At 41.1% G+C, this 72,089-nt stretch overlaps 1 long non-coding RNA gene across 9 annotated transcripts; it reads left to right on the top strand.

Annotated features, from left to right (window-relative positions):
- Positions 1 to 30,796: 30,796 nt before the first annotated feature.
- Positions 30,797 to 56,921, top strand: LOC144364922 (uncharacterized). Of its 9 annotated transcripts, none has more exons than XR_013423070.1 (10): positions 41,825 to 42,643; positions 42,767 to 42,871; positions 43,641 to 48,246; positions 48,326 to 48,526; positions 49,253 to 50,697; positions 50,873 to 50,994; positions 52,366 to 52,524; positions 52,684 to 52,963; positions 53,505 to 53,641; positions 56,429 to 56,921. It is a non-coding gene; the product is annotated as an uncharacterized LOC144364922 (long non-coding RNA). The 9 variants fall into 9 exon arrangements; XR_013423071.1 differs by having other exon boundaries at positions 41,931 to 42,643; positions 43,641 to 48,526; positions 49,253 to 49,514; positions 50,538 to 50,697; XR_013423068.1 differs by lacking the exons at positions 41,825 to 42,643; positions 42,767 to 42,871 and adding exons at positions 30,797 to 30,950; positions 40,666 to 40,719 and having other exon boundaries at positions 43,641 to 48,526.
- The last annotated feature ends 15,168 nt before the right edge of the window (positions 56,922 to 72,089 follow it).

The following is a 72,089-nucleotide window of genomic DNA, read 5'->3' as shown; positions in this document are numbered from 1 at the left end:
AGTCCCAGTCTCAAGCAAGATTCCTGAGTCTGAGCTTCCTATGTAGCTTGGACTCCTGGTACACATCATGATGATAGTTGGCAAAAGCAACCTGAGCAAACTGACATTTGCCATGTGACCCCACTGTTGTGAAGGGCAAAAGGTGCAACTTATGCAGTCCTGGTGGAGAAACAAATAATGTCCATAAGCTTCTGCCATTTTCAATGCTCTGCTCACTCATATCACTCAGTATAATTTTACTCTATAGGTTCTTAATCAAGGAACTGACAATCCTTAATGTTAGGCACTGCAATAAACATAATCAATTCACAGTAAAAAATTCTAGATTAATTCTAAGCACTGAAAACACACTTAATCATGACAGGCTCATGAAAGACCACTCCCTCTGCATGCTAAGCTGAAGTGTCAAGTCAAACATCTCAAGCCTTAGGCTCTAAGTCCAACAGATGCACACTTACTCTGACTGTGGAGGTCAGATCAGGAACCAAGGCAGGCTTCTCCTAGGGTGGAGCTGATGTCTGGCTGAGGAGGCAGTCATAGAGAAAAGTTTTTCTCACTAGAGTTAAGAGGCTGCTGTAGAGTCAAGAGCTGTGAGAATAATGCTGTGAGGATCAGGCAGATGAGAAGAGTTGGGATGTCAGTCTAGGTCCTCATCAAGCTCTCAGGCTTGTGTGCATCAGTGTCAGCTGGCAGAATATCTGTTTATTTGAACCATCATTTATACTAAATTTTGGGGCTTCTTATCATCGTTTCAATTTCTATCAACTGCCACCAGGATTCTCAGTGACATCATTTGCTCTGGGGTTAAACATCTGGTCTGGTTATTGTCACCCTGATTTTCTTGCTTTTTGCTCTCATCAGGGTGAGGGCAACATGGAAGAGACTCGACTCTGAGCTTGTCAGAGTAGGGAGAAGTGACTATTTTGTTTTTGAGGGCCATACTAGAGGGCTCTGTAGGTAGGCATGCCTCGTGAGACTGCAGGTTTCAAATTGGAGGGTTAAAATGGAGTTGCTTAGGCTAAGGCCTAAGGCCATCCTTATACCCACCACTAGACAGAGACCACCAGGGCAGGAATCTGTAACTGTCTGGACATGTCTGACCTAGAGCTGATGTCTTGGATTTCTTGGTTGTCAATTCAGAAGGCCCAAAACTAGAGATTTCATTTGGTCTCCTTTCCTAGTTAATGTAATTGGAGACCTTTTAAAAGACACTTATTGATGCTGGTTCTCTCCAGAGCTCAAGAAGGTCACATTCAGTTATGAAGAAACACCAGCAATCATCCACACAACTACACATTCTGCTAGCACACTACCCTCATATCTCCAGAGATGCCCTTGGGTTTAGCCAATAGCTCTGAGCTGGGTAATTGTCTCCTTCTTGCCCCAGATCCACCTATACATCTTCTCACTCCGACTCACCCTCTTAAAATCAATAGACAAATAGTGAATAAAGGAATGGATTTAATCATCATAAAAATTCAATCAGATTAGAAACTATGAGAATTCTCAGTCCATCTAAAAGAAGAGTTTTTTATCAAATTAATTACACAAAGAAGGAAGATTTAAAGTTCAAGATCAGTCTCAGCAATTTAGAGACATCTTTCTTTTTTTGTTTGTTTGTTGTTTTGTTTTTCTTTTTTTGTGCATGTGTTTGTGTTCATGTGTGTGCATTTTCTTCTTCTGGTTTAGGAAAACAATTTTTTTTTCAGTAAGGATAATCTCAGTGGGATAGGGGGGTTCATGTACAGGTTAATCTGGCCATGAGCTCTGTAAGTGTGGCAGTATATCTTGGTTCTTTGCTCATTTGGATACATTAAATGACCAAAAAAACCTACATCTAAATCCTCAAGTTCAACATTACTCTCTCCATATTTAAGAATGTCTGTCAAAATTGAGCACTTTTATTTTTTAAAATTTATAGACCCTAATTCAGCCCCACTCTTTGGTCTAGACACTCCAATCAACTCTACCATTTTAACAGTGGAATTGCAAACATTTTTGTTTGTTTTTGTTTTTTTGGTTACTGATGACTGAACACAGGGGTATATAATACTGAGTTAATCCCCAGGTCATTTTAAATTTTCTATTATGAGACAAGGTCTCACTAAGTTGAATAAAGCCTCACAAAGTTGCTGAGGATGATCTTGAACTTGGGAATCTCCTGTCTCAGTCTCTAGAGCTGCTGGGATTACAGGCATAAACCACTATGCCAAACCACATTATTTCTTTACAGCGACATTTTTCAGACACTTGGTGGCCCTTTGGATATGCATACCCTTGATTGTTGGCAGTTTCTTTATGTTTTCAAAGTGAGCACAAAGATTTGAACCTCTTGACTTGTAAGATTTTGTAGGGTTATGTGCATCAAGACAATAGTGACCTTTTTCACAGATCACCTTGGACAAGTTATAGGAAGAGGAGTGATTCATTTTTCAGGTGACTATATTTTCACTTGATATAAAAAGCTTCAGGGGACATATCTAATTTTATTAAGAAGCAATTTCAACATTTTTAAAAATATATTTATCAATTTTTTTTTTTTTTTTTTTTTTGCGGTAGCATTGGGAAGTGAACCCAGGGCCTCATACAGGCAAGGCAAGAACTCTACTACTAATCTACAATCAAAGCTCTTCTTTGTGAGTTACTAAGATCTTTTTATGTACATTTCATCTACAGCTTTGAACTCTAACATAGTAGTCTCTGATGTGCCTCAGCACACCCTACTTTTTCATTCACCTGCAGTGGATATTCATATTGCTGCTATCCCCTGTCACCACACATAATTGTCCCTATGCACCTGTGGGAGAATTTATGTAGGGCAGGTGCCCATAAACATAACTGTTCCCTCAAAAGAATATTACTGGAATTTTGCTGAGCACTGCCAGATTGTTTTTTAGGGTGAACACTGCATTTACTTTCCAACAATAGTGTTGTGTATTTCTGCATGCACATATTCCCCACAAACACTTGGAGTGACCCAGTATTCTGACATTTGCTGGGGCTTTGGGATTGATGGCCTCCAGATCCCTTTTTTTCTAATTTCTTAAATTATCTCTTTATGAGTCTGTTGCTGTGTGTTTTTGAGAGATATTCTCTGATGTTCAGTCTTAAATATGTCTTTGCTTTTTGAACAGATTATGAGCTATCTTCATCACTCATGCTTAAACTGAGGGTGTTCAGTTTCTGTTCCTAAAGGCAAAAGGAACACAACTGTGCCTACCTTTCAGTCTGTTACAATTTATTTTTAACAACTGCAAAAGAATGGACTTAGGTTTCATTCATAAAATATACATTTTCTCCATAAAAAGTATTAAAATCTACCTGCTTTCAGGATGTTCTTATCAGGTTAGTTTTACATTTTGATTTGAGCAATAATATGAGTAAAGAAAATGCCTTTCAAATTTTTATTTTGATATTTTACATTTTTCCTTTCATATAAGCTTTTCAATCAAAAACTAAATTGTCTAAACAGACATTTTTACATTTTCTCTCTATATATTAATTACATTAATACAGGGATCCAGAAACCAGAGGCAGAAGTTCTGCCTTCTAAGACCTCCTCTTTCTGGTGGGTATTAAATCATATCTGAGTGACATTAGTCTGAAAGGAACCAGTTTCTGGGAGAGGCTGTGCTGGGCAGGGGTAGCTGTGAGAATGCATTAGAAACTGGACATTTCCAGGCCCTTCCTTAAGTAGGTGCAGAATAAAAATACTATTTAAGGAGACACACTTCCCAGCTAAGAAACTCCCACCACACATTCTTTTCTATACTTGGTTAGATTATTTTGAGGCCAACAGCTGGGGCTCCTTTGCATTGCTCCCCCTGGATACCTTCCATACCTTTGCCCACCGAAGCAAGAGGAGCCCTTCTCTAAGGCTCTGATATCAAGTTCACAGCACAGCTCAAAATCAGAGTTTTGTCCCCCACCCCTTGCAGCACCCCTCCATCCTCTCTCCTCTCTTCATTCTGCCTACGGTTGAGCAAGTGAACCAAATATTTAGGAGGACCTGTAAAAACATCAATTGCCTATTAGAAAGTAAAAAAAGAGATATGTGTAAGAGAGAAATCTTATATATGTCTGAGGAGAATAAATAGAATCTCTCAGATTGAACATTCAGTACTCCTAGGACTCAGTGGTCATGGGCCAGGGTTAAAGATCAGAATGTTTCTGGGCAGCCTGTCTCCAGGACTACATGAATGTGACCAAGAGAAGCTGCCAGCATAGGTGACTTCTTGTTGCTTTGCAGCATGGAACTCTCCTGAAGCTGAATTTGAGTTCTTGTGTGTCATGGGCATAGGGTTCCAGGGAGGCAGGTAGGAGGAACTAGGCATGTTTCTTAGTATCTGGGCTGCAGGCAACTGACTACATCAAGGGCAGGCCCAATGTAGTGGCCCCCATGGCCTAGATATCAGTTCCAAGTAGAAATGTAGGCTGTGCCACCAGAGTTCTTCCTAGCTTAGGATAGAAGGGGAGTAGCCATGGCCTAGAATCTTCTGAGCTCAGTGTCAAAAGCAACTAGGATCTCAGTGTCATCTCTGCAGTATCCACAGCCTGCTTCACACAGGAGTAAATGGTCCATGATGATTTTGGCCTCTAGATCAGGAGAAACAGTGTTAGGGCTGAGAGAAGTGGCAAAGGATTTGAGTGGCTGCTAAGCATTCAGATGCTTATATATGGCTCTCTTGCACAGTCTTAACGTAGAGTTCATTATGTTGGGTGATGATGGTACTCTTGGAGGCAAGTTGCTTCAGAAGGCTGGATCTGATAAACTTCAGTAGAAAAGCAATCATTTTCACTCGACTATCCTTTATATCTAAGAAGAACAAATCAAAAAAGTAAAACAAAAAAAAGAAAGCAATCATCTTGAATGCACTTATAATAAATCAAAATGGTAACAGTTATTAATTAGATTAAGGTTAAAATATTTTACAAAGGCTTACTTATTATGAAATGCCAGTCTCTCTGTTTCCTTTACATATGTGATATCCTATGTCACATAGCATTTCTTCAGGGCATGCACCTTCTTCTTCTACAAAGGCTTAATTCATTATTCCAAATCAAACCACAGGCTATGCTGTAGCTGAGAATGAAATTTTGGGCCTTTTGGGGAGGAATGTTTGAAAGAAGATGGAGAACAATTCTCCAGTCTTCACTAGAATTCTCAGCTGCCTGTTGTGTATCTGTACAGATGAATTTCTACATCAAAAGGACTAAGCAGAAGAGAGAGGTGGTGGGAGGGAAGGAAACAGAGGGAAGGAAAACTATAGCTTAAATATCAAATAACCAAATTCAGTTCAGATTTGAATTCTTGTCTCAACTTATAACAGATTTAAGTGTCATTTAAATTTTCCAAGCCACAGGTGGTGGTGATTGATTAAGCTCAGAGTAAGAACCAAATTGTTAATTTCAAAAAGCAGATTGTAGATATTAAGAAATCATAGAGGTCAGTCAGGCACAGTTGTCTCATACACCTGTAATCTTAGCTACTAGAGAAGCTAACATGGAAAGAGTGAAAGTTTGAGGCCTGGCTGAGTAACTGAAGGAGATCCTGTCTCAGAATGATAACAAAGGCTGGGGATGTATCTCTGTTCTAAAGTGATTCAGCTTCAATTCCCAGTACTGAAGAAGATAAATGAAAATGTAAACAAAGTGACAGTTCCTGAGACATAATACGACTAATAACTCTTTTAAAATTATATTTATTCTTACGTGATTGGTACTATTATGCTAAAAACATAACCCCAATGAAGGACAAATGCATGACTGTGGCCCTTTTAACATCTCCCTAATGTAAGAGGATTTTTCACATTCTTGTACCAGATCCACTTTATATTTATTTTCTTTTTGAGAAAGGGTCTTACTAAATTTCTCAGGTTGTCCTAGAACTTGAAATTATTCCATCTCAGTCTTCTGAGTGGATGGGATTACATGCATGGTGCACTGTTGCCTGGCTATGGGATTCACTTTAAAATTGTTAGAAGTACATATATTTACCATCTTAAAGGACTACAGTCTACGGTGATTAATTATCCTTTTACTTTCAATGTCATAAACTCTGCATTAGTATTAACTTACGCATATACAGAGTGCTTAGCTTTTGCCAGGTGTTATGAAAATATCTATAAGTATTTCATATTCTTTCTCAAATGTGGAATATTTAAAAAAAACATTACTTTAATGTAGAATAAAAATTATTAGGGACTGGGAAAGCGACAAGAGAAGTAGAAGAAGAGTGGATGGATGTGACCATTACACACCATATGTATATATGGAAATATTACATTAATCCCTTCCCAATACGTACTGTTTAATATGTGCCAATAAGTAAATCAATTTTAAAGGCATTACATATGCAAAGATGAATAAAATCCATTATTCCCTCTCCTTTAGGAGCAGACACAGAATTCTGCAACCCTAGAGCACCACCTAGAAAGAGAACAGGGTTAGGGAATAATTCCCCAGCTTGAAAAGCCTTCAGAAGACCAGATCCCAATCTAGTTTACTGGGGCTGATGAGCAGAATTCTTGAAAGCACAGAAATGACTTCCACATGGATAGGATTGGACACTTCTGTCTAAGCACCTGTCTGGTATTGGCAGCCCCAAGCTGCTGCAGATGAGGTTCTTGTCCCAGTAGATTAGGAGATACAGAAGAACAGAAAAGAAGAAGAACCTGATAAATGCCATATGTGCCCCCAGAGGCTTTCCCACATCCTGTTCCTTCTTTCTTGGTCTCTGAAACCCATTTCTGTTTCTGATCCACTGTCCTGTGCTGCTGTCCCCACTCAGGAGCCCTGCAGATTCACACCATCCTGGGTTGGGTTGGAAAGGCACAGGGTGAAGTGGTACCCAGATCTTGAGCCTGGAATATGCCTTGGCACGGGAACAGTTTCCTTTCTGTGCCTTTTCTTTATAGACATTTAAGAAGTCTTGCAAATTCAATCAACATTATTTGTTCTATAATATATATATATATATATATATATATATATATATATATATATATATATATATAAAATATTTGTCTTAATTGGTTTTATGGATTGTGAGGGAATATTTCTCAATGACATTCTATCCCCTCTTCAAATAAAGAAAAATATAAGTCATAATTTCATGAATTTATTCAGTTAGTTGTTAAGTAGGAGAGCAAAACCCTCAGTGAATGGGGCAACAGAAGATCCTTTTTTGTCCATTTGCCTCTAGGTTCAGACCGGACTTTTGCATTCCTATTCCCTGTTACCAGCACTAGCTTCTTCTTTGGGCCCTGGCTACAATCCTATCCCTATTCTTCAGAATCCATTAGGTGAGTTCACACCACACCTATCATTGAAAGTACACAATTTGTTATGGAAAATTGAGATTTACTCATTAATCTTGTTTTATTTTTTAGAGTGAAAAACTAGAGGGCCATTATGAAAGGCAGAGGTTGGAACATGACAAAAGAGCCCCTCTCAAGAATGAAGAAACTTACTTCCATGCTGAGGATCCAAGGTGGCTGCATCCCTGCTCTATGTATGCCCTGTCCAGTCACCTGTCATTTGCCACTGTGGAGCTCTGGACTGTTCTGATGCTGAATGCCCTTAACTGCCCATGCCCCACCAGAAAATAGCTTGGAGATGTCATTGCCCACTTTTCATAGAAATGGAGGCTAGAAATTGACAATGGGGAAATGTAACAGGGGTTCATTTGATGCTTTCACTATATCCCTTGGGGCTTTGAAACTTACATTTTTTTTTGTCCAACCTTTTTCTCCCTGATCTTCTTCCTAATCTTTTTCCTATCCTTTTTTTCCCTGATCTTCACCTTCCTGATCTCTTCTCCCTAATCTCATTTTCTCTGAATCACCTCTATAAAAGCTCCCTGATCCTGCTGATGGGCATAATCACAGCCTTTGGTACAGGAGATCCCTATGTTTCTCCTTTGCTAGCAAAGCAATAAACCTTCTTTTCCCTTTTTATCAATGAAGAAAGAAACTTAATTTTGATTTTTCAATTGAATGCATTTGGATAAATGGACTCTACTATTTTCCTGCCATTAGATGTGAGAAGACAAAGACTCTTGATCTCCCATTACTATTTACTGTTCTAGGTTTATTAAAAGGTGTTTTAAAAAATAGAGAAATATATCTAAAGCCAAAGATAAAGTAGGAGATAGTGACAAATCATAAAGGGTATCTTTTAATCACTAAAGGCAACTGAAATTAAAATCATGTTGCTGAGATATAAGTTTTCATTGCCTAAAATAAAACTTTATTTCCCAGTGCCATCAAAACCCCCAAGTATATCCAAATATTTTAATGGGCAGATGTTGGAGCACCAGGGTACCAATGACAAGTGTTTCTAACTGATCCAAAGCAGAAATTGAGAGCTCAGAGTTTTGTTTATACTTCCCTGCATCATGGCACATAGAAATCACAGCTCTTCATACCTCATGAAGCAAAGATCTTCTCTTCCTTTTTCTATAATGGCGGGTGGTGTGCTGCAGCTGCAAACATCAGGATCTGGTTTGTGAAAAGAAAATAGAAAAGGCTTTGCCCTGTAGGCCCAGGTCATGTTGGCTGTGGTTTTTAATCTATTAGTACTGTGTGGTGTGGTTCCTTTCTGGGGGCTTCACCCTAGGGCTGGTTAGAACTGCACTTTCACCTACTGAATCAGAATCTCTTTTTAAAGTATGGGCTGGTGATTCCTTTTTGCATTAGAGTTTGAGGTGCACTTTGCAAATTGGGTCCTGGGAGTTTGGAAACTGTCTGAGGAAAAATAAATATATGGAGAGTTCAACAGCTCAGATTGCTGAATCCAAAAGGATGACAATAGACAAACAGTTATACTTGTATGTGCCCCTCCTTCCCCAGGCACCTCTGGGCAGGGAGAGGGGCAGCAGTGGAGGTGGCCTGGACATTTAGCTCTGAGTCAGTAGGGCACATCTTTTTTCATTGTTGCTGCCAGTTTCATAGGGCAGAGGGGCCGAAGGCAGATGTGGGGCTGAGAGAAATGTTCAGGGCTATGGAGGGTGTGAGAGGGAGATGCTAGAGTAGTGGGAGGCTTATCTCAGCTCTGCTTGTCTGCAGATGTGCTAGGCTTTGGCTAGGGCTCAAAGCTGGCTCTGATACCTTCTAACTCTTGGGCACAGACAGTGTGTTTTGTTCTCTTTTTTCTATATTTTTTAGACTTTTTCTGAGGGTCTCTTGACATCTCTTTATCTTTAGACCTTCTTCTTTGTTGGGGCCCCATCCTAGGTCTGGATAATGGGCTGGAAACTGGAATTGTAACATATCTTGGAGTAGCACAGCCTGGCTAAATCTGCATATGTATATTCCTGCCTTTTGTTCCGATAAATTGCAACACTAGTGTAGGATGAGAGAAGGAAGACTAGCTGCCTTCTCAGTTTGGGTCAAACTATAATTAAATTTATTTTTTCTTTTTATATTGTTTTTTCTTAGTTCAGATGCAAAAGCCAAATCCACTCCATCTGAACACCAGCAAGGCCTCTGCCCTGGGGTGCCAGGAACTGGGAGGTTGAGACAGGAGAATAACAAATTCAGGACCAATATGAAGTGAGATTCCATCTCAAAAGCAAAAACAAAATGATGATGACTGAAGACAAAATCATGAAATTTAAGAAAAATAAACTCTACTCAGTTATAATTTAGCAACTTGCCATCAAAGACAATACAAACTCCCAGTGTAAGAATTTTTCTGGAAAATCCACTTTTACAAGACTGGGATTCTCATCCTGGCTGGACACTAGAAACATTCAAAAGAACTGATGGTATCTGGGCCCTGACCCACCAAAAATTGGTCTGAGGAGGCCAATATATAATTAGGGTTGAGGACTTGTGGGGTAAAGGTGGGAGTAGGGAGGTGGAGTACAAAGTGCAATATCTTTGGTGAAAGAAAGTAGGGCGACTCTATAACCATGGCACCCTGAGGCCAGGGAGCTGTGCTGAAGGGGTGGACATGAAGTAACAAGATAGCAATGACAATAGTCACAATAACTGTTGGTGCAGAGGTTTCTAAGGTGGTTCTGCAATAAGAATAGGGAAGGGGGAGGGTGGATTTTCTTAAAACATATAAATTCTCCTGAGGCAGGGACCCACCTTGGGTTTATTATATCCTAAACTGTAGGGGAGAAACTTGAGATTCTGTATTTTTAACAAATGCCTCCGGATTTGCATCAACTGGCAAGCTTGAACTGCAAGGAATGTCATTTTAGGAATGGCACTATTCTCGGCCCTATGTGATCTCTGGGAAGTTTTCCCTTTAAACTTCTCTGATTTTTCATGGCAGCCGGCGAGGAAGCAGCGATTCCAATGTCTCCACTTTAATGGGACCAGAACAACCCACTGCAACAGCCGCAGCCTACCTACGGAGAAACTTCTAACAAAATTCCCTTAAGAGGAGAGCAGCCTAGAACTGGTAGGTTTATTGGAAGTGACAGTTTGTCCCAGAGAAGTGGATCTTGGCTGGCCACGCGGGCACAGAGGTACAGTACTGCAGCCATCAGCCGCTCCTGCAAGCGGCTCTCACGGGAAGCCTATCTCTGGCTCAGCGTGCGGCTGCCCCACCCACCTGCCTGGCTCTAGACCACATGGCCTCCACAGGCAGCTCCACGGCGGGTGCAGGTGTTTAGGCCCCCAGCCAGCACCCCCTAACGCAAGCGGCCGGCACCCGGCAGCCGGCCCGCCCCGCCCGAACCGGCAGGCGCCCTTCACCATCCGGGCTCGCATGAGAGGCCCATCTCGCTCAGCGAGAGGCTGCCCCACCCACCTGCCTGGCTCTTGACCACGTGGCCGCAGCTTCCTGGCTCCACAGGCGGCTCCACGGTGGGTGCAGGAGTTTAGTTCTGCAGCCAGCATCCGCTTCTGCAAGTGGCTGGCACCTGGAGCTGCGTGGCCCGAACCGGCAGGTGCCCTTCACCATCTGGGCTATCACAGGAGGCCCATCTCTCCCTCAGTGAGCTGCTGCTCCACACGCCTGGCTCTTAACCACGCGGCCGCAATTACCCGGCTCCACAGGCGGCTCCACAGCGGGTGCAAGAGTTTAGTCCCGCAGCCAGCACCCGCTTTGGCTAGCGGCTGGCACCCGGAGCTGTGCGGCCCGGCCCGCCCAACCGGCAGGTGCCCTCCACCATCCGTGCTCTCACGGGAGGTTCATCTCTCGCTCTGCGAACGGCTGCCCCACCCACCCGGCTCTTAACCACGCTGCAGTATGAAAAGACAAGGAAAGAAAGGACCACAAGCAATGCAGGTCAACTCAACTTTAGAAGAGGCAATAGCTATAACAGAGGGAATATCAGAGAAAAAGTTCAGGATATATATGCTTCAGATGACCTGGAGTCTCAAGGAAGACATGAGACAGCAAAATCAGACAATGAAAGATCACATTGACAAACAAATCCAGGAAGTAAAAGATCAATTTCACAGAGATATAGAGGTAATAAAAAACAAACAAATAGAAATCCTAGAAATGCAGGAAGCAATAAACCAACTTAAAAACCCAATTGAGAATACTACCAGCAGAGTAGATCACTTAGAAGATAGAACATCAGACAATGAAGACAAAGTATTTCAACTGGAAAAGAACATAGACAGCTCAGCAAGACTACTAAGAAACCATGAGCAGAACATCCAAGAATTATGGGACAATATCAAAAGACCAAATTTAAGGGTCATTGGGATACAGGAAGGCACAGAGCTCCAAACCAAAGGAATAAATAATCTATTCAATGAAATAATAGGAGAAAACTTCCCAGACTTGAGGAATGAGACAGAATCCCAAATCCTAGAAGCCTACAGGACGCTGAATGTGCAAAACCATAAGAGATCCACACCTAGACATATTATGATGAAGATGTCCAACATACAGAATAAGGAAAGAATTTTAAAAGCTACAAGAGAAAGGAAGCAGATTACATTTAGGGGTAAACCAATCAGGATAACAGTGGATCTCTCAACACAGACACTGAAAGCTAGAAGATCCTGGAATAACATATTTCAAACACTGAAAGAAAATGAGTTCCAACCAAGAATCGTGTACCCGGCGAAATTAAGCTTCAGGATGGAAGATGAAATTAAAACCTTCCACGATAAACAAAAGTTAAAAGAATTCACAGATAGAAAACCTTCTCTTCCAAAAATTCTTGGCAAAACATTACAGGAAGAGGAAGTGGAAAATAACGTTGAAAACCAACATTGGGAAGCAGGACAGTAAATGGGGGAAAGTAATCAAAGAGGAAAACAAACCAGGTTTAGTATCATCAATAAACAAATATGGTTGAAAGAACAAACCATATCTCAATAATAACCCTAAATGTTAATGGCTTAAACTCACCAATTAAGAGACACAGGCTAGTTGAATGGATCACAAAACAAGACCCAACAATATGCTGCCTGCAGGAGACGCATTTGATAGGAAAAGACATACATAGACTGAAGGTGAAAGGTTGGGAAAAATCATACCACTCATATGGACTGCGGAAACAAGCAGGAGTATCCATACTCATATCTAATAAAATAGATTTCAAGCCAAAGTTAATCAAAAGGGATAAAGAGGGACACTACATACTGCTCAAGGGAACCATACACCAACAAGACATAACAATCATAAATATATATGCCCCAAATAATGGTGCAGCTATGTTCATCAAGCAAACACTTCTCAAGTTCAAGAGTCTAATAGACCACCATACAATAATCATGGGAGACTTCAACACACCTCTCTCACCACTGGACAGATCTTCCAAACAAAAGTTAAACAAGGAAACTATAGAACTCAACAACACAATTAACAACCTAGACTTAATTGACATATATAGAATATACCATCCAACATCAAGTAGTTACACTTTTTTCTCAGCAGCACATGGATCCTTCACAAAAATAGGTCATATATTATGTCACAGGGCAACTCTTAGACAATATAAAAGAGTAGAGATAATACCATGCATCTTGTCTGATCATAATGGAATGAAACTGAGAATCAATGATAAAAGAAGGAAGGAAAAATCAGGCATCACTTGGAGAATGAACAATAGGCTACTGAATGATCAATGGGTTTTAGAAGACATTAAGGAGGAAATTAAAAACTTCTTAGAGTTAAACGAAAACAAAGACACAACATATCGGAATCTATGGGACACATTGAAAGCAGTTCTAAGAGGAAAATTTATTGCTTGGAGTTCATTCCTTAAAAAAAGAAAAAACCAACAAATAAATGATCTCATACTTCATCTCAAAATCCTAGAAAAAGAAGAGCAAAACAACAGCAATAGGAGTAGAAGGCAAGAAATAATTAAAATCAGAGCTGAAATTAATGAAATCGAAACAAAAGAAACAATTGAAAAAATAGACAAAACTAAAAGTTGGTTCTTTGAAAAAATAAATAAGATCGACAGACCCTTAGCCATGCTAACGAAGAGAAGAAGAGAGAGAACCAAATTACTAACATACGGGATGAAAAAGGCAATATCACAACAGACACTTCAGAAATACAGAAGATAATCAGAAATTATTTTGAATCCTTATACTCCAATAAAATAGAAGATAGTGAAGGTACAGATAAATTTCTTAAGTCATATGATATGCCCAGATTGAGTCAGGAGGATACAGACAACCTAAACAGACCAATAACAATAGAGGAAATAGAAGAAACCATCAAAAGACTACCAACTAAGAAAAGCCCAGGACCAGATGGGTATACAGCAGAGTTTTACAAAACCTTTAAAGAGGAACTAACACCAATACTTTTCAAGCTATTTCAGGAAATAGAAAAGAGGGAGAACTTCCAAATACATTCTACGAGGCCAACATCACACTAATCCCTAAACCAGACAAAGACACCTCAAAGAAAGAAAACTACAGACCAATATCTCTAATGAACCTAGATGCAAAAATCCTCAATAAAATTCTGGCGAACCGGATTCAAAAATATATAAAAAAATTTATATACCATGATCAAGTAGGATTCATCCCTGGGATGCAAGGCTGGTTCAATATACGGAAATCAATAAATGTTATTCACCACATCAATAGACTTAAAAATAAGAACCACATGATCATCTCAATAGATGCAGAAAAAGCATTCGACAAAGTACAGCATCCCTTTATGTTCAAAACTCTAGAAAAATTAGGGATAACAGAATCATACCTCAACATTGTAAAAGCAATCTATGATAAGCCACAGGCCAGCATCATTCTGAATGGAGAGAAATTGAAGGCATTCCCTCTAAGATCTGGAACAAGACAGGGATGCCCTCTCTCACCACTTCTGTTCAACATAGTTCTTGAAACACTGGCCAGAGCAATTAGATAGACGAAAGAAATTAAAGGCATAAAAATAGGAAAAGAAGAACTTAAATTATCACTATTTGCTGATGACATGATTATATACCTAATAGACCCAAAAGGGTCTACAAAGAAACTATTAGAGCTAATAAATGAATTCAGCAAAGTGTCAGGGTATAAAATCAACACGCATAAATCAAATGCATTCCTGTATATCAGCGACAAATCCTCTGATACGGAAATGAGGACAACTACTCCATTCACAATATCCCCCTAAAAAATAAAATACTTGGGAATCAACCTAACAAAAGAGGTGAAAGATTTATACAATGAAAACTACAGAACCCTAAAGAAAGATATAGAAGAAGACCTTAGAAGATGGAAAAATATACCCTGTTCATGGATAGGCAGAACCAACATCATCAAAATGGCGATACTACCAAAAGTTCTCTATATGTTCAATGCAATGCCAATCAAAATCCCAACAGCATTTTTTGTAGAAATAGATAAAAGAATCATGAAATTCATATGGAATAATAAAAGACCCAGAATAGCAAAAACAATGCTAAGCAGGAAGTGTGAATCAGGCGGTATAGCGATACCAGACCTCAAATTATACTACCGAGCAATAGTAACAAAAACAGCGTGGTACTGGTACCAGAACAGATGGGTGGACCAATGGTATAGAATAGAGGACACAGTAACCAATCCACAAAACTACAACTATCTTATATTTGATAAAGGGGCTAAAAGCATGCAATGGAGGAAGGATAGCATCTTCAACAAATGGTGCTGGGAAAATTGGAAATCAATTTGCATCAAAATGAAACTGAATCCCTTTCTCTCACCATGCACAAAAGTTAACTCAAAATGGATCAAGGAGCTTGATATTAAATCAGAGACACGGCGTCTGATAGAAGAAAAAGTTGGCTATGATCTACATACTGTGGGGTCGGGCTCCAAATTCCTCAATAGGACACCCACAGCGCAAGAGTTAACAGCTAGAATCAACAAATGGGACTTACTCAAACTAAGAAGTTTTTTCTCAGCAAAAGAAACAATAAGAGAGATAAACAGGGAGCCTACATCCTGGGAACAAATCTTTACTCCACACACTTCAGATAGAGCCCTAATATCCAGAGTATACAAAGAACTCAAAAAATTAGACAATAAGACAACAAATAACCCAATCAACAAATGGGCCAAGGACCTGAACAGACACTTCTCAGAGGAGGACATACAATCAATCAACAAGTACATGAAAAAATGCTCACCATCGCTAGCGGTCAGAGAAATGCAAATCAAAACTACCCTAGGATACCATCTCACTCCAGTAAGATTGGCAGCCATCATGAAGTCCAACAACAACAAGTGCTGGAGAGGATGCGGGGAAAAGGGTACACTTGTTCATTGTTGGTGGGACTGCAAAATGGTGCAGCCAATTTGGAAAGCAGTATGGAGATTTCTTGGAAAGTTGGGAATGGAACCACCATTTGACCCAGCTATTCCCCTTCTCAGTCTATTCCCTAAAGACTTAAAAAGAGCATGCTACAGGGACACTGCTGCATCGATGTTCATAGCAGCACAATTCATGATAGCAAGATTGTGGAACCAACCTAGATGCCCTTCAATAGATGAATGGATAAAAAAAATGTGGCATTTATACACAATGGAGTATTACTCTGCATTAAGAAACGACAAAATCATAGAATTTGGAGGGAAATGGATGGCATTAGAGCAGATTATGCTAAGTGAAGCTAGCCAATCCTTAAAAAATAAATGCCAAATGACTTCTTTGATATAAGGGGAGTAACTAAGGACAGAGTAGGGACGAAGAGCAGGAGAAGAAGATAAACATTAAATAGGGATGAGAGGTGGGAGGGAAAGGGAGAGAGAAGGGAATCTGCAGGGAAAGGGAAGGTGATCCTCAGGGTTTTATAAAATTACATACAAGAGGAAGTAAGGGGTAAGGAAGAAGTACACAAGTGGAATAAATGTTTTACAGTAGAGGTTGTCGAGAGAGAGAAGAGGGGAGGGGAGGGGAGGGGTGGGGGGATAGTAGATGATAGGTTAGAGACCAGAATTCATCAGACACTAGAATGGCAATGTGTAAATCAATGGAAATGTAACTGATGTAACCGATGTGATTCAGCAATCTGTATACGGGGTAATAATGGAAGTTCATAACCATTCTGAATCAAATTGTGAAACATGATATATTAAGAAGGATGTAATGTTTTGAAAGACCAACAATAAAAAAAAAAATTAGGGTTGAAAACACCTACCGTATACTCCATCTGTTAATTGCAGTAGTATTTCTAGGGGCAAAAATTTGTCCTGGACAGTTTTGCAAAGCACTGCATGTGCAACTTGTCCTTCCAGGGCTGCTTTTCTTCCTTTCTTCCTTTCTTTCTTCTTTCTTATTTTTTGTTTTTGCCATACTGGTGTTCAAATCCAGGGCCTCGTGCATGCTAGGATCCCTCTACCACTGAGCCACATCCCCAGTGCCCAGGGCTGCTTCTGACCAGCTTGTCACTGAGAGATGACAGGAAGTTCATTTGCTTACCTTCATTCCTCCTTCCACTTCTACTTTCAACACCACCTCCTGAAACTCTCCATTGTATTGTCAGGTCTTTTTTCTTTTCTTTTTTTTAAAGAGAGAGAGGATCGAACCCAGTGCCCTGTGCATGCCAGGTGAGCATGATACTGCTTGAGCCACATCCCCAGCCCCCCCTTTTTAAAATTATTATTTTTTAGTTTTACATGGGCACAGTACTTTTATGTGGTGCTGAGGATGAAACCCAGTGTTTTTCAATGGTGTGTGCATTCTGTGGCAGAATATCAAGACTAAAATCACTTTTTTTCTTTTTCTAATTTATTTTTTGTTGTTGATAGACCTTTGTTTTATTTATTTATATGTGGTGCTGAAAACTGAACTCAGTGCCTCACACATGCCAGAAAAGTTGACTACCACTGATCCCCAGCCCCAGCCCCTGAGATCATTTTATTATATATGTAATACTAAGTAGAATGTCAACTGTATCAATTTATTAAAGGGGAAGTTTTCTGTTTTAAGGTACAAAATTAAATTCAACAAAACATACACAAAGCGCCAGATAAGCATTGGGAATTCAGGACCCTTCAGAGTTTTCCCCACTTCTCAAGCACTAACAATTTATTCTCCTTAGCAAGCAGGCTGATCTCTTCCCCAAGCTAGTAAGAAAGTGGTATATTTCATCTGTAGGTAACTCATTTGCAACAAAGATAGCTCACTCATTTCTATTGTAGCTTAACTTGCCACTAACATAGACACAGAAATACCATTCTTGACAAGTGTTGCTTCTTTGGAAGGCTCTTAGACAATTGAATTGTTTCCTCCATGAATTACATTATAATTTCATCAATGAGTTCAATGATCATTTTTGAAATGAAAACAATTGGAGATTTTAATTTTTTAATTTTATCTATCTATTTATTCGTTTATTTGCAATACTGAGAATTGAACCTAGGCCCTTGCGCTTGCTTGCTAGGCAACCACTGTATCACTGAGCTATACTCAGCCCTATTTTTAAAATTTTTAACTTTTAAAATGCTCTTGCATTCCTCAGAAAAATTGGAATGGGAACTAGCATTATCCCACTCCATGCTATATACCCAAAGGACTAAAAATCAGCATTATACAATGACACAGCCACATCAATGTCAATAGCAGCTCAGTTTATAACAGTTAGGCTATGGAACCAACCTATCCTTCAACAGATGAATGGATAAAGGAAATGTAGTATACATACACAATGGAATATTCTCAGAAGAATGAAGTTATGGTAAATGGATGGCTCTGTAGACTATCATGCTAGGTAAAATAAAGCCAGTTCTAAAAAACCCAAAGTCAAATATTCTCTCTGATCTGCAGATCTAACAATGGGAGCAGCTATGGAAGTTCAGTGGATTATACAAGGAGAATGAAAGGAAGAGAGGATAAGAATAGAAAAGACAATAGAATTAATTGGACATGACTTTCCTAGGTGCATAAATGAATACATGACCAGTGAAACTCCATATCATGTATAACCCACAAAAATGGGATTGTGATTAGTATAAGATGTATCCCATGTTAGTAAAATACGTCAAAATACATCTACCATCATGTATATATAAAAGAACAAGTTTTAAAAAGAGGAGACAAAATTAAAAAGTAAAATGCTATTGCATTAAGTTGCATACTTATTTACAGGTGATTATATATGTGTATGCAATTTTCTGGTTACTAAGAAGTACATAAAAAAAGCTGGCACCATGGCATCTGCCTGTAATCTCCGAAAGTTGAGAGGCTGAGGCAAGAGGATTATAAGTTTGAGGCCAGTCTTAGCACCTTGATAAGCCCCTGTTTCAAAACGAAACATTTTTTAAAAGGGGCTAAGAAGGAAGCTTAGTGGTAAAGCACCCCTGGGTTCAATTCCCAATACTGGGTTGGGGGCACAGAAATAAAAGAAATACTGAAAACAAAAAAAATGTAAATAATATTTTTCCCTTCAATTGCCCAAAATCTAATTATAGAAAGCCAGACATTCATACTTTAAGCAGTTGATAAACAAGGCAGAAGAAATGATTGAGTGTAGACAATTTACCACACTCACTTAAAGGCTTAAAACAGCATGAATGTATTCTCTTAAAGATCAGGAGGTTAGGGCTAGGGTTGTCACTCAACGGTAGAGCGCTCACCTAGCATGTCCAAGGCCCTGGGTTCAATCCTCAGCACCACAAAAAAATAAATAAATAAATAAAAAAGGTATTGTGTCCAACTGCAACTGAAAAATAAATATTTAAAAAAAAGTTAAGGAGGTTAGACTGTGAGCTGTCAGGCCTGGTCGATATGCTGTGTGCAACACCAGTTCCCCTGTCCCACCCAGAATGCCCAGATGAGGCCAAGTGGGTCTGAAAGCCATCAAGAAAAGCTCATCCAAGGTCCTGTCTAGCTCCTAGGCACCATGTCAGACATGATCTGGGTGGGGACCAAAGCCTTCTCTCCCTGGTTGGCAAGAGGAAGTGCAGGGAGAACGTGCCCAAGGGGTCTTTGAAGATATTCTGGGACTGGCTGTACTTGCACTGCTACAAGCCCTGCCACTCAATTAAGAAGCTGAGCTTTCTGGACAGACCAACCTCTCAGTGCTGCACATATATGTCTGGCTCATCAACCTCTGGCGGTGGCGTCCCCAGACATGCTTTGGCAGGATATCAAAGTCCCCAATCATTTTAACATTTCCTGTCATGGTGCTAAGCCCTGGAAAGTGGCCCTGCCAGGTGGCAATAGCTGCTTACTGTAACAGTGCTGACAGTATCACTACCAGGCCCATCAGTGTGCTCTTTGTCTGTGTGCTCCATGCTGCTCCACACAGGCCAGTGGGGAAAGCCAGCAGCCTTCCTCCAACAGAGAGAACCTCTCTCCTGCTGACCTCTAGTAGTACACCTGACCAGGGATGAGGCTGGGAACCCCACAGGTGGACTCATCAACACACCACAGTTGATAAACTAGGCAGAATAAATTATTGAGTGCAGACAATACCCTCACAGGTAGGAATTAGAGTCTATTGAAAGAACTAGGGCTTCATCAGAAGCAGCAGGACCTGGCACCCTAGATCCTATACATTCCCATTGTAAAGGTAAAAATTCTAAGCTGATTTCAAGCTGCAAGAGCTTGAGTTAAAGTGTAAGAGACTAGGGCATTGTAAAGCTTCTAGGTTACAAGGCCTGGGCTAAAAAGTAAAAGACAATTGTTACAATTATAAAAGTCTATTGTTACAATTCCTCTGCTATCTCTGGAACTTATAATCTCTGTAAAGTTGTTAGGACAATGCTGGAACTGCCCAGTAAATATCTCCATTGATTCCCTGGTCGTTTAATAGCTAAGAGCTCTAGGTAGCAAGGCACGTAAGCATCTAGGCCCCAGAACCAATCAGTTAAATGTGTACCCTGCTTAGACATGACCAATCACCTCTGCCCTGATTGTTCCCGCCAATGTATGTACTAATCATGTTTTAGAATTGTTGTTCAATTTTCCCACGCCTCATGATGATTTGTTCTGATGTATGCAAAGCCCACCGCCCTCTCCAAAAAGTGTACTTAAGCTCCACCTGACCTCCGCTCTGGGCTCTGAGCCACTCTCCCTTCTTGGGTGGGCACAGAGTCCCAACGCGCTGGAACGGATCCCTAATAAATTTCCCCCCTGTGATTGCATGAAGTGAGTCTCTTGTGTGGTCTCTCCTCCGACGCTTCGCTGCACCCCAACACCATCTCTTTAGTTTTTGAGAACCCCAAGAAGGCATCAGCCAACAAGGGTGCTCAAGGATCAATCCAGCTGTTCTGGGTTCCTGGTTCACTTCCCTTCTATACAGAGGGTCTTCTATAGATCACTGCCAAGCATGAGGACCATCTTCTCTGTCCAGAGGTCTTTAGCAGGATGGTGTCAGCTGGCATCACTGCATTGTGACAAGGACTGCTCTGCTAACTCTGCCAAGTCTCCAGTCCTCCTCAGTGAAGAGACAAAAGATCCAAAAAAAGAAAAGGCCTCAGGCTGGTGTTGTGGCTCAGGGTAGAACACTTGTCTAGCATGTGTGAGGCACTGGGTTCAATTCTAGACACCACATATAAATAAACAAAATAAAGGTCGCCCCCCCCAAAAAACATCAATCTTTTAAAAAAGAAAAGAACTGCTAACTCTAATCAGAGGCAAACAGAAAAAGGGAATACAGAGAAATTTGGGGAGTACAATATTCAATCCCCTGTATTCATCAATACCTTCCTAATCAATGAGGTGGTATCATGGAGGGAAGGCAGGGCCACTCTGCCTTCCCAGACCATCTCTCAGCACATTAAGGGATGGCCAGCCACAAGGCCTCAGGCAACAACAGGAAGCCCAGGTCAAAATGCCTCAAAGAAGGCTCACAAGAACCCCCTCCCTTCCCTCAAACAGAGGCCTGCCTCAGGGGCATAACACAAGGGCTACAAGGGGAGATGCCAGCTTCTGTAATCCATAGCCCAAAGTCCCTGACACATAGCAAGTGATGAGGAGTTTCCAACCATTCAGAATAGCTCCACACAGAAACTTCTGTGGGTCCTGAGGGATGTGGGCTGCTGATAAGTAGAGATGGCTGAGAAGCTGATTCTCTTTCTCAGGACAAGTACAACAAAGGTTTGGTTATAAATGGCCAGAAAGCATATTTGAAAAGACAGGGCTATTGATCAGGAAATAATGCTCTGGTGGAAGTAGCACTCTTTTCAATGAGTAATTAAGATGGCATCACTTGATAGCTACTCCAGGGATCATCCCTCTTTCTTCTCAGTGTCATTAATCTGGTGTCCTGGCAACAGGCTGGCCTTGGGTTCTCCCTCTGGACCTTTCTTGTGCTAATGTGGCAATCTCCTGCCTCTGCACAGGTGTGTACATCCTTGCAGTTCTTGTTCCCTTAGCAGCAGCAGCAGCAGCACTGGGGAACTTACTAGAATCTCAGAATCTCAGACCCCACCACAGCATCAGAATCTGACCTTAGCAGCATCCTCAGATGTTTCAGAGTCACAGTCAAGTTCAGAAAGCACTGCCAGATAGAGACTTCCCTTTAAGAACACTAGCAACAGCTTCATGCAGAGGCTTATCTTCTGAAGAGCCACTTTTTTTTTTCTTTTAGTGAGCCTTGCTGGCCTGTCAAGATTTCAACAAAGAGTATGAGAGAGACACTGTTTATACTGTAAGGAGAAAGCCTGGGAATGTAGCCTGGGACTCTGGACTGTGAATCTGGTATCATGTTCCAGCTGTATAAAGCAGAGGAGGCTGTTCCAGAATCTGTACCAAACAAATGACAAAGCAAGCTCCATTCCAGCCAGGCTACAAGATGGTCCATCATAGCAATGAATTTCTTGTCTAAACACTGATCTAAGAATGTTCATAAAAAAGTGTTGCTATCCTAGAGAATCAAGTTTGAAGGATTTTCCTCATTTCCTAGAAGGCATAGGAAAGGCCACAAGGCAGGTCTCTACAATCATAATGAAATGAGAAAGAAGCCTATTCCCTGGATACTTTCATTCCTCCTAGTGGGAGTAGATCTAATCCTCAACAGTGTAATAGGGAGAAGTTCATCACAATGTAAGTGAGTCTCCTGACACCGCTTATCCAATTGAACCTTAAAGTCCTGTTCATCCAGAACTCTGAAGTCTATAGACAGTATGTAACTTCCATCTGATGTTTACACTTTTGGTCAGTAATCATATCACCTCTGTCCAAAAGCTGAACCATTGTCTGAGCCAACAATTATTGGGACACCAAATGTGGGAATAATTTTCCAGAGAAGCATCCTAGTATCTCCCTAGCCTTTTCAGTGCAGGTGGGAAAGGCTTCCACCCAGTCAGAGTATGAACACACAAAAACCAAAAGTTATTTATAGCCCCCTGAGCATGTAGTTCAGTGAAGTTTACTTCCAAGTCTTCAAAAGATGCTCCTCCTATAGTTTGGATTTCTGTTGGGAGCTCTGGCCCCTGACAAGGATTGTTGTGAGCACAAACCTCACATTGTTTGCAGATCATCCAGGTGTTGCTTGTGAGCCAGGGGACATAGAAATGTCAACTCAGAACTGTCTCAAGTGCTGTATGTGAAGCCACGTTTAAAGATAGGTATATAGTGTAGTTAGTAAATCGGGTCTAATATCCAGTAAAATAAAAAAAATGAAGGCAATGTTGAGAATGGAGCCCAGGGAAGCAGAGCAGCAGTTGGGGAAATTGAAATGTTAACATTCCCAAGGCCCAGAGCCCACTCTAAAAAAATGTTAAAGAAGCAGCTCCCAGCCAACTGGGAAGTGCTAATCAAAGGCAGCCCCAGGCCCTTCCTGCTCAGATTACTCCTCTGGCCTATCTATGCCTCACCTTTAGTCTGCTCACCTACATTCTATCCCTTCAAGACAACAGAACAAAGGACAGAAATGTGGGAAAGATGAAAGAAGACTTAGCTATAATCCCTTCCACAGATTCCGCCTCTTGGGTACCCTTCTTCCTCCAGGTAGAAGTCTTTTCTGTTGTCCTTAATAAAGTTTCTACTTTCCACTCTAAACTTGCCTGGGTGTGCTTCTCTGGTGTTATACTTCAGCATTGCGGAAGCAAGAACTCATCAGCAGTAATGTAGGTCCAACATGTTTTCCTGCAAAACTGTCTGATAAAGGCTGGGGCTAGAATCTCCGGGATGGCTATTCCAGCCATCAGAAAATCTCCACCATCCACCTAGGAGAAAAGTTTCTTTTTCAGTCTTAAATCGCTTACTTTCATGTTGGGAGTATGTTGGCTCCTATTCTGTTAGCTAGTCAGCCAGACAGGAGGGCAGCATTTAAACCTGGGACTGGATTTTTTTCCCGTTTCTTGTAGATAGGTAACCTGGCCTCTCTGTCAACTCTCTGGGTTTAGAGTTCTTAGGACCTTGACGTGGATACGTGGATTTTCACATATCATGCCCTGATATTTGACCATTTTTTCATTAGCCAACCAATAGTGTCCTTTATATTCTAACAATGTCAAAATTGAATGAGGAACTCTGACAACCAGCTCTTGTCCCATGGCCAGTTTATCAGCTTCCAATACCAGAAGAGCTGTGGCTACAAGGGCCAGTAAACCAGGTGGCCAGTCCTCTGATACAGAGTCCAGCTGTTTAGACAAATAGGCCACAGGACGGTTCCATGTCCCAGCATCTAAGTCAAAACTCCCATAGCCACTCCAGACCTATTATGGACATACAGAAAGATAGGATTTGTGAGGTCAGAGAGCCCTAATCCAGGTGCACCTGTGAGTGCTTGTTTAATGTCTTCAAAGGCCTTTTGCTTAGTTGGCCCCCATATTAGAGGATCCCATTCTCCACTCTTTGTGGCTTCATAGAGGGGTTTTGTCTTAACTGAAAGATGGGGATCCATATATGGCTGAACTCAGTAGCCCCCAAGAATTCTCTAGTCTGATGGCAGGTTGAAGGGACTGGAATTGAGCAGATCTTCTGTTTCTTCTGAGGCCCAGTGTTTGTTCTGTTCTGTTGCTGAGTCAGATGGTGACTAAGGTATTTGACTTTTTCTTGATAGATGTGGACTTTTACGTTAGAGTCCAGTGCTGTCACAAAAATGGTGTACTCAAGCACCTGGGAGGAACTGTCATTTAGGGAAGGGAGGCATATATAGAGCCTCTGGCGCTTTAAGATGCAGGATTTTTTGTTGTTGTTGTTGTTGTTATCTTCCAGTGCAGGATCTTGGCTGCTAGGATTCTCCAACTCTTAAATCTAATGTAAATCTTAACAGAGACTGATGATCTGGCACATTATTTGTGTAAAAGCCACTTATGTCAATCTCGTCATGGGCTGTCTGCCAAGGATGGAGGGCAGTGGTGTGGTCCCGTGCAGGTCCCAGTGTGGCAGCCACATTGTGCCCACCTAGGTGTTGCTCCTTGACTGTGTGGCTTTCTCCTCCTGCCAGGTGAAAGCCTGCTCTAATTGTCCACAGTAGCTGGCCCGCTTGTGTTTTTGTTCAGTGTGCCTGGGTGCATGGCACTCTGTGGCCCTTCCTGCTGGTGGCTCCCAGCATGTGGCTTGGAGCCAGGGTGGCATGTCCTTTTGGAGTGAGAACCCTAAGGCCCACTATAGGCTGTTAACATGAACATATTCATGGTTCATTTGGAGGCTTGCAGCAGCTGAGCCCTCCTGAGGTTCTGGGTCCCGAGCATCAGATGCAGTTTTGTGTTTATGGGACCCTTGCCATATTCGTCAATCATCAACTTCCAAGAAAGTGGGAAGAAACTGAAAGGAGGGCCTGGGGCCAAAGGCTGGAGGAAAATATTCACTCCTTCTCTGTTCAAGGCTTAGCATTTGAGCATGGCAGTGGGTGCTTGCCTGCTGGGGCCACTGGAGGCTTCCCATTTTTCTGGTCACGCTTTTTTTCCTTATAAACATTTGGACCATTGGCTTTGTTCTAGTGAGACCTCCCCCCCCTTTGAGTGATATTTGGGTTTGTAGTGAGGGCCACTGTAAGAAGATCCATCCTCCTCTTCATCTTTTTGGTCTGCCTGTCTTTGAGTCTCTGGATCTCGATTGATGAAAACTGTGGTGGCCACCTTAATCAGCTCACTGGCACACTTCTCAGTAAAGCCCTCTAGGATGGTAATTTTTGGCAAATGGCTCTCTGAGCCTGTCCCACTAAGGCTGCATTGATCACCTGTTGCTTGCACCTGTGCATTTCTTTACTGACAAACTTGCATTGTGGCTGTTACACATGTATGTGCCCCTCCTCCCACGGACACCTCTGGGCAGACAGAGGGGCAGCAGCGGAAGTGGCCTGGACATTTAGCTCTGAGTCAGTTGGGCACATCTCTTTTGATAATTGCTGCCAGAGAAATGTTCAGGGCTATGGAGGGTGCAACAGGGAGATGCTGGAGCAGCGGGAGGCTTATCTCAGCTCTGATTATCTGTAGATGTGCTGGGATTAGGCTGGGGCTCAGGACTGGCTCTGATTCCTTCTAACCCTTGGGCACAGACAGTGTGTTTTGTTCTCTTTTTACTTTTCTTTTAGAGTTTCTATGAGGGCTTCTTGACATCTCTTCATTTTTAGACCTTCTTCTTTGTTGAGGCCCCGTCCTAGGTCTGGATAACGGGCTGCATCAGATCAGTCATGGCCCAAGCTTTCTCCAGCTTATGAGCTCAGTGGTGGTGAAAGGCTGGCACACAAAACTGCCTTGTCTCCCTCAGACATTTCCCTTCTGGTCAACATGGGTATGTCCTTTAGTCCCTTGCAGGGGCATCTGGAGACTTCTCATCTGAGTTGTGGCTATGGTCTTAGGACAGATCTTCTACCTTCATCTTTGAAGGTGAAAGAGTCTTTGGTCCTAGGAAGCCTTTAGCTCTGAGGAAATCACAGAGGAAGGAATAGCCAGTATTGGGGGCCATCATTTGTTGCCTCTGAGGACAAGGGGGCTGAAAGGAGAGTCTGTTGTCCCAGTGGTCTTGGCAAAGTTGGGTAGAGTGGCACATAGGGATTGGGTCGTCTTCTGGCTCACAGGAAAAACTGTTTGCCTTCCCCTTTTCTAGTCATATTTTCTGTTTAGCTGCTTTCCGCTGGGTATTAGAGATGCTCCTGGTGAACATCAGCTTGGACTGTCCATCTAGACAGGCTCTCAACGAAGGGGGCTGTTTCTGAACTATCTCTTGCAAGCAGTCAATATAAGCAAATTGGTTCAGGGGTTCCAGGACCTCAGAAATGACTGACATTTCTGAGGTCCTGACCTGAGGTTCAGGACCTCAGAAATGACTCTCTCTTCTAAAGATCCATCTGGTGGCCAGTTCACACCTTGGGTGGGCCATTCTAATTCACAGAGTACACAATATTTGTGGAGTGAGTTTCACTCCACAGTAACCAGGAAAACCTTCTAAAGGTTCCTAACACATTTCAGAAGGCTCAGTTTTCTTAGTGTGCCTCCCATGTTCCACCCAGCATCGGTAGAGCACACTTAGAACAAAATACACTTAGGAGAAAAGTTGCTTTGTCCATCTCCTGCCGCTCCTCTCATGGGGACTTAGGGCCCTCTTAGCCTTGCAAGTCGGTATCAACCGCTGAACAGGAGCTTTCACCTGGATGTTGGTTGGTGAAATTCCGCCACAGACTGTATGAGGTGCCACGGAACCGCGGATCAGGACTCTGCACTTGCTTTGGCACTTGGGTTGGGTCAGAACCCTTCCCTTTGTCTCATTGACAAAGTTTCACACACTTTCCCTCAGACATGGCCAGGACAGAATTTCTATACCGCCCAAATTCCAATAATTCCCAACCAAACAAAAAGGGAGTCACGGTTTCCCCTCTACTCGCTGTCCCTGAACAGAAACTACTCTGGTGACTCCCCGGGTTCATTTCAGCTTCAACTACTTTGTACAGTACTCCAGACCCAACAGAGGTTGATCTGTTGTAGGGACAAATGAGGCAAGGGACCGAAGATGGCAGGAAACAGTTTTATTTGGCTGTAGCCAGGTTCAGAGGGAACAGCCTTTGCTGTAATCAATCAATTCCCTGAATCCCGAGTTCAGGGAGTTTCAGAGTTTTATACCCAGCATGTAAGGGGAGGGGCTCAGAAGTTCACAGTCTGCAGAAGTTCACATAAAAGCAGCTTTTTCTTTCACTGTTTTGGGCAAGTCAACTCTTCAAGGACAACACCTGAGAAGGGGAGAGCTTCTTTTCCCCTTTTTTCCTCTCCCTGCCAGTTGTTACCAAGAAACCCAATTGTAACTTATCTGAAAAATATAGACATCTCTGTGAAGCCCAGCTCAAGGCCAGAGGCCTTGTTTGCACATTTCTTCAAAGTACTATATTGAATATATTTGTGAAAAACTAGTAAGGGGTGTCCAGCTCTTGGAGTGCTGCTATCTTCTCTGCCAGTGGACAAGTAAAACAGGGCAACAAGAATATAGGAAGTTTATCTACATTGAACTTTTTGCAGAGACTCTTTTGCTGACAGTCCTAAAATCAGCCATGGTAAAGATTTCTGGAGAAGCCCAGTTAAGACCTTCCTGTGGAGAGAGAGAGTGCCACTTCAAAGCTTCAGGGTCTGAGCTGTGGTCTTATTAGAAAACCTGTGGGTGTTCTGGCTGTTCTGGGAACATCCTGTCTCCCCCTAGGTTGTGACCTGTGCTTCAACTCCTGTTGCACTGGTTGGCACCTTTGGAAATTTGTATACTATGCTGAGCACTCTCTTCAGTTCCTAGGTGTCTTGTTGCTAAATTTAGCAGCCTGCTCTTTCTTTCCTTTGTCTTTTTTGGCTTGTGAAGGAGAATCAGAATTCTTTGGTTGCCCACTCAACCCCTCCCTACCTCTCCTGACTCTGACTGGTCTGTGGTTCTCTGAACTGTCCAGCTCTGCCCACTGTCTGTTAAGGTATCTGCTTCTATTGCCCCTTGCTGTTTGGATTTTTCTGTGGGTGACCCTCAATTGACCTAAGATCTGCAGCTTTAATCTCCTCCTTGTTGGCCCCTTATACTTATTTTTTGCTTTTTGGTATTGGGGATCAAATATGACTCATAATCCTAGGCAAGCACCCTACCACTGAGCTATGCCCCTAGGACCTTAGTAGAGCTTCTTAATGTTTGTGCCTCTGTATCATTTAGAAAATGAAATAATTTTATTTTACTATATTGTGAAAACAAAGAGTTTACTTTAAAATTCATGTGATGTAGAAAGATCTCATTAGGAAGTACTCGAGAAAATAATATCTAATGTGATTCTAGTATTAATATTTTCATAGTTAATTTGAGGATATCACCCTGGATTTGTGTTTACCATGCATATATAAAACATAAACTTACTTGAATGAACTCACAGTTTGTTCCCTGGTATTTTAAAATTTTGATTCTTATTTATTTATTTATTTATTGGCACCAAGAATTGAACCCAGGGGCACTTAACCACTGAGACACATCCCCAGCCAATTTTTACTTTTTTAATTAGAAACAGTGTCTCACCAAGTTGCTAAGGGCCTCATAAGTTGCTGAGACTGGCACTGAATTCTCAGACCTCCTGCCTCTGCTCCACTAGTGGTTGACCTCCAAACATGAGCCTCTGCTCTTGGCCTGTGGGTGAACTTCTAAGAAGGGCTTCAAAGTCCAGTGTGGAGACAGATGCTGAATCTAGCACAAACTGCAGGCCTTTCATTCCCTTGTGAACACAAGGGTGGTGGTACCTGCATCATGTACTTCTTCAGTGGAGTGAAGGGATTATAGTTTTAAAATTTTAGCATCAGATTGATCTCTTTTTAGGTGCAAAGGGATGGAAACTATCCTTAGGCCTCAGGGTCTGAGCTGTCTTATTAGAAAACCTGTGGGTGTTCTGGCTGTTCTGGGAACAGTTTCTCTCACCCTAGATTGTGATCTGTGCTTCAACTCCTGTTGGACTGGGGGGCACCTCTGGTAATTTACATTATTTGCATAGAATACTATGCTGAGCACTCCCTTTAGGTCCTCAACATCTTGTTGCTAAATTTAGCTTCCTGCTCTTTCTTTCCTTTGTCTTTTTTGTCTTGTGAAGGAGAATCAAAATTCTTTGGTTGCCCACTCAACCCCTCCCTACCTCTCCTGACTCTGATTGGTCTGTGGTTCTCTGAACTGTCCAGCTCTGCCCACTGTCTGTTAAGGTATCTGCTTCTATTGCCCCTTGCTGTTTGGATTTTTCTGTGGGTGACCCTCAACTGACCTAAGGTCTGCAGCTTTAATCTCCTCCTTGTTGGCCCCTTATACTTATTTTTTGCTTTTTGGTATTGGGGATCAAATATGACTCAAAAACCTAGGCAAGCACCCTACCACTGAGCTATGCCCCTAGGACCTTAGTAGAGCTTCTTAATGTTTGTGCCTCTGTATCATTTTGAAAATGAAATATTATTATTTTACTAAATTGTGAAAACAGAGTTTATTTTAAATTCAAGTGATGTAGAAATGTCTCATTAGGAAGTAGTCATGGAAATCATAGTCTAATGTGACTTTAGTATTAATATTTTCAAGTTAATTTGAGGTTATCACCCTGAATTTTTGTTTACTATGCACATATAACACATAAATTTACCTGAATGAACTCACATTTTGTTCCCTGGTATTTTAAAATTTTGATTCTTATTTATTCATTTATTGGCACTAATAAATAAATTGGAATTGAACCCAGGGGCACTTAACTACTGAGCCACATCCCCAGCCCATTTTAAAATTTTTATTTAGAGACAGGGTCTTGCAAAGTTGCTTAGGACCTCACTATGTTGCTGAGGCTAGCTTTGAATTTACACTCCTGCAGCCTCAGCTCCAGAGCCATTGGGATTACATGCCTTTGCCTTTGCCATTGCACCTGGCTTGTTTCCTGCTGCCTTATGTGACAGTTTGTCTTAAGGTTTTTCATATCAGTAAATGGAAACATGAATAACTTAAAAAAAGAGTGGAGCATTTTCTTTCTTTTGTATTTATTTATTTACTTTATTTATGTTTAGTTTTGATGGACATAGTACCTTTATTTTATTTATTCATTTTTATTTGGTGCTGAGGATGGAACCCAGTGCCTCATATCATGACGGGAGCGGGAGAGCTCCTTCACTGAGAAGGAATCCCTGGAGCATTTTCAATATTCACAAAAGTTGAGAGATTGTGCTTTTGCCACTTTTCACCTCTTCAATAGTTCTCCATGCATGGCCAGCAAAACCATTGCATTGAATGTTCTATTGTGTATCTCTCAATGCTAAGTTTTCACAAATAGTTAAGACTATCAACAGTAGTTCATTAGTATTGTGTTTGGTGGTGTTTGGATTTCCTTAGTTGTCTCTCAACATGAAAAGTTTGTTTGCCTCATGGTCTAATAGTTTCCCAAAGGCTGAGTAATATTTTGTTTGGATGCACTCTAATTTACTCCACCCTATTGAGGGAGTGGTGATGCCAGAATTGTGCCATTAGTGTGCTGAAACTTATCTCCTAGGGGGAGGACCCTTCCACCTTTTGACCTCTGGGGTGGAGTTCACACCCCAGGATATAGCTGTGGCTATGTAAAGAAAGTTCCAAAGTGATTCTCCCTTTTGTGAGGAGCCCTCAGGAAAGTGTCTTAAGCAATTTGGAAGCAGTCTTCAATCTCCAACTTCTACCCCTGCAAAACGGTAAGAAATAAATGGTTGTTTGCAAGGTAGAGATGCCATGGGGTCTTGTTTTAGAAGCCTGAATGAGCCAAAGCTCTGATATTTCCTCATAGTAGTCTGCTGCTGTTTGTTTAAACTAGTTTTGCTAATGGGGATTGAGCCTAGGACTACTTTATCGCTGAGCTACATCTCCAAAATATATTTTTAGTTGTCATGAATCTTATTTTACTTTTTTATATGTGGTGCTGAGAATTGAACTCCACATCTCACACATGGTAGGCAAGCGCTCTACCACTGAGCCACAATCCCTGCCCCGTCAGTCCATTTTTGTTATTTATTTTACTTTTTATTTTGAGTCAATAGGGTCTCACTGACTTGCTTGAGATTGGCCTAAAATTGGTATCCTCTAGGCTTGTGCTCCGGAATACTTGGGATCTACTCAGGCACTAGTTTGCCCACATTATTTGCCCTTATTTAAGCGAGTTTGTGGAATATATTTGTTGAATTGGCCCTAACTCTTCAAAATGAGTTTGTGGAAGTGAAATCGCTGGGTCAGTACCCAAGGTCTAACAACAGGGTTTTGAGTCTTTGCATTTCTGTGGGTTCGGGAGGTAGACTTCCTTTACATTTTGTTCAGCACCTGTGTGGTAGAACATTTTTGTCTTTTTATATTTTGGGGGGGTCCTGGGGTTTGAACCCCAGGGAGATTAATTACTGAATCACTTTCCCAGGTGGTTTTTTATATTTTATTTAGAGACAGGGTCTGGCTAAGTTGCTTAGGGCCTTGCTAAATTGCTGAGACTGGCTTTGAATTTGTACTCCTGCCTCAACATCCTGAGCTCTGCTGAGATTATGGAGTGTGTGCCACCTTGCCCAGCCAGTCTTTTCTTATAATTGATTTTGGTTCTTTTTTTTTTTTTTTTTTTTTTGCCGGTACTAGGAATTAGACCCAGAGGTGTTCTACCACTGAGCTTTATCCCTAGCCTTTTTAAATTTTTTAGAGGCAGGCTAGCTTGGAACTTTTCAACCTACTGCCTCACCTCTAAAAGTAGAGTTATTTCATATTTGTTGTTGTTGATTGTTTTTTTTTTTTTTTTCTGGAAGAAGGTCTTCCTATGTTGTCCTAAAGTTCGGGGTTCAAGTTGTCCTCCTGCCTCAGCTTTCTGAGCAGCTGAGGCTACAGGCTGGTACTTTCTGGGTCCAGGTTTAGGTGTTTGTTTTTTATTTCCCTTATGATTTTCATGCAAATAGAGGTTTGACTCCAGTTGGGTGAAGTTTTCATCATTTCAGGAAAGTTTTGCAGTTTTATAATTGTAGAGCTTGCATGAGAGTTTATTCCTAAGTGTTTTATTATATATATATGAGAGAGAGAGAGAGAGAGAGAGAGAGAGAGAGAGAGAGAGAGAGAGAGAGAGAATTTTGTAATATTTATTTTTTACTTCTCGTTGGACACAACATCTTTGTTTGTATGTGGTACTGAGGATCTAACCCGTGCTGCATGCATGCCAGGTAAGCATGCTACCGCTTGAGCCACATCCCCAGCCCAATGTTATATATTTTTAACAATTGCTGATTTCTGTGCTGAGGGTATAGGGTGAATGTTGATCCTGTGTGGAATTCCTGGGGTTTAATGTCTAGTGTTCACCTGCAGCAGCTCTCCAGCCACCCCCAACCCTTCAACCCCTTATTTGTTCCTAATGAGTTTTCCCATTGTATTCTAACTGGTTATTCTTTTTAATAAAGATATTTGTTTTCTAGCATTTTTATGAGTTAATGAATGATAATATACATGCTCTATTTTTGGCAGAACTGGAGATTAAATTGAGAGATGCATAGATGGGTCAGCTTCCCCCCCCCTTTTGGGGATTTAGAGGTTAATCACAGATATTTTTCTGCTATGGAGATACATCTCAAACCCTTTTACATTTTTTGAGTTTTTTTTCTTTTTTTTTTTTTTAGTTGTAGTTGGACCCACTGCCTGTATAATATTTTTATGTGGTGCTGAGGATGGAACTCGGCATCTGGCACCTGCTAGGCCACAACCCCAGCCCCACTTTTTACTTTTCAAGACAATGTCTCCCTCAGTGGCTGAAGCTGGCTTCAAACTGGGATTCCTCTTTCCTCAATTTGAAGAGTTTTTGGGATTAAAAGAGTGTACCACTGTAACCAGCTGGGCATTAATTCCCTTGTGTGTGTGTGAGTGCATCCTGTGTGTGTGTGCGTGCATCTTGTGTGTGTCCTGTGTGTGTGTGTGTGTGTGTGTGTGAATGAGTGTGTGTGTGTGTTTGATACTGAGGATTCAAACCATGGGAGTTTCAACATTAAGCTACAGCTATGCATTTTGTTGTTGTTGTTTTTCCCTAGGGATTGAATCCAGGGCTCTTAAGCACTGAGCCGCATCTTCAGCCTTTTTAAGATATTTTACTTAGAGACAGGGTCTCACTGAGTTGCTTAGTGCCTTGCTAAGTTGCTGAGGCTGGCTTTGAACTCACAATCCTTCTGCCTCATCTCTGGAGCCGCTGGGATTACAGGTGTGCACCACCTTGCCTGGTTTAGCCATGACAATTTTCATTGCTTATTTTGGCAGAAGGTCTGAGTTCCCAGGCTGCTCTCTAACTTTTATTCCTCCTGCTTTAGTGCCTTAGTTCCCCTCTCAGAGACTGAGAGGAAATTATAGATGGTCACCTCTATGCCTGGCTCTCACATTTTCTAATGAAGACTTTTCCTTTAAAGTGTTTATGATAATCAATGGTAATCTTATGTATAGTAAGTGTATTGGTGATTGGTGCTGGTAGTAATGTTTCCACAGGAGTGTCACTATTGTACATATATCTTTTGTTTGTTTGCTTTGAGGCTTATCCTGTTGTTTGTGAACTGCTTTATAGTTCTATTATTATTTATTTTTTCTCCAGGAACTAGAAATGGGACCTAGGGGTGATCTACCACTGAGCTTTATCCCTGGCCCTTTTTATTTTTTATTTAGTAGTAGGCTACCCTGCAACTTTTCATCCTACTCCCTTACCTCTGAAGTAAAGTTATTTCATATTTATTGTTGTTGTTTGTTTTCTTTTTCTGGAAGAGGGTCTTCCTATGTTGTCCAGTTTAGCCTTAAAGTTCAGGGCTTAAGCTGACCTCATGTCTCAGCTTTCTGAGCAGCTGGGACTACAGGCTGGTACCTTTTGAGTCCAGTTTAGGCATTTGTCTTTGTTTTACTTATGATTTTTATCCAAATAGAGGTTTGACTCCATTTGGGTGAAGTTTTTTATTATTTCAGTAAAGTTTTGCAGTTTTATAACTGTAGAGCTTGCATGAGACTTTATTCCTAGGTGTTACATATTTTTAACAATTGCTGATTTCTGTGCTGAGAGTATAGGGTGAATATTGAGCATGTGTGGAGGCCCAGCATTCATCACCCTCCAATCCTTCAACCCCTCATTCATTCCTAATGAGTTTTCCCCCATTGTGTTCTAACTGGTTATTCTTGTTTACAAAGATATTTGTTTTCTAGCATTCTTATGACTTAATGAAAGATAATATGCGTGCTCTATTTTTGGCAGAACTGGGGATTAAATTGAGAGATGCACTGATGGGCCAGCTTTTTTTTTTTTTTCTGTTAGGGATATAGGGGTTGATCACAGATATTTTTCTGCTATGGAGATACATCTCAAAGTCTTTTTATGTTTTTTAAGTTTTTTCTTTTTCTTTTTTTCAGTTGCAATTGGACCCACTGCCTTTAATTTTATTTTATTTTTATGTGGTGCTGAGGATGGAATTCAGTGCCTTGCCACAAACCAGCCCCTTTTGTAGTTTTTAAGACAATGTGTCCGTCAGTTGCTGAAGCTAGCCTCAAATTGGGATTCCTGTTTCCTCAGTTTGCAGAGTTGTTTGGATTAAAGGAGTGTATCTCTGTAAGCAGGTGGACACTAATTCCCTTGTGTGTGCTTGTGTGTCTGTGTGTGTGTGTGTGTGTGTGTGTGTGTGTGTGTGTATTGTGTGTTTTTGACACTGGGGATTCAAACCAGGGAAATTTCACCATTAAGGTAAAGCTATGCATTTTTGTTTGTTTGTTTATTGTTATTTTTCCTTAGGAATTGAATCCAGGGCACTTAAGCACTGAGCCGCATTTTCAGCCTTTTTAAAATATTTTATTTAGAGACAGGGTCTCACTAAGTTGTTTAGTGCCTTGCTAAGTTGCTGAGGCTAGCTTAGAACTCACATTAATTCTGCCTCACCCCTGGAGCCCTTGGGGTAACAGGTGTGCACCACCTTGCCTGGTTTAGCCATGACAATTTTTATTGCTTATTTTGGCAAAAGGTCTGAATTCCTAGGGCGCTCTCTAACTTCAGCAACTGAGGGGGGATTATAGATGGTCACCTCTATGCCTGGCTCTCACATTTTATAATGAAGAGTTTTCCTTTTAAAGTGTTTATGATAATCAGTGGTAATCATATGTATAGTAAGTGTATTGGTGATTGGTGCTGGTATTAATGTTTCTATAGGAGTGTTGCTATTGTACATATGTCTTTTGTTTTTTTGTTTTGAGGCCTATCCGGTTGTTTGTGAACTGCTTTATGGTTCGTTTATCTATTTATTTATTTTTTTAGGTGCTGGAATTGGACCCAGGGGTTATCTACCACCAAGCTTTATCTCTGGTCTTTTTTTTTTTTTTTTTTTTTTTAGAGCAGGCTAGTTTGCAACTTTTCATCCTACTGCCTCACCTCTGGAGTAGAGTTATTTCATATTTGTTGTTGTTTTTTTTCTTTTTCTGGAAGAGGGTTTTCCTATATTGTCCAGTGCAGTGTTAAAGTTGGGGGCTCAAGGTGTCCTCCTGTCTCAGCTTTCTGAGAAGCTGGGAGTACAGGCTGGTACATTTTGGGTCCAGTTTTAGGTGTTTGTCTTTTGTTTTCCTCATTTCAGAAAAGTTTTATCATTGTAGAGCTTGCATGAGAGTTTATTCCTAGGTGTTACATAGTTTTAACAATTGCTGATTTCTGTTCTGAGGATGTAGGGTGAATGTTGAGCATGTGTGGAGGTCTGGGGTTTAATGCCGAGCGTTCACCTGCATCATCACGTCAACCTCCCCCCAACTCTTCAAACCCTTATTTATTCCTAATGAGTTTTCCCCCATTGCATTCTAATTGGTTATTTTTGTTTATAAAGATATTTGTTTTCTAGCATTCTTATGCCTTTATTTAAAGGATCATAATATTACAGGCTCTATTTTTTGCGGAACTGGGGATTAAATTCAGAGCTGCTCTCATCAGCCAACTCTTTTTTTAAGCTGGTAGTTTAGGGATTGAATCCAGATTTTCTCTGCCACTGTGCTAAATCCCAAGCCCTTTTTACTTTTTATTTTAAGACAGTGGCTTCCTCATTTACCAAGGCTGGCTTCAAATTTGGTTCCTCCTTCCTTATTTTGCAGAGTTGCTGGGATTAATTAAAGGAGTGTACATCTTTAACAGCTGGACATTCATTGTGTTGTGTTTGTGTGTGTGTGTTTGAAACTGGGGATTGAACCCAGGGGAGTTTAACCACTGAGCCACATCCTCAGCCAGTTTTTTTTTATTTTTATTTAGAGAGAGGGTCTTGCTGAGTTGCTTAAGGCTTCACTAAATTGCTGACGCTGATTTTGAATTTGTGCTACTCCTGCCTCCGCCTCCCAAGCTCATGTGTGCCAATATGCCAGCCTGTCCAGTTCTTTGAGAACTGTCTTATGGTTTTTTATTATTATTATTATTTTCTGGAACTAGGGAATTGACCCAGGGGTGATCTCCCACTGAGCTTTATTCCTGGCACTTTTCATTTTTTTATTTAGAAGCAGGCTAGCCTGCAACTTTTCTTCCTTGGCCTCAGCTCCGGAGTAGAGTTATTTCATATTTGTTGCTTGTTTCCTTTCTTTCTTTCTTTCTTTCTTCCTTTCTTCATTCCTTCCTTCCTTCCTTCCTTCTTTCTTTCAGAGGGTCTTTCTATGTTGTGCAGGCTTGTGATAATGTTTGGGGCTCAAGTTGTCCTCCTGTCTCAGCTTTCTGAGCAGCTGTTACTACAGGCTCATACATTCAGGGTCCAGGTTTAGGTGTTTGTCTTTTGTGTTTCAGAGGTTTGACTCCAGTTGGGTGATTTTTTTTTTCTCATTTCAGAAAACTTTTGCAGTTTTATAATTGTAGAGCTTGCATGTGAGTTTATTCCTAGGTGTTATATATTTTTAACAATTGCTGATTTCTGTGCTGAGGTATAGGGTGATTGTTGAGCATGCATGGAGGCCCTGGGTTTAGTGTCTAGTGTTCCTGTGCAGGGAGGCACGAACCACCAACATGTCTATTCCTTATGAGTCTTCCCCCATTGTGTTCTAACTGGGTATTCTTGTTTGTAAAGATATTTGTTTTCTAGTACTTTTATAACTCAAAAAAGGTCTTTTAATATTTTTTTAGATTATACGTGGACACAATACTTCTGTTTTGTTTTTGTATATTTTTATGTGGTGCTGAAGATCAAACCCAGTGCCTCACATATGCTAGGCAAGCACTCTTCCACTGAGTTACAACCCCAGCCCAACTTAAGCAATTTAATGAATGATAAGGGTTGAATTCAGAGCTGCAGTCATGGGCCAACATTCTTGATTTTCTTGTGGGGATTTAGGGGTAGAACATAGATATTCTCTGTAACTTAGCTACCTTCAAGTCCTTTTTGCTTTCTATTATATTTTTTAATATATTTTTTTTAAATTATAAGTGAACACAATAACTTTTGTTAGAGTTTGTAAATAGCCAAAATAACACCTGGTAATTTGCCAGGGGAATGTTAGAGTTCCTAAACAAGTCTGGATAGTGCCTGGCGAAATGCCAGTGGGAGTGGTTTGAGAAGTAACAAAAGCGAGCCATTAAGTGTAGAGATTTCTTATTGGTTGACTGATGTATCTAGTTTATATTAATTAAGATAAGATGTGCAAAATGTATAAATACCTCTGTTGTCCTACAATAAATGGCTTCCACTCCTGCTGTATCAGCTTACACAAGTTGTTCGTCACCCTCTGGTTATTTTGCTGCAGCTGAACTGTGGCAAACTTTATTTTATTTATGTGGTACTGAGAATCCAACCCAGTGCCTCATACATGCCAGGTGAGTGCTCTTCCTCTGAGCCTCACTCCCAGCCCTTTTTTGCTTTCTATTTTAAGACAGTGTCTCCCTCAGTTGCTAAGACTGGTTTCAAACTTTGATTCCTCCTTCCTCAGTTTTCAGAGTTGCTAGAAATGTGTGTACTTCATAAACAAGTTGGATATTCATTCTTATGTGGTGTGTGTGTGTGTGTGTGTGTGTGTGTGTGTGTGTGTGTTTGATACCGGGGATTGAATCCAGGGGAGTTTTACTACTGAGCTACAGCCATTGAATTTTTTTGTTTTGTTATGTACACGGCATTGAACCCCTGGGCACTTAAGCACAGAATCACATCCTCAGCCCTTTTTAGATATTTTTTTTACAGAGGGTCTCACTGATTTGCTTACTGCCTAGTTAAATGGGTGAAACTGGCTTTGAATTGTTAGTCCTCCTGCCTCAGCTTCTGGAGCCACTGGGACTATAGGTTTGTACTACCTCGCCTGGCTTAGCCACAGAAGATTTTATTGCTTATTCTGGCACAAGGCCTAAATTGCCCAGGCTGCTTACTAACTTTCTGTATTTCTTCCTTATTCCTCCAGTTAACTGAGAGGGAATTACAGATGGTTACCACTGTGCCTGGCTTTCATGTTTTTTGTTTGTTTTTAGTATATATTTAGTTGTCATTGGACATTTTTAAAAATTTATTTATTTATATGTGATGCTGAGAATCCAACCCAGTATCTCAACTGCCAGGCAAGCTCACTACCACTGAGCCACAATCCCAGTCTTCTCCTGTTTTTAATTAAGACTTTTCAAGTATTTAGGATAATCAATGGTGATCTTCTGTATTATAAGATGTATTGGTGATTCTTGCTGGTAGTAATGTTTTCACAGGAGTGTCGCTATTGTATCTATATCTTTGTTTGGTTGCTTGGTTTTGGTGCTGGAGATTGAACCCAGAGGCGCTGCATCACATCCCCAGCCAGTTTCTTATATTTTATTTAGAGACAGGGCTTTGGTGAGTTGCTTAGGGCCTCAGTGAGTTGCTTAAGGCTTTGGAGAGTTGCTGAGGCTGGGTTTGAACTTGCATTTTTGCCTCAGCATTCCGTGTTGCTGGGATTACAAGGGGCAGGGGCTTTCCATTTTTTTTTTCTATGATTTTGTAGCTTGCTAAAGAACTTTGGTTTTTGTCTGTGTTTTAAGGGTTTAGTAAGCAATTGAAGCTTTTATTTAAGCAAGGTATTAAAGCATTTGATAGAGATAGTGGCAGTAGGATTATAAAGAATGTGGGAATTTCATCATCAGCCCATGAGTATGTAAATTTTTCTTGTGAGATGTGTGCCTTCACAACACTCAGTTGTTTGAGTTTTCATAAAAGGAGTGTGTATTCTTGAGGTTTTAAACCTGAAAAGATACTTGTAAAATGCATACAGAAGCCTTGTTCTGTGATGTAGACAGGTCCTAGTTGAACCATCTGTGTGATCTGAAATTGTTTGTCTTTAATTTACTATGTGTAGATAGTGGAGATCTTCATACCTTAATTTTCTGGACTGGGGGTATATGGGTGCTGTACTAAGGAACTATAGCCCCAGTTATTTTAAATTTGCTTTTGAGACAGGGTCTCACTATGTTTACTAGCTGGCCTCAAACTTGTGATCCTCCTGCCTCAAATTCCCACCTCACTGGGATTGCATGCACATACCACCGTTCCTGGCTTCCAACCTATTGTTTTATGTATACCATGTATTTAAAACTTGGTAACTTAGTTGGGTGTGGTGGTGCATGCCCATAAACTCAGCAGCTCAGGGTCCTGAAGCAGTAGGATCATGACTTCAAAGCCATGCTTTGCAACTTAGGGATGTCCAAAACAATCGGTGAAACCCCATCTCTAAATAAAACACAAAGTAGGGCTGGGGATGTGGCTCAGTAATTGAAGTCCTCTGGGTTTAATTCCTGTTACCTAAATATATAAGTAATTAAAGTTTTCTAGCTTGTTAGGATAGAGAATAGTTTCAAAATTTCAAAATGAAAAGATTAAGAATAGTAATATACTCATTTACCTTTATATGCTTACAGGTCAAAAAAAATTATGCCATCATCTTAAGGTACTGAGTAGTGCACATATCACAAGTTATAGTGAAAACAGCTTTATGCTACTGAACTAATTTGACAGAAGTGTTTGTGAGCATGGCACAGAATTCTTATAGTTTTTGCCACTTTTAGAAATTCTTCCCAGGTCATCAAAGTTGAAAATACAGTGGAATATTGAGCATGAAGAAGAATGCTATGCAATTTGTATTCTCTATGCTTTCATTAAAATTGTAATTAAAATTTGAACCTTGTTCAATATTTACCTCTATGAATTATGAAATCCTGCTGGCAGCCAGTTGTTGTATATGACAGAAATGAAGAGATGATTTGCTGAATCAGAGTTTATTGAAATAGAATGAGAATTTTTGTGTAGGTTTACATGCTCAGAGGGGAGAGAATAATGTGAAAAATCTTCATAGCATACTGCTGGTAGATGAAGTACTTTAACCACATATTAATGGTTTGCAAAATTCTTAAAGCCCACTGTTCAATTAATATGGAAAAAGGCTTTGTGAAAAGTAAAGTGTCCTTGAAGCTGAGATTTTCCTGTACAGGAGCAGTTCTTGGAGAACCAGCTTGACCACCTTGGTGTACAGTCAGCATAACAGGTAAGATCTCTAATTACTAGTTGATACAGGTGGTATTGGTTGATGAGGCTTCTGAGATTAATTTGCAGCTGATGAGGCCTTGTCACTGCTTGGCTCCAGGCTTTCAGAGAAGTGTTATGGTCTTTCACATGACAGAGGTGGCCCTACCTTAACCTAAGCTCTCAGGGTGTCTGGCAAAACTATGGAGTTAAGATTTTTCTGAAGCTCAGTAGTTTAGATCAGTGGCTGACACATGGGGAGTCTGATGGGACATATAAGGTCTGGCAACACATCATGCTCTAGCAAGGAGGGAAAACTCTCCAAAACATGAAACATTTAGAAGTATTTAAAAATATTTCATACTTACATAACATATGGCCTAGCACCAAAACCAAGACACCCTCTGCCCTGGTTCCAGGCTCAACCCATGACCAGGTGGAAAAAAAGATGCCATTATTCCAAGCCTTTGTAATTATGGAGTCTGAAAAGGCTACCCAGGAGCTTTAAAAAGTAAGTGGGTGGAGAAAATGATTTCTTAGAAGAAGAACCTGACTGGCCTGGTGGCCAATGCCTATAATTCTAGTGACTGGGAAGGCTTAAGCAGAAGGTTTGCAAGTTGGAAGCCAGCCTCAGCAACTTACAAAATACTGTTCGAAATTAAAATGGCCACAAGTGTTGCTCCATGATAGAGTGACCCTGGGTTCCATCCCCAGCACTTCCCTCACCACACCCCTCCAACCAAAAAAAGTGTGGTTGCTCCTGCCTGCAAGACTGTGGGGTCCAGAAATAGACAAAACATTCACTCTGGCTTCCCACATATCACAGCTAGTCTCTACAAGATTGGCCCCCTTCCCCATACCTCTTCAAATATATTTTCCAACGACTTTATCTTGCTCCCAAAGTTTGTGATATTGATTAAAATTAACATTCATTATGACATCTTTTTTCAAAAATTAATGTTTTTTTGACCCATGCAGGGCATGTGTTCCCTGCAATCACCACATGTGCTCCTTACTGAAGTTTGGCTCTGCAAATTTTTTTAATATTTATTTTTTAGGTGTAGATGGATACAACAAAATGCTTTTATTTATTTATTTTTTTATGTGGTGCTGAGGATTGAAACCGGGTCTTGCTCCTGCTAGGCAAGTGCGCTACTACTGAGCCACAATCCCAGCCCCGAGCTGCATATATTTCATGTTGTTTGTTCCTGAGGATTTAAATATTTTATGTCTGTTGTGAAAGGGAGACTTTTTTTTTTTTTTTTTTGGTGGTGGTGCTGGGAATTGAACCCAACATGGTGTGCATGCAAGGTAAGCACTCTATCAACTGAGCTGCATCCCAGCCCTGAATGGGACTTTTATATGAGGTTATTGCTGATTCAGTGATTTTTCTAATGATTTTCATGAGAATGAGAAATGATGGATTTTCATTTTCTTTCTTTTCTTCTTTTTTATTTTCTACTTTGTGTAATTGGTGCAGGTATCATCAGGTAGTAGAAATGTTCTTCAGTACTCCTGTCTGGTCCCTGAAAGCTTGTGTCCTTTAGCTCCACCATGAGGTTGGTTATAAAATTCAGTTGTACCTGTGTTAAACTCTTAACTGGGTGTTGACCTTATAAACTCAAGTGGGTGTTGACCTTACAAAATATGTTCCTGAGGCTGTGAGGTTGATATTAGATTCAGGTTAGATTCAGGTTCTTAATGTTTACATTTGTGGTCCTGTCTTTAGCTAACAATGTGGTACCTTTTAATTTATTTTTTATTTTTTAGGTACTGAGGATTGAACCCAGTGGTGCTTAACTACCAAGTCACCTACCCAACACTTTTTAATATTTTACATAGAGACAGGGGTCTCATTAAATTGCTTAGGGCTTCCATAATTTGCTGAGGCTGGCATTGAACTCACAATCCCCCTGTCTTAGCTTTCTGAGCTGCTGGAATTACAGGTAGGAGCCACCACTCCCAGCCTGGGGAATTATTTTCAGGGTTTTGTGTCACTTGTTAAAACCTCTGCCATTCTTGTTTTTAGACTTGTTAAAACCTCTGCCATTCTTGTTTCTGTTTGACAGATCCACCCAATCCAATGATGGCATTTTTCTATGTACTTGAACTTTTCTTCATTTAGGACATGGTTTTTTTGGGCATCAAATTTGGCCTGCCACATGTTTTTCTAAGTAAGTTTTCACTGGAACACAGTCATGGCTGCTTTCTTGGCACAGGAGCAGAGTTGAGGAGTGGAGCACACTACAAGGCAGAATTATTTACTGGTTGGCCCTCCAAGGAGGCATTTTCTAGTATGTGCATTTCTGTATCCTTCACCTCCCCTAGACAAGGCTTGTGGCCTGTGTTAGTCAGGTTTTTATCACTAACTACAAAGTACATGATAAGAAAACTAGTTTCAGAGGTTCAGTACATGGTGAACGTACTCCATTGCTCTGGGCCCAAAATGAGGCAGAATGTCATGGCGGAAGGGCATGATGGAGGAGTGCTGCCCCATTGATGTTGGCCAGAAGACAGAAAGAGGGGAAGGGAAAGAGGCCATAGGGAATATGGACCCATTCCAGATAGGTACCCAGTGACCCACTTCCTTCAATCATACCCCACCTGTGTATGATTACCACCCAATTACTCTATTCAAAATAAGATGAACTGATTTAGGTCACAGCTCTAAGTGTAATAATTTCACCTTTGAATCATTCTGCATTAACAGTTTTCACTTTATGTCCAAATCATAACATGATCCTTTTCAATTAGACTGCGGGGACATTGCTTCAATATTTTCCTTACCAGGAAAAATGCTGCCCTTAAAAGGGTATATGTTCTAGTGGGGGAGAGATTGGCAATAGGAAAGAAATTAGTAGATGGTGCAGTAAGTTACAAAGTTGTGGAGAAGGATTGAGAGGAAGCAGTGGATGGTACATTAGACACTGATGTTCTTCCCAGGCCTGGCATCCATGAGCTCTTGCATTTGTCCTTCACCTTTGACCCTTCAAGTGAAACTGGACTTTTCACACCTACTTCCTGCATCTCTCCAGCTGTAGCCAGTGCCCTTCCTGGTCTCTACAAACTGTGAGTACTGAGGTGAAAAATCTGCTGGACAAAGTCCTAGGGTGAGTGCTGCTAAAAATGCACCCAGGGCTGTGTGGGTGGGGGCAAAGAGGGTCTGGAAGAGGGAATTGAAATGGAATTGGTGTTGGGTGGGCTGGCCCAACAAGCTGCAACCAGATGGACCCTCTTTCCTGTGTCCGACCCCTTTGTGGGTCTCTTGGTAATCTGTCTTGCTTTGGAGTTTGAACTTGACCTGTGGACATTGACCGCATGATATTGATATGGGAGTTATAAAAATTTTCATCACTTGTGTGTTTTCAAAAATGATAGAAATAATGGACCCATGTGAGGACTGTAATGAAAATTTAGTAGAGGTCATTTGTAATGTCTGGCACATGGTTAAGTACCAGTAACATTTGCTAAATGAAGTAAAATAGTTGTATTCCATATAGTTATAGTGCTTAGGAACTTTGGTTTTTATGCTTAAGTGTTAGTAATAGTTGAGTGTTATCTTCTATAAGATGGAAGGGAATTATCAACTTTAGTTTCCACTGAGTATTAACTCAAAGGGTTGAATATAGGTTTTCCAAGAAAAATGAAGATAAGATGTACTTAAGTATACATTTGTTATTGGTTCATGTTTTTAGGCACTTGGTGGACATTTTCTTACCAGGAGGAACATTTATATTTTCAGTATAAAGATTTCATAGAAAAATAAGCAGAGTGCCTTTATTTTAAAATTAATGGTAATTTCATTCATGTATTTAAAAAATAAAATACTTTTGTATTGGTACTTGTCATCAAGTTCCTATAGGTTGACGCCTCCAGGATATTAATTGTGAGGAACAGAGTCTCAGGCAAGTGGTACATTTCTGGTGTTGTAACTAATAATTTTATTAAGTCAATATTTGTGGTTATATGATTGAGGTTTTATATATTTGATAAATATTTTTAAGAATAACTTCAGGGCTGAGGTTGTGGCTCAGCGGCAGAGTGCTTGCCTAGCATGTGTGAGGCACTGGGTTTGATTCTCAGCACCACATATCAATAATTAAAATAAAGGTCCATTGACAAGTAAAAAAAATTTCTAAAAAAGATGTAAAGATGCTATGTCAGTTTTTCATGGCTGTGATCAAAATAACCTAAACAAGAACAACTTGGAGAAAGAACAGTTTATTTTGGTTCATGGTTTCAGTGGACTCAGTCATGGTCAATTAGCACCATTGATCTGGCACCCAAATGAGGCAGAATATCATGGCAGAGGGTATGGTAGAGAAAGCTGCTCAGCTCTTGGCAGTGGGGAACCAGGGTAGAAGAGGAAGGGGCCAAAGACAAATACTGTCCTCAAGGCCAAACCCATAATGACTTACTTCCTCCATTTATGCCCCATATGCCTTTACTTTTCACCACCTCCCTGTAGTATCTTCAAATTATTAAGCCAACTAATAGATTAACCCACTGGTAACGTCAGAACTCTCATGAACATTCTCCTCTGGAACATGGTGGCATTGCCTTAACCATGGGCTTTCCAGATTAAAAACAGTAACAGATTTTATTATTGGTTCTATTTTAGCATAATGTAGTTGTTATAACTGAGTTTCATGATGTAATTTGTTTTATGACTTTGTATTGTCCAAGTGTCTAGAGTATCAGAAGAAACTCAGACTCAATAAAGAGCAGACATGAGGAAGGTTGGTTATTAGGGGAAGGGTTATAGCAGGGGAATTGATCCTATGAAGTCAACGCAGGATTGACATTTTCACCATAGAGCAATACACATCTGAGATGAGAAAGAGCAAATTTACTTGAATTTGTTCTGGTTTGGTGGCCCCATATTGTTGGTGGAATTAGAAGACTAAGGCTCTAGGACTTGTTTTGTTCTTGTGATTAAAAACCAGGGCCTGGTACAATCTAGGGAAGCAATCACTGATTGACACTCCTAGCTTTAGGCAGCAGGCTGTAAAATTTTAGGCAGCTTTTCTACCTTAGCCTCTCTTTGGAGCACAATAGACAATTTTAATTGTAAGGCATATAAGTAAGAGTAATTTATATAAAGGAACAACATGATGCTTGTTCACAGGCATACACTTAAGGTATTGCTCTATGATGTAATGTTTTCTGACAAATGCATCCTGAGGTAATTTTGTCCATATGCAAACATCAGAGTATGTACCCACATAAAGTAAGATGGCTACATCACTAAGCGATCTAGTCTGATGGGACCAACTTATAAACTGATCTTCATTGATTGAAATGTTATGTCATTTGTGACTGTAACTGGGACCACAGAGGTAAACCTTTTGTCAACAGTTCAGTATTTTTTATGGGTTCGCATGATTCTCACACAAACAAACTGAGGTTTGAGCATAAGACTTGCTCCTGGAAGTCTCCTATATCAGACTTCCAGGAAGGGCCAGTTTGACCCATTCATAGCCAGTACCTGATGTGTGAGAATCATGTCACTGAAATGACTAGGAAGAAGCCCTTTCCATCTTGAGGGGCTATACTGGTGGCCAAGCTGGATGTCCCTGCTTCAGATGGTAAGTCTCCTTCCTTCATATAGTGGTGGGGTGGGGTGTGGGTAGGGGGTTGCCTAGAACTTTTGGTTTCCTGAGATTGGATTGCCATGGGATGGCTGGGCTCCTGTCACACCTGGGGCTGAACACTGGACACAGCAGCAGAGCTGGAAACATCACAGGCAATTAGGCCTCTCAGCTCTACCATGCAAGTGTGAGAAATAGGGTTATGAGGAAAGGCCATAGGTGCACAGTAGGTATGTTTGCAGGAAATAAGATCCAGCTGAACAGTACCAGTGTGGGCACTGAATATGGGAATTTGGCTGGGCAATGCAAGTGTTGTGGCCTTTTTTGAGGGAAGCTGCAGACAGATACTCCATCCCCCCCCCATGCCCAGCATCTCTTCCTTTTGGTGTTACTGGCTCTTTACACTTGTTACCTAGATGTCTTGCTTTGGACTCATTTAAATTCCTTTTTAATATTCCCTGCACCAGTCCTGTGCCATTATCCCATTCCCACATGTTTACTGCCTGGTCGTAAAAACTTGGCCTCACAATTTTACGATTTCATTGTGTACAACTTCCATGGCCATAGATTCCCATCCTTGTCTAGTTTTCAAGACCCTTTCCTTAAATACATAGTCCTGAAACAGTGCCTGGGCCCCTTAGTAGGGATTATTAAGACATCCTTTTTCTCAGACCTGTGACCATGCTCCAGGACCCCAGACAGCCTGAGGTGGACCTGGGCCTTGAGCCTTCCTCCCCCCTGTGCCACCTGGTCCACTGTCTCCACTCCCTTCCTCCCATCCCCTGGGACTGATGGGGGGGCGTAGTAACTGGCTTTCCAGACCTGGGCCTGGCTCCTTGCTATAGTCCCAGACCACTAATCTCCAGGACCCTGGCCCTGTCCCCATCTCTAGATCTCAGGCCCCTTGCTGGTGCCTGCACTTGAACCTCCCCTCTTTTGCCCTGGTGCTGTGGGATTTCTGCACTGCCTGGAACCTCCAGTCAACCTGATTCTCCCCAGCCTGGGCTCCCCCATGAGTCCCGGGTCCCTACCCACCCAGACACCAAGGTTCATGCTGGCGCTGGCAGCCTTTCCACACCCAGGGCCATCCTTTGACCCTGCTTGGCTCCAGGTCCCTGTCTGGAGGATCTACTCCCCTTGATTGCAGAGGAGTGCAATGGGCTGGCCTCTGAGCCCTCGAGGCTCCCTAGGGGAAACACAGCCCTGCCCCTCGCCTGGGCCCCCTTGGCTGCCCACAGCCTGACACCTGGCAGTGAACGTGGGCGCTGCGCTGACCTTGGCCTGCGTGATCCTCTCCCTTCCCTCCCCTGCCCTCTTGCCTTGTGGGCTGTTCCTAACCCAAGCCAGCCCTCCCTTACCATGGAGCTTTAAGCTCCAGTCCTGGGGCCTGGCTCCTGTGCCGGGCCCCTGTGCGCGTGTTCGTTGTCGTGTCTCGTGGTGTGCTGTGGGGTCGGGTGGTGCTGTGGGGTCGGGTGGCGTTGCTCTGGGTCGTCGGGTCAAACCGGGGGCCCTTTGCACGCACTCTTCTCGGTGCCCCTTGCGCCCCCCACCCCACCCCACTCTTTCCTCCTTCTCCAGTGTTTGCCAGTGTTTCTGATTTGCAAATGAAGGGAGCATCCAGGAGGGAATGGACATGGGGTTGGGAGTGTTGTGTGGCTCAAATGGAGGCAAATGTAACTGGGGCTTTCCCTCAGTGTCATTCATCTACAGATCACCTTTTATACCTCTTAGGGCAGCTGGGAGAAATTTTCAGAGAAGGAACCTTAGGATTTTCCCCTGACTGTAGCTCAGGCTAGAAATTCCTCATGTTGTTCCATACTCCTTCATCCACTTCCACACATCCAAGGAAGATCGGGACTAGGGACACTGTATACTCAAGCCAATTGCTCTCTGAGCCTGGACAGAAGAGTAGGAAGAGGCTTCAGCAGACCCCAACATACCTGCTCTGTGTTTAACAGGTGATTAATAGCTGCCTAGGCCAGAAACATTTCACCCTAGTCTTGAAGAGTGGTGGCTGCACTAACTGCATTTAAATAGCCGACAGGTACCCATCATCCTCCAAAATAAGAGAAAGAAAGATGTACCTCAAACTGATGTGGGATGTATGGAGAGGAGCTTACCTCAGTATAGAGGTAAGCTCCTCAAAATATGAACCTCCAAATATGATATCGCTGGTTATTGGTGAAGACTGCTGCTTCTGCACATGTTGAAGTTTGAACATTAGAGAAGCAGGCCAAGGCAAGCAAATGAAGCAGAATTTATTTAAAAGACTACTCTTGCGAGGGAGAAAGGGGGCATAGCTGCTATCCTGGTATCCCAAGAAGCCAGGTGTTCTGCCCTTTTTATATGACCTAGGCTTCCTTTGATGTTCTCTTTCCCTCCTTATTTTTCTTGTTCCTGTGGTCATGACTAGGCCCAGGAATGCTTGGAGGGATGGCCAAAAGGTGAGAAATAGGTATGCTGAAGGCAGAAGGGCAGGATGGAATAGAGGAAAAACACCCTAATAACCTTATAGCTCCTTGTAGGGCAGAGATTTTCCTGAGACTGGTTACTTTGACAACAGGTTGGAGCAGGGGCAGGTTCCTGATAAGATCCCTCAGGAAAAGTCTCCCACTTCTCAGACTCACTCAAAATTGGCCTCCTAGATGTGACCTGACTTTATTTACTTATCTATACTGATGCCTGTCTAATTCTGATTTCCACACCCTTAGAAAATTGTTCTTGCTCCCCAAACTCTAATACCAAAAGGAATCACCTGCTCATACTTTAACAGGAGATTCTGATTCAGTAGGTCTGTGGGGAGCCTGAGAGTGCAGTTCCAGCCTGCTCTCAGGTGAAGGCCTCCCAGCAGGGAACAGCTCACAGCCATCAGTAGACTACAATCCACAGCCAATGGGACCCAGGCCCACAGGGCAGAAAGTGGGAAGGCTAAGACAGCCTTATCTATTTTTCATTCACAAACAGGACCCTGTTGCTGGCTGCTGCAGCACACCTACCACCACTGAAAAGAACAGAAGTGAAGATATTTGCTTGGTGAGGTGTGAATAGGCGTGGTTGGAATGAGCCATTAGGCAGGCAAGACAACACAACCTCTGCCTCTTGATTCTGCTTTGGATCAGTGAGACACACTGGTCTTCAGTGCCCTGATGCTCCAACATCCACCCTTTCAAATGTTAGGATATACTCTGGGGTACTGATGTTGCTGCGAAAGAAAGTTTTATTTTAGGTAGTTAAATTTTTTTTACATCTCAGTAACATTGTTTTCATTTCAGTGGCCTTTAGTGATTAATAAGTACGCTCTACGATTTGTCAGGATCTCTTAAGCAATGAGTTAAGATATTTTTTCTATTTTCTAAAAACTTTTTCATAAACCTAGAACATTAATAAACAATGGGAGATCAAGAGTCTGTCTTCTTGTATCTAATGACAGTAAAAGAAGTGTGCAGATCATTTATCCAAACACTTCTAATTGTTAATCAAATTTAAGTTCCTTCCTTTTTAAAAAAAAATTTTAGTTGCAGATGGACACAATAGCTTTATTTTATTCATTTATTTTTTATGTGGTGCTGAGAATCCAACCCAGTGCCTCACACATGGTAGGCAAGCCCCCTACCACTGAACTACAACCCCTGCCAGTTCCTTCATTCTTGAGAGGAGACCATCTTTTTCATATTTTACCCTTTGCCTTTCATATTTCCCTCTAGTTTTCTCACTCTGAATAAAACAAGATAAAAGAGAAAATGTCAATTTTTCATAAGAAATGATATGCTTTCTATGATAGATGTAATGATAACTCACTTATAAAATTCTGAATGATAGGAGTAGCATAGTAGCCAGGGCCCAAGTCAGAAGCTGGTGCTGGTAAGAGGTTAAGTTTGAAAATGGCAAGACAATAGTTGGGGTTTAAACTAAAGGCAAATGTCAGAAGAAGGGGCTTTTGTTTTGCCATTCACTGAGGGTTTTGCTCTTCTGCTTTACAACTAACTGATTAAATTCATGAAATAACTACTTACTTTTTTTCTCTTATTTAAAGAGGGGATAAAATGTCATTTAGAAAAATTCCCTGGGCTGAAGCTATACCTCGGTGGTAAAGTGCTTGCTTCACACGTGTGATGCACTGGGTTTAATCCTCTGTACCACATAAAAATACATAGATACTGTGTGTGCATCTACAACTAAATAAATATTTTTAGAAAATTCCTCACAATTACTATAATCCATTAATACAAATCTCATTATGTTATTATAGACCAAAAGAGGCTGATTTAATCTGAAAATCTTCCTAAAGGTCTAGAATACGAAGGGCACAGATGGAAAATGTGCCTGCACCAAGACACTACTATAGCTGGATATTCCAGGTTCAGTTTGGGCACCACTCCACCTTGTACCTTCCAACCCAAACAAGGAAGGTGTGAATCTGCAGGGCTCCTGTGTGGGGCTTGTGGCCCGGGGAAGCAGATCTGAAATAGAAATGGGTTTCAGAGACCAAAAAAGCTGTGGGAATGCCCCTGGGAGACATATGTGGTGTCCAACAGGCTCATCTTCCCTTCTGTACTTTTGCATGCACTGATCTCTTTGGACTAGGACCTCATCTGCAGTAGCATGGGGATGCCAAGACCTGATAGGTGCTTATACAGAAGCCTCCAATCCTATCCATAAAAGAAGTAATTTCTGTGACTTTAAGGATCCTGCTCAGCAACCCTCAGGTAAGTGGATTGGTTCTTGCTTGCTCAAGGCTTTCCCAAGGTGGGAAATTTCCCCCCACATTGTGGTCCCTTTCCAGGTAGAACTCAAGGACTACAGAATTCTGCACCTGCTCCCACAGGAGAGAAAGGAATTAGTTTTCTTCATGTTCATTTTTTGTATTGTTTAAAAATGTATCTATTGACATATTTACAACAAACATTGAAGGGGTTCATGTTATATCTTCATTCATACCAAGGGCATTGGTCACTTCCACCAACTTGTCTTCCATCTTCTCCTCAATTCTTCCTAGACCCTAATAATCCTTACTCTACATTCAAGTAAACTTTTTGTTTATAAAATTCTACATTAGAGAGAGAACATGCCATACATGTAGCTCTTTTCATAACAACTTGCTGAAATATGCTTGATTGAATAATATGCTTGATTGAATAATAATGCAGAGTTGATGACATTGAAGGGGTAATTAAACAGGGGGGCCGGTGTTTCTATAAGATGTAAATATATGTGTGCTTCTGATAATTATTTAATAACCAATTTCTGGTAACTTTGCAACAGTGGGTCATACCTGTAATCACACCTATTAAGGAGCCTGAGGTGGGAGGACTTCAAGATTTAGAAAGCCTGGGATATTTAGGAAGGCTCTGTGGCTGAAAGAAAATACCAATAAAGGGGCTCTGGTAGTAAAACGTGAAACATTTTTTTACATTAGGGAGATGTTTTAAAGGGCCACAGTTTTGTTCTTCATTGGGTTTATGCTTCTAAGATAATAACCAGTATGATCATGTAAGAATGATCAAACCTTTACAAAGGTTATTTGTTGTACTATGTTTCAGGAACTGTTGTTATTTTGCTCATATTTCCTTTTTTCTTCTTCAGTACTGGGAATTGAAGCAAGGTCCCTTGAACAAAGCTACATTTCCAGACTTTTTATAATTTTGAGAGAGAGTCTCCTTTAGTCCCTCACCTGACTTCAGACTTTCATTCCTTCTACCTCAGCTTCCTAGTTGCTGTGATGACAAGTGTGTGACACAACTATGCTGGACTGACCTATGGTTTTTAGAATCCTAAGACATAAGTTTCAAAATTAAGAATTTTGTTCTCACTTCACAGATTGAATAATGTCCACCAGCTGTGACTTAAAAATTTTAAATTTATAATTACATTTTTATCTATTAAATGTTGAGATAAGAATTTAAGTCTGAACCATATTTTTTTTGATATTTTAAGAGTATAGCTTTCCATTCCCCCACCCCACCTCTCTATTCCCCTTAGTCCTTATAATTTAGGAATTCATCAGTAGAGAAAAAAAACAGGTAGCTGAGAATTTCAATCAAGAGTGGAGAATTGATTTCCATCTTTTCTCCTAACAGGACTCTCTACAGAGGACTTGGTTGCAGCATTGCCTTTGGTGTGATTTTGGATAATGAATTAAGCCTTTGTAGAAGCAAAGGTACATGCCCTGAATAAGCGCTGTGATCATGGGATTTCACATACACAAAGGAAAAAGAGAATCTGGTGTTTCATAATGAGTAAGCCTTTGTGAAATATTTTAACCTTAATCTACTTAATCTAATTAATTAATTACTTAATCTAATGAATTACTCATCCCAATTAGATTTATTATAATTGCATCCAAGATGATTTCTCTTCTTTTTTTCTTTTTTTTTTTTTTAATTTTTTCTTCCTAGATATACAGGACAGTAAAGATGATTGCTTTTCTACTGAAGTTCATCGGACCCAAACTTGTGAAGCAATTTACTGCCAAGAATACTATCATCATCTAACATAATGAGCTCAACCTTGAAATTGTTCATTCCGGTGGGCCATCAATAAAAAACAAATGCTGAGCAGCCACTCAATTCTCTCCCTGCTTTTTTCAGCCCTGCCACTGCTTCTTCTGATCTAGAGGCCAAAGTCATTGACCAATCACTCCTGTGTTAAGCAGGCTCTGGAATCTACAGAGTGACAGTAAGATCCCAGTTTCCTTTGTCACTGAGCTTAGAAGATTCTGGGAAGTGGTTCCCCTTTCTGTCCTCAGCTGGGAGAACCCAGGTGGGAAAGCCTAAAATATAGGCCATGGGGGCTGCTATATTTGGTCTCCTTCCACCCAGACACTTGCCTAGCACCCATACACCATAGAACCATCCCTAGTTCTACCTGCCTGCTTTTCCAGAACCCTATGCCTATGACATCAAAGAACTCAAATTCATCCTCAGGAGAGTGCCATGCTGCAAAGCAAGCAGACAGTCGCCTGACCTGGCAGCTTCCTTTGGTGAAATCCCTATAGTCCAAGAGACAGACTCCCCAGAGACATGCAAGCTTTTAAACCTGATCCATGACCACTGAGTTCTAGGAGTACTGAGTGTTCAGATTGGTAGATTTTGTTTTTACTTCTGTTACAGAAAAATGTAAGATGTATCACTTACCAAAGTCTCCTTGTTTACTTTCTAATAGGCAATTGATGTTGTTGTACAGGCTCTAATGAATATTTGGTTCTCTTGATCAACAGGAGACAGAATGAAGAGAGAAGAGAGGATGGAAGAGTGCTGCAAGCCGTAGGAGACAGAGCTCTGATTCTGAGCTGTGCTGTGGACTTGTCATCAGAGCCTTAGAGATGGTCTCCTTTGGTGGACAGAGATATGGAAGGTATCCAGGGAGGGTGATGCAAAGGAGCCCCAAATTTTAGCCTCAAACAAATATATCCAAGTATAGGAAAGAAAGTGTGGGATGGTAGGAGTTCCTTAGCTGAGAAATGTGTCTCTTTGCACAATATCTGTATCCTGCATCTACCTAAGGAAGGGCCTGGAGTCTTCAGTGTCTAAGACAGCCACAAGGCTATCCCTGACCAGCACAGCTTCTCTCAGACACTAGCATCTCTCAGAATGATGTCACTGAGATCCAGTTTAATACCAACCAGGGAGAGGAGGTCCTGGAAGGCAGAATGTCTGCCTCTGGTTTCTGGATCCCTGTGCTAATGAGTTAAACTATATAGAAAATGTACAAATGTCTCTATTTAAACAATGTATTTCTTGATGGAAAGGCTTACACAGAAGAAAACCTATAGAGTATCTAGATGAAATTTTGAAAGACATGTTTTCTTTTACCTGTATATTTTCTCAAAGAAAAAATTATAAAAAACTAACCTTATAAAAACATCCTAAAATCAAAAATATTTCATATATTCTTTTTATGGGGAATATGTATTTTTAAATATTTTTTCTCAGTTGTAGATGGACACAATACCTTTCTTTATTTCTCTTTATGTGGTGCTAAGAATCAAACCCAGGGCCTCATACATGTTAGGTGAGCACTGTATCTCTGAGTCACAACCCCAGCCCAACAGGAAATGTATTCTTTTCTGTATCCATTATACTGGGGTTATAAAAAACTGAAGAGATTATAATAAGCTCAAGGCACAAAGTCTAATATAATAGCACAATTGTATTCCTTCTGTCTTTAGGAACCCACACTGAACACACACAGTTTATGCACAAGGGATAAAGAAAATCAGCAATCCGATCAAAAAGCAAAAGCAGATTTCAGACTGAATATCAGAGAATGTCTCTCAAAATTCACACAGCAATTGGCCCATAGACAGAGCTTCAGAAATTAGAAAAGACTGGACAGTAGCCATCAGCACCAGAGCAAACCTCTACAGAGCCACAAAGCCCCTGGCAAATGTCAGAATACTGGGTCATTCCAAGTGTTTTGGGGGAATATGTGCATGCATTACTGCACATCACTATTGAAAAATAAATGTTGCACCCTAAAGAACAATCTGTCAATTATCAGTAAAATTAAGGTCATACACTTTTTATGAAACAGTTTTATTAATCGACACCTGTTCTAGAGAAATTTTCCCACAGGTTCATAGAGACAATTATGTGTGGTTATGGAGACAGCAGCAATATGAATGTCCACTGCAGGACAATTGAAAGTTGGGGTGTGCTAAGGCACATCAGAGGCTACTATGTCAGAATTTGAAGCAGCAGATGAAATGTACATAAAAAGATCTTAATAAGTTGCAGATGGGGACTTTGAGTGCAGATTAGTGGTAGAGTGCTTGCCAGCATGCATGAAGTCCTAGAGTCAATACCCAGTGATACTTAAAAAGTCGAAGGAAAGAAAAAGAAAAAAAAAGGAAACGTTAAAATTTCTTCTAAATACAATTGAGTATGTCCCCTGAAACTTTTACATCAATTAAAAATATAATCTCCTGAAGAATGAATCAATACTCTTCCTATAACTTGTTAGAGGTTATGTGTGAAAATGGTTCACTATTGTGTTGATACAAAAAGCTCCACAAAATCTTGCAAATCAAGAGGTTCAAATATTTGTGTTCACTTTTGAAACACAGAGAAACTGTCAAGGCCATCAAGGGTATGCACATCCATGGTCTTAAGAGTATGATCCAGCCCCACTGAGTCTGGTCTCTAAAACCAGCCAGTCTATATGCGGAGAACTAGCTAGGTGTAGTGACCCTTGCAGGCAATCCCAAAGAAGCAAGAGACTGAGGGAAGAAATACAGATGTTTGAGGCCATCCTAGGCAAGATAGCCAGATCTGGTCTCAAACACAAGATAAAAAAGGCTGACAAAAAGCTCAGTGGTAAAGCCTAATATTCAATCATGAGAATCATCGAAAAACAAACAAAAATTAAGTGCAGAATTAGACCACTGTTTTGAATTTTTTTTTTTGTATTATATTTAGAAACAGAGTCTCACTGAGTTGCTTTGCACCTTGCCCTTGCTAAGGCTGGCTTTGAATTCAACATTCTCCTGCCTTGACCTCCCAAGCCTCTAGGATTACAGAGGTGCACCACCATGCCTGGTTAATTTGTCTATGTTTATTTGAAATAGAGAAAGAATTTGTAGAGTGAATTGAAACTTGAAAGAACTAGAGGCTCGCTTCTATCCTACCTCATCCACGCATCCTTTCCCTCATTCAATCAAAACCAAGGAATTTCCAAAATGCCTTCAGGATTGGTCCACTTGCACCTTAATCCTATGAGGTTCTTCAATCAATGTATAATACAAATGAATGTCCCTCCCACATGATTGGGTATTGCTTCTGAGGTCAACTACTGGACAGAACACTATGAAAAGCTTCAGTCCATACCAGACTGAATGAGTTGGTCCTTTTCCTAGGCCAGGTACACACACACCTTGGCATGGTAGGGAAGCTGAAGCTATGGCAGTCTGTCAGTCAACCTGGAGATCATTTACTCTTAGGAGATCTTGTCCAGAGCTCTGCATTCCCCTAGGCCTGAACCCAGATAATTTTCCTTCACTGAGCTGCCACTCCTCTCAGTGCCTCCAGAGCTGCAGAGATGTGAATTTTCCAGTAAGCTAACTGCCTCACTGGGCTTACACAGAGCAGGGAGCTGTCTTTGGGGAACTGAGGTCGTGCACTAACAGTACGTGTTGTTACACAGGAGCAGGGAGTTGAGATGGACCAGCACGGAGTTCAAGACCATCCAGCAGTCAATGACTGAAACCTCTCAGGAGCTCTAGTCACCTCAAATATCTGCAAACACTATGGTCAGTGGGACCAATGGGTCCTGAACTTCCCATGAGGTTCTAGTGCCTGGAAAATTGGACAAACCCACACTCAGACCTTCTCTTGGAGCCCAGGATGTCCCCAGAAGCTGCTGAAAACTGAGGCTCACATCCCAGAGGAACCCAGAAAGGAAAGCAATCTCATCTTGAGGATGCCTTGCAGTACAATGCCCTTCAGCCAAAGCCCTAGAAAGAACCTGAAATACACCACTGGGGACCCTCATACTGCCCCTGTGGACTCATGCACTGGGACTATGCCCTGCATGCCTAGGCACTTTGAAGTCTTGGCTATTGTGATCATCCCTCATTTTGTTCTTTCTCTCTGAAATGATTTAAAGGTTCTTGAATAAACAAAAATTCTTTGTGTAATTAATTTGTTAAAGAACTCTTCTTTTAGATGAACTGAAAATTCTTCTAGTTTCTAATGTGATTGAATTTTTCATGATGAGCCATTCCTTTATTCACTGCTTGTCTATTGATGTGGACGGGATGAGTAAAGGGTCAGGATTGGAATCTATATAGGTAGGTCTGGGGCAGGAAAGAGCCAATTACCCAGCTCAGATCTGTGGCTGAACTCAATGCCATCTCTGGAGATATGAGGGTAGTGTGCTAACAGAATGTATAGTTGGGTGGCCACTTGATGGCGTCTCCTCAAAACTGAATGTGACCTTCTGGAAGAGGAGAGAGAATAAGCATCAATAAATATCCTTTAAATGTTCTACAGTTAATTTCTCATTAACTAAGAAGGACATCGAAATGAAATCTCTAGTCTTGGGACTTCTGAGTTGTCAATCATGGGATCCAAGACATCAGCTCTAGGTCAGACATGTCCAGACGGTGACAGAATCCTGCTCTGGTGGGCTATGTCCAGGTTGAGAAACTTTACAGATTTTCTTATGAGATCCACCAAAACTGAAGGCTTTTGGGTGGGGTCATATGCCTAATTTCAGTTGGCTCAGATAGCTTTAGCAAACTATCATCAGCAGGGTGCCATGTTGTTTACTAGTAGTCCAAGGTACACAGGAGGCTCAGGCAGGAGCATTGCTTGGGCCCAGGATTTTGAAGCCTCCCTGGACAATAGAACAAGATCCTGTCTCAAAAAATAAAAAGATAAATTATACATTGGGCTTAGCTTGAAGGGACGTAATGCCTTCATTAGAATGGACATGGACTTTTAAACTTTCCTGTTCCCTGAAACCTGGTAGGTTTTAGATTGAGGGGATTTGGATTTAGAGGGGTTAGGTGCTAGGTCTTACTGAACAGTTGAGATCAGACCTGTTTGCTTTGCTTTTCTCATCAGCTAAATTGAGTGTCAATTGTCTATGGCATGGAATGGGAGTAGAGGTCAAGGAGAAGTTGGAGTATTTTTGTGGTTCAGATATACAGACAGGATTCCAATAGGATCATCCTTTTTTTAAAAAAATTAAAATCTAAATCAGCTTTTCTTCCTCTCCCTCTCATGGATTTTCTTGAACCTTGGGGACAACTAGAGGATTAGCCTCCACAATAAACAAAGGAAGCTAGGTGCAGAGTCCAAGGCCTGTAATCTCAGGGATTTGGAGTCTGAAGCAGGAGGAAAACAAGTTCAAGGCCAGAGACAGCAAAATTAAAAGTCCTTCTCTCTCTCTCTCTCTCTCTCTCTCTCTCTCTCTCTCTCTCTCACACACACACACACACACACACACACACATACACACACACAGGAGATGTAGTTTGGTATAGAGATGTATGAAGCTCTTGGTTCAATCACCTGCACCACCAAGGGGGAAAAAAACACCTATAGCGTGTCATGACCACATATGTCACTGTGCAAAAAAAGATTCCAGACCTTGTGAGATGATATATTTTACAAATGTAATAGTACTAAAGGACATCTTCATTTTTGAGAACCTTTCATTGCTTTACACACACATACACCATGCCTGCCAAAATTGAACATTCTAATAATGTACTTTCCTTTGGTTAAATTTACGTAAAACAAAATTAGAAGTCTCTAAAAATCTTTATACAACTATGCTTTCAGTATTGAAAATGATGAGAAGAAATACATAGCATAGCACATTATAATTTTTTTGTTACACATGACAGTACAATGACTTTGACATATAATACATTTGAATCAGATGGGATAAAATTCCTGATTTCCTGAGTATTCAGATTGCAGAATCCAAATTTTAATATGGGCAAAATAAAATAATAGATAGCAAAAGAACAAAACACCTGACATTTAAAAGTCCCCCCCCCTTGCAACTTGGGATTGAACTTGGGGCACTTTAACACCAAGCTACATCTCCTGCTGTTTTTATATTTGAAGAGAGAGTCTCACTATGTTGCTTGTGTGTTTATGATCCTCTTGCTTGATCCTCCTGAGTAGCTTGAATTAAGGACACTTTAGAGGTTGATAATGGGCAACATTAATAATCAAATATCATTATTGATAATGGGCAACATCAATATTGCGTAGAGGTAGTACACAACTACCTCTATGGCTGACTTTCTCAATCACAATTTCAAAGTTCATTTTGATAAATGGTGATTTTTTTTTAAATTTAGGGCAGGACACTCTTCAGATTATGTCACATTCATTTTCTATATGGTATTATTATTCTGAAATATAATCAAAGTCTCATGATCTTGAATTAAAACTTATCCATGAAAAATCTCTGTGGCATATGTTTGAGAGAAAGAAGTTACAGTGGTTTTTACTGTCACATTTTTTGTCACAATGATCCAAGGAGAAGTAGTTATCATTAGGATCTCTAAGAACATCCATAAAACTATAGACTCCTTCACAAACTTGCTTCTTAACAATTCATTTGGGCCAAGCAAACTCTGCTTTGTAGTGGGTTTATAACTTGGCCCTCGAGAGTCGGAGCCTTAGCTGCTACTAACATAAATCAGTAAGATTCCAGGCAGGGCTCACCCATCCACAGTGCAAAGTGACTAGAGCCTTAAAATACATTATGGTCCTACAAAATTGTTTTAATTTCTTTTGAAACTGAAAGAAAAAAATAATTATCATGCATATATAATATCAGCATATTTTATAAAACCATAGTGTTTGACAATAATTTTTAATTTAATGTATTGATTAAGTTTTTAGTTCAGGAATGAGTACCTTAAGGCAAAAGAATGCCAAAGGATCAGGTGGGTTTCTGCTAGGGGCAGAGGGCCACAGTATGTGTTCTAATTCCTCAGGCTGAGGAAGGCTCAGTCTTTGACAAGTAGCACAGAGGGAGGCCACTTGCTTTGGTCTAAGCTGGTGAATGCACCAGAAAGAGGAGTTATCTCCTGACTTGACCTCCACTTAACTGTACTATGACACATTTACTTGTCTTAAGTAATGTTTGTATTATTTAAAAGTTTGTCATTGAATAATCTTTATTAACTTTTATATCCATCCATAATTTTATAAAGTTATTATATAATTATCTTTGATATCATTTGCATCCATTTTGCAAACTAAAATCTCATAATATTTTTGTAGTTTTTGCGAGTCTTACTAAATACTTTGCTCAAATATTCATTACTCAAATTTCATTTCACTAGAATAATTTCCAGTAGTACAGGAAAGAGAATGAAAGTGGAAGACATGAAATTAGAGAATGATTTTATCAAATATTTTTATTAAAGGTCCTACACAAAATATATAAAATTGTGTAGCATTATTATCTTTGTTTAGAGATATAAAATGTATATGATTCCATATCAAAAGGGAACCATGTTTTCAATACCATAAAAATTTACATATATATATAATTCCTTAATGCTCTCTACCTCTTGGAATTATAAGGGCATTTAATATGTCCTAGAACCTCTATGCTATCTATTCCCTTTGAGATTTTAAGGGTTGCCTTATTTCTAACTAAGTGGATCATTTTTATCTTCTACTATGAAAGAACACTATTTTTTCCTTAATAGAGTTTCTTTTTTTCTGTGAATGAATCTGCACAATAAATTCCTAAAAGTGGAATTCCCATATCAAAACAGTATATTTAAAATTGTTAAAACACATGGCTATGTTGCATACCAAATTCATTCAAATACCAATATTGAGGAACATATTTCTGCCAACATTATTTAAAAATGTTTATTTAAAATGGTTTTCTTAGTTGCACAAGGACATAATATCTTTATTTTGTTTATTTTCAGAACCCTGTACTTCACATGTGCAAGGCAAGTGCTCTGACACTGAGCCACACCCAGTTTTTTGCCTATATTTTAACAACACGGATTATAATGAACGTTCCTTCTCCTATTTTATATAGCAGGAATCAAATCCTTGAACTCATTCATGCTAGGCAAGTGCTCTACCACTGACCTACATCCCTGGACCCTGTGGTGAAAGTTTTTAACTTTTTCTAATATATCATTTAAATGTGTGTTTCTTTTAATTTTCTGGTGTCTAACATTGGCTAGGCTCAATATTGCTACTGAAAAGCTAGTAATGTTATGTGTTTGTCTGTGGGACACACTTCACCTCGAAACATCTCTTCATGGCTTCACTTTGCACCATAACAGCCAAGAACTCTGGATACCCAGTGTCATCTGAACTCTCCTTTCCAGATTCCAGGTTCACACTGCCCCCAAGCACCATTACTTTTTGCTCCAGGAGAAAAACTCATGTAGTTTTAAGGTAAGAACACATCAGCAGTCAGATTGGGTAAAACGTGGTGGAGGAGGACATCATTGAATAGAGCTCTAGAATTCCAGGAGAAGAGGTAGCAGGAGAAAAGATTCAGGAAGAAAAACTCCCTAGAGGTCCAGGAATAAGCTAGTGTCTGGAGCTGCATTGGCCATAGAAGTCACAGAGGTCATCCTGGAGCTTGGGATCTATCAAAGTTGTGTGCAGTATCTGAAAAATAGAGAGGAGAACGAAGAAAGAAAGAGGGGGTGGAGGGAGAGGAAAGGAAAGAGAAGGTGGCAGAAAGGAAGTGCTTTGGTATGAAACAAGAATGCCAAACTAAGATTGCATGCAAAAAACTCAGGGTGAAATTTCACCCCAGGAGACCAATACCAAGAATAAACACAAACATAACTGTCAATCCAATGGATTAGCCTTTTATACTTGGACTTAAAAACCTAGGGAACTGCCATCTCATGTGTTGATTCAAAATCAAACTGCTTCATTCTCTTATATACTATGGGGTGTAAAGTTTCTGATGCAATTTGAAGTCATCCCTCACTTTTCTTCTTAGTCAAATAGATGCTATAAATACACAACTTATTGAATCCACTTTCTTCCCAGAATTATATACTAGAAGACCTTAGCATATTCTAGCATAACAGAATTATTTGGTATATGTTCATTACAATTAATTTATGCACTGTTTTGTTTTTTTTCCAGTTATTTCACTGGAGCAAAAATGTAGCTACATTTTGATATTTTGTATAATATCACTGAGCAACAGTTCTCTGGCTCCCTGAATAATAAATTGATTGTAAAGATAAATCCTGCCAGGTGGTCAGGATAGTACTGGCTTGTAATCTTAGTGACCTAGAAGGCTGACACAAGAGGACTACAAATTCAAGACAAGGCATGCAGGGTGGCACACACCTGTAATCCCAGTGGCTATGGAGTCTGAGAAAGGAGATTGTGATGTCTAAGCCAGCGACAGCAACAATGAGGTGCTAGACAACTCAGTGAGACCCTGTCTGTAAATAAAATACAAAATAACAAAATAGGGCTGGGTATGTAGTTCAGTGGTTGAGTACCCCTACGTTCAATTCTGGTATTAAAAAAATTCAAGGGGCTGGGATTGTGGCTCAGTGATAGAGCACTTGACTAGCATGTGTGAGGCACTAGGTTTGGTTCTCAGCACCACATACAAACAAATAAAATAAAAAGTGTATAAACACCTAATAAAAATACTTTAAAAAAATTCAAAAAACTGTTTAGCAACTTCATTAAATCATGTCTCAAAACAAAAACTAAAAATTATTGGAGATATATCTTGTAAGGATGTCAAAAACCAAAGATCCATGATTTCAATTTCAAAATATAAAAACGCTAGACAAAGTTCGGTCCAAGAAGGCCATCTTTAGTAGAGTTCTTTCCAGGACCCCTGGCAGCAGAACACTCAGGGTGGAGACTTCTGGAGGATTTATGCCAATGGGAGAATACCAAGGCCTAGAGTTTGGAGGTCTAGCTATTGAGGTCTGTTTAATGGCCTCACAGTGAGCACAGTCAAGGGTATAGTGGCAGCTGTGACCCAAAGTAGGCAGATTGCCTGCCCTTCCTTGGCTGGACTTGATTTTCTTCTACGGCTTCTTGAGTCCTTTGAATCTTTGTTTAATACATTTTATTTATTTATTTATTTATTTATTTATTTATTTGTGGTGCTGAGGATCAAACCCAGAGCTTCACACATGCTAGGCCAGTACTCTACCACTGAGCCACAACCCCAGCTCCACTCAATTGAATCTTGACTGCCTGGGCAGACTGTGAGACCCAAGAATCAGAAGATTGTAGGTGGGTTTGAAAGGAAGACATGCAGAGGTAGCAGTCAACTACAAGGTGTGAATGCACCTCTTAAATAGTCTTGGGGGAACTAGATGGCAGGGTAACACAGAAAGATCATTTCTCATCTGGGTTCTCAAGGCTGCTGTGTATTTACTTGGGGATGCAGTGCGTGTACAATACCCAATACACCAGTGCTCTGGATACCTGGAGACACCACCAAATCATGCTGCCAATAAACAGAGAAAGACAATGAGGGAGGGCCCCCTTAGGTTTAGAATTGACCCCCTTAGATCTGGACATGGTCTCTCACCACCCAGTGGTCTGAGCCTCCTCTTTCCCCAACATCCCCAACAGGAGAATACTACAACCAAGAATTTCGCATTGACACAATTTTATTGAAAAAACAGAAGAAAAAATTCACAAGAGCTCTGAAGCCTCTATGTTGGACTAGCAAACACAAGCGTTACTTCTAGATGATCCCTTCCAAAACCCTCCTCCAAACATGGTTGTAGGAGAAATCTCAGTGCTCCTGGGTCCCAAAGGTTGCAGACTCAAGCTGACTCAGGGAGTCTTGTGCAGAAGGGCCTGGATCCACTCCCAGAAGCCTTGGCTTGTCTCATGGCCGCTGATGGGAGCAGAGGAAAGAGGACTTTTACAAGAGTCACGACCAGAGGTTTTGGGCTCTAGACATCCCTCACCCGCACTCCTGGAACACAAGAAAACCCCAGCAGGTGGTCGATGGCGAGACACTTTGAAGATCCCTGACTTTCCTGGGGGTGCCTGGGGCTTCTTCTGGATTGCAGACACAGAGTCCTGGACAGGAAGCTCTGTGCCATGGCACAAGGTGCTGTGTGCCCAGGGAAAGTCATCTTTCCATGACCAATGCCAGAGAGGATGCACTTGGGGTGTGGGATGCAGGTTGCAGTGCAAGTCTTGGTAGTCATAGGAAGTATCTGGCGGTTGAATATAGAAGGGCAATGGCAAGGACCCAGGACATATTAAGCTCAGGGTTGGAGGCCTCTGTAGCCCTGGTGCCTGGTCTGCAGAATGCGAAGCCTGTGGCACACAGCAGGGAAAGTGCTGTTCCATGGCCTTGTGGGCCTCACACCAGGTACCACCAAGCATGTGGGACTCGGCAGGCAGCAGCTTTGGTGTTCTGAAACTCCTCTGGCCTCCAGTGAGTGTTCAACCACACTGGGAACCTGGGTGTTGCTTGCTTTAATCCTGAAAGGAAATCCCATTACAAAGCTCACTTAATGAGATTAACAACAGCAACAATTATCTGTTAGTCTGTGTAATAGGAAGTCTTGCTTCATACAAGACACTGAAAACTGGACATTTTTCTTCTGGCTTCAGCAAGGTTGTTAGCACAATACCTAGACTATCACAACTTGGTTTGGGTGTAACCCTTTTTCTTCCTGAACTCTGCCTGTGTGGTAGAATACTTGTCACTAGGAATACTTCCAAAAAGAAATTTAAAATGGCAAATGAGTCTTGGGTTTCAGATCTGGTGCTATAAGCTTATTGATCTATCACCTCATCCCAAACTCCATCCAATTCATAACTTGAAAAACGAAACCCCAATATGATAATCGGAGAACTTTGGGCTCTTTAGAGTAAATGATGCCATAATACCCCATGAAATGTATTTATGTCCCATACTGGAGATTTTTTCAGCAAAATATTTTACACACATTAGTATCTTCTAAACCCTCAATAGAATGAAGCTAGAAATCCATAATAAAAAAGAAGTGAAAATTCACAAATTTGTCAAAAGCAAAAAAGCATATAAAATAATATTCTGATCAAGGAAAAAAAAGCATAAGATAGAGGAGAAAATACATAGATAACTAATAATTATGAGAACACATTATACCAAAATTTCTGACATGAAGCAGAAACAGTGACCAGGAAGGTGTATTAGTCAGGGTTCTGCAGAGGAACAGAATCAACAGGAAGTATGATTATAAAAAGGGATTGGTTAGATTGGCTTAATTGACGAGAAGCTGGATAGTCCCCAATGGCCATCTGCAGGCTGTAGAGCTGAAGGAACCAGTAGCTGCACAAGTGACTGAAGCCCTGAAACAAGAGAGATCAATAGTGCTCTCGATCTGAAACAGAAGGCTTTGAGAAACTCCTTAGACGATTACTGGCAGAGCTCACTTTGCAGGAATGAAGAAGCAGGAGTCTGATATTCTCAAGTGATGGCAGCAGTAATCAAGAACCCTTCCTAAAAGAATTACACTTGCATCTGCTGCTGCTTCCTTGTCCTCCCACCTTTTATTCCATCCAAGTCACCATGCTATTGGATGGTGCTGACCCACTTTAGGGAGGGTCTCCACTTTAGTTGTTATCCCACATGTCAATCATTCCTAAACACACCCTTACTGACACACTCAAAATCTCTTAATCTTTGATATGTCTTAATCCCATTAAGTTGAATGAATGCTAACATTAACAAAAACTACCAAGACTGAATCAACAGGAACACCAGAACAATGCTACAACAATGACTGGGATTAAATCACTAATCAAACATGAGGTGAGGCTGAGGATGTAGCTCATTGGTACAGAACACTTGCAGGATACCCTTCCTGGGTTCAGTGTCCACCACTGCAGAATAAAAATCTATCCCAGTAAGTGAAAGCTGTGGACATAATGGCTTCATCCATGAATTCTATGAAAGATTTAGACAAGCAGTTAGAGAAACACTACGAATTACTCTGAGTCGCATTCAAAAAAAAATGAAGAGGAATAGTGAAAACTATTGTGGACCTGAAGCCAGATTTAAAGATAGGTAATTAGTGTAGTTAGGTAAATAAGGTCTAATATGGAGTGAGATAAATAAAATGGAGACCATTTTTGAGAATGGAATGCAGGAAACCAGTGCAGCACTTGGGGAAATTGAAATGTTAATGTCCCCAAGGTCCCAAGCCTATTCCAAGGAAATATTAAAAAAGAAACTCCAGTAAACTCCAAGATGCTAATACAAAAGCCACCCCAGGTCCTTCCTACCTAGATTACTTCTCCAGTCAACCTATCTCCCACCTTTTGGGCCTCCCCACCTGTATTCTATCACTGCAAGATAAGGGACAACAAAGGACAGGAATGTGGGAAAGCTGAAAGAAGACCTTAGCTATAAAAAAGGGAAGACCTGGCCCTACCTTGGATTCCACCTTTTGGGTCCCCTTCTTCCTCCAGGGAGAAGTCTTTTCTGCTGTCCTTTAATAAAGCTTCTTCTTTCCACTCTATACTTGCCTTGGCATACTTCTCTGGTGTTATACTTCAGCATTCTGGGAAGCAAAGACTTGTCACTGGTAAACAGCAGTAACAGAACTCTATTCCTAATTCTACCTGTGATTATTTGCAAGTGGGTTCAGAGAGAACTGTCAGTGTGTGAATTAAAGGAATATTTCAATTGTACCAATCTTTCACATTTTTGTCTATAATGTATTTTGCAATTGATGGTGAAAATGTTGAACATGAAATAAAGTATTAACTTAGGGGCTGCCCTTCATTGCTGTTTTTCCCTGATTACATTTTTACTATTCAACTCAAAAAAGTAAAAATACAAATAAAAAGGAAAGTAAAAAATTGAAGTACTTCCTTAAGGGTGCATCAACATCTCTAACATACATATCTGGATTATCAGTTTCTCTGGGAATACTCTGCTTATCATGTTTTGCCTTTCCTGGAAAACTCTTTTTGAATCTGACAAAGTAAAATTTCTCCCTGTGGTCTCTCAAAAGTTTAAAAGTAAGACTTCTGGAATTCACTCTAAGAAATGGAGGAAAGGGTTCTGATGTTTAGAGAACTCGGATTAATCTGCATGGCTGTTTGGCCCCAGAACTACTACATAAGTGAAATGAGTTTAAGAGTACTTGTAATTAACATTGACCACACATTTATACCTGGCAGAATTAACAGAGAAGTGAGAACCTTGTCTGACCTCTGGGAAAAGGGGACCGAGGACCCAACCCATATCCAGCAAAGATACCCACACAGGACACATACTGGCACCCAGGAAACCCACCCTCCCTTTCTCAATCTCCAAAACAAACACACAAGTGAAAAAAACAATTTTTTCTATAATTTTATTATACATGGGACAGAAAATTCATGAAAATCCAAGAAAGCATAAATTTCTCACATGATTACTAAATTGAGAAACTTTTAAAAAATTATTTATTTATTTAATACCTTTATTTTTTCTATTCCTATGTGGTGCTGAGGATTTCACCCAGGCCCTGGCATGTGCTAAACGAGCACTCTACTGCTGAGCCACAACCCCAGCTCTGAGAAATTTTTTTTTTTTTAATACCATTTCTTCACAGAGGATCTTCCATTGCAGTGTGTTGGCAGAGACCTCATGGCTCTCAACCCAAAGGAAGGCAGTGAGGAATCCAGAGCCCCCATTATTTTAAATTCACTGAGCATGATTGGAAACCTCAGGCAGCATCCTGCAGACATGGGATGGTATTTTTTGGCACTCACAGAAGGAGACTCTTGAAAGAACATGGGCAGTCTCAGGATTCCTTGATCATGGGGGCAGGCTGGACGCTGGTCAGCCAGGTTTCTCAGAGGCATCCTTCTCTCCTGGGGGTACTTGGGGCTTCTGCTGGGTCTCACACATCTGTCCTGGACAGGCAGGCGGCTGTGTTTCTCTTCTCATGGTGCTGTGTGATCTGGGTCCACGGAAGGGTCAGGACCAGCTGAGAAACTCACAAGGTGTAGAAGGTATTACACAGTTGAAGTCCTGGGGATCCCAAGAAAGGAAGTCCAGTCTGAGATAGAAAAGAAGAGGCCAGGGCCCAGAATCTGCTTCCTTTAGGGCTTGGCAGCCCCTGGGTCCCTGGAGCCTCACCTTCCACACAGCAGGGCAAATATTTGTCCATAGCTGCAGTGTCTCAGAGGAGAAAAAGTCTCCAGGGACCGTTTGCCTGATCATTTCTACTCTTCTGGGCTCCTCTTGATCAGAAGCACAGTGTCTAAAGTTGAGTGGAGATAGGATCTCAGGGGGTATTTCTTCAGAAGGTAGGATCTCCTAATCCTAGAGGCAGATCCAATCATCCTGGGAGTGTTGTAGGAACAGACAAGCAGGGTTCTAAAGATAGCAGAAAACAATTCTATTTGGCTGTAGCCAGGTTCAGAGGTACAAATTTCACTGTAATCAATTAATTCCCTGAACTCTGATTCAGGTAGTTTCAGAACTTTATACCCAGTATGTAAGGGGAGGGGCTCAGAAGTTCACAGTCTGCAGAAGCTCAAATAAAAGCAGCTTTTTCTTTCACTGTTTTGGAAAGTTAACTCTTCAAGGACAAGGCACAGGATGGGGGCTTACTCTATGGTGACACAGCCTCAGTGGGAGGCAAAGTCTAAGGGTCAGAGGTCAGGAGTTAGAGGCTGCCCAACAAATTCACCCACAGGTCTAGCCCCTAGAAATACTATTTTCAGCCCCAGGCTTCCTACTGGGCCCCTCCCTACCTCCAAGGCCTGGCTTTTCCAGGTAGCAGCCCACAGCTGAGAGGAGCAGGTTTATGGGACAGCTGTTATCTGAGCAGTAGAAATAGAGTGGTTTAAAAATGGAAAAGGCAGACAGACTTTTTTGACATTTCACAGATTGTCACCATAAGTTATGTGAAATCAGTATAGAGGGTTTGTATAACAAGATAAGCTCCCCCCTACTTTAATTCATAAAAAGTAAATTGTAATCCATCTTTAGGGAAGAATGTACAAAAACATGTATACTTGTTAAAAAAAAGTTTAAAAACATTCTTATTTCATGAGCAGAGAATAGGGCTTTCCCTGGTCAGGAACAAGGGCAGCTTTAGTGATGGGGCAAGTCTTCTCTGGGATCCTAACTTCAGATCATCCCATTGTTGAGATTTGCTTTCCAGTGTTTGGGTAAGGTGGGCTTGCCTATTGTTTCCCATTATTTCTAAACTATTAATTTTTGTACCAGCATTGAACCCAGGGGAGATTAATCATTGAGACAAAAATCTAGCCTATTTATTTGTTCATTTACGTAAACTGGGAATTGAACCTGGGTGCTTAACCACTGAGCCACATATCAGCTTTTTTTAGGTTTTATTTTGAGACAGAGAATCACTAAATTATTAAGGGTTTAGCTAAATTGCTGAGGCTGGCTTTGAACTCACCATCCTCGTGTCTTAGCATCCTGAGTCACTGGCATTACAGGCATGTGCAACCATGCCCAGCCCTTTTCTTTTTTAATTTGAGACAAGGTCTTCTTAAGTTGTTTAAGAACTCCTGAAGTTAATGAGGCTGATCTTGAATTTGCCATCCATCTTCCTCAGCATCCCAAGTCCCTGGGATTACAGATGTGGGCCACTTAGCCCAGCTGTTTTTTGTTTGTTGGTTTTTGTTTTGTTTTGTTTATGTAGTTGGACACAATACCTTTATTTCATTGTAGTGCTGAAGATTAAACCCAGTGCCTCACACATTCTAGGCAAGAGCTCTACCACTGAGGCACAACACCAGCACCTAACCCAGATGTTATTGCTCTACTTTTTTCTTAAAGAACTAGGCCAGAAAAAAGTAAGGCACTCTGAGGGGTATAATCATTGGTGTCACTACCTCTAGATACTAGAAGTGATAACTGTGGGTCCTCCTCCCTTTAAAGCATAATTTCCTCCTCAAAAAAAGTGGAATTTCAGTTTTAGAAGCATTCTCACACACATCAAGTATCCACAGTGAAATGCTGAATCTGTGTTGCCTTATTGGGTTTCTCTTCCACTCTCCCCCTCAGCTCTCAACACCTTGTGTTCTGTGGCTCTGGGGATCAGAACCAGAGCCTACAGCCCACTAGAAAAATATTCAACCTAGGAGCTAGACCCTCAGCTCCCATATTTGCTTTCAAATGATCTTATCTTATGTATTTCTACCAACTGTTTGAGAGTCACTAAGATATGACTATCTACCTACTTACCTACTTTGGAGAGAAGGCAGATGTTTAGAATGTGACAGAATATTAATGAACATTTTACCTCACTTTTGAAATTTGAATTTCTATGATGTTAGTGACTCCCACATCCTTGTGCTCTTGCTCAGGTCACAGTTCCAACCCTGCTATTTCCTCTCTTGACTTCAATACCACACAAAATTTGAATTCCAAAGGTGAAAGGAAAAGGCTTTAATCATGTTGTAAATTTTAATAAAAGAAAAACCACAATTATGAATAGATCAAAAGGTACACAGAATATGATAATTAGCCACAGAATTGGATAAATTTAAAAAGGAGATTTATCTCACTGAAAAGTGTTCAGTCATTTATGAGAGGAAGAGAGAGGAAGGAGTGGTGGGCACTGCAGAGACCTCAGGCCCCAAATGTCCAGGTGCTGGGATCAAAATTTTACAAAGAAAGTGGCAAAAAGTACCAATATCCATTTTCCATTTGGGAAAAACAGAACCAGGAGGAAGTTGTGAGGTGAGATCACCCGAAGCTCTCCACTCTCACTCTCTCCCCTTCTAGTTCCTGTGTCTTCTCATGTTTTAAGAGACCTGCAACTTTGAGAAGCATGAGGGCTTTCTGCTGCTCAGCACGATAAGTAGAGCAGAGACACTGCACCCCCTGTTCACTAGACTTAAGAAGTACACAGCTTCATCTGGGGTCCTAGCAAGTTCTTCCCAAGAATTCTTTTCTCCAGAGTAAATGAAGCCATCTTTGGCCACTGAGTCCTCATCCTATATAATCAATGAGTTTATACATTTGTTCCTATAATAATGTCTTAGCAATGTGTTAATGTTCCACCCTGGAGACATGGAAAAATCTTACATAAAATAGTTGAAATGAGATCCCTGGCTTTTCCTGTTAGCCAAGTACAATGTTGTTTATTAAACACAGGATTTAAAGTGATATGAAAGTAATTCTCCAACAAGGGCTGAATCAGGTATCAGGATCTTTAAGCAACAGTCAAGGCCTTAGGTCTGCCAAGCTGGGTTTGGCTCTAGACTTGGAGGTAAGTCAGAGAAGGTCTCAGAGTTCAGGTCCTTCTAGTTCCTTCTTTCTCTTTCTCCTCTCCCAGCTCCTCTTTGACACTCATATCTTTTAAAATTCCAAGATACCCTTCTGAGACTCACCACTCCAGTAGGCATGTATTCAGATTTTGTGGAGGGGGAAGTTCTAGTAATAGGGTGAGGGCGAGCGAAATCTATTTAAGGAAGACTGAAAAACCTCAAGTATCCAAGTTACAAGGCTAGGGACCTTCTCAGAAGCTCTGAGGGTACATTAGCTTTATGAGATTCGTGAATTTTATAGTAAACCTTCTCCTACTGCATTCTCTAATTCTTAAACTATCTGAATGTTCATTTCCCATTCATGGTAAGAGGCCTAGTCTTCTTTAAGATTAGGGGTGAGTTCTGGTGCCTTGGGGAAGGCTTGGACAACTGCCCTGGAGTGCGGGTGGCAGAAAATGCCAAGCTGATATGAGAAACACGCTTGCACTTGGGGGGATAAAGGAACTGATGGAGATGAGGAAGGCAACTATTTTAAGACCCCTCAGAACTTTGTTTCAGTTGGAAACTGCCATCAGGCTACTTGATATGGACCCTACTTAGCAAAGACTCACTCCCCTCGTGCTTCATCCCCCTCACACTGCCTCTGACCTCGAGGTTCTTGAATCTTGCTGTCCACTAGGTGGTGCCAGAAGGTCGAAAACCCCTGGATTCCTTTTAGGAAAAAACCCCAAGCATGCCTAAAGGAGTGCTTCCTCTTTTTTTTCTTTAGCTACTGAAGGGTGCTGCTGAAGCCTCCTTGTGCCCCTTTGGAGAGAAAACCCAATTGCACCAGGCATCAGAGGGGTCGACAGGTAAACTGAGGCAAGAGAAACTGGAGAACAAGCTTAAAAGAGCTGTGCTTAGGATGGTGGTGGGAGCAGGGATAAAGCCCTCTCTGCTGCCCAGGCTTACACCTGAAGACCCAGGGCCTCCAGGCAGTCATCACAGGCGCACACCCTGAGCATAGACCCTTCACCTCTTGGGGCCTCTGTATGGGAAAGGCGGGTTTCAGCTTCTCTGGGTTGGAACTCCTCTTAGTGTGATTGGGCTCCCCATTC

The sequence above is a fragment of the Ictidomys tridecemlineatus genome, chromosome 1 (genome assembly GCF_052094955.1).
Source record: "Ictidomys tridecemlineatus isolate mIctTri1 chromosome 1, mIctTri1.hap1, whole genome shotgun sequence".
In the NCBI taxonomy this organism is placed as follows: Eukaryota; Metazoa; Chordata; class Mammalia; order Rodentia; family Sciuridae; genus Ictidomys; species Ictidomys tridecemlineatus.
This window is presented reverse-complemented; position numbering and strand designations above follow the sequence as displayed.